The sequence below is a fragment of the Triticum aestivum genome, chromosome 5B (assembly GCF_018294505.1).
Source record: "Triticum aestivum cultivar Chinese Spring chromosome 5B, IWGSC CS RefSeq v2.1, whole genome shotgun sequence".
In the NCBI taxonomy this organism is placed as follows: Eukaryota; Viridiplantae; Streptophyta; class Magnoliopsida; order Poales; family Poaceae; genus Triticum; species Triticum aestivum.
This window is the reverse complement of record NC_057807.1, coordinates 507,490,657-507,562,745: the sequence shown is the minus strand read 5'-3', so window position 1 is coordinate 507,562,745 and position 72,089 is coordinate 507,490,657.

Below are 72,089 nucleotides of genomic sequence, written 5' to 3'. Positions count from 1 at the left end.
TCTACCGCTAGTGAGGCAAGTCCTTCGTGGGCGACGACCATGGTGGGATAGACAAGGTTGCTTCTTCGTGGACCCTTCGTGGGTGGAGCCCTCCGTGGACTCGCGCAACCATTACCCTTCGTGGGTTGAAGTCTCCATCAACGTAGATGTACGATAGCACCACCTATCGGAACCATGACAAAAACATCCGTGTCTCCAATTGCGTTTGAATCCTCCAAAACCCTTCCCTTTACATTCTTGCAAGTTGCATGCTTTACTTTCCGCTGCTCATATACTTCTTGCATGCTTGCTTGCTATGTGTTGTGAATGATTAACTTGTGCCTAAACTCCACTTAAACTTAAAGAAGTTAAAAACTGCAACTTTGATACTTAGTGTCTAATCACCCCCCTCTAGACAACTCTTCTCAAGGTCCTACACCTGGGTGACTCACCCTTGGAGTTCTACGTGCATGGCAAGTGGACCAGGATGGTCGACGTCCCACATGTTGGCGAACGGAAGTATTCTTTCCGATATCGAGGAGCAAGGAAACCGCGTGGTATAGTATCACTGCAAATTGGTTCGCAAAAAAATAGTATCACTACTGATTTATAATTAATTTTTATTTTTGATGAATGCTAGCGTTTCAACTCTTACGACGAAGGGTGCCAAACATGGCACGTGCTGGATGTCCCACACGTCAGCGAAAGGAGTGGGACATGAACATCATGGTAGAGCCCAGTGTAAAAAAAAGCGTGGTAGAGCGTCTCCACTTCTTCCACTTCTGGGTCGGAGACCACACGTAGTAGTACTTAGTGGTATGAACGATACAAAGTGCAACCTGGAGAGAAAGACACGTCTAGTTGGAAGGTCTCGGGGCATACACGTAAACAAATATAAAAGTTAATATGTGCCTCCAACTAATATAGTAGTAGTAGAGTACTTAGGCACGTACTCCATAACATCACCGTGCATTGCACATACAACATTTAGTGGTAGTACGTAGTACTACCTCTGTCCGGGTTTATTGAACTCGGAGACCACTTTTCTTGGACCAAGACACATAGTAACTTGCTCACATTAATCTTTTCATCCTATTTTCAATGCACTCTCTCACATGCAACCAATAAAAAAGCATGCATGCGACATATTTATTATTCAGTCATGGACTAGCAACAATAACTCTCTCTATGGCCAATGAAATGGATGCATGCATGTAGGTTTCCAAAGTAGGCCTTATAAAAAGGGACATGCTTGTGGTGTTTTTAGGCCCAATAAACCCAGACGGAGGGAGTAAGAGACAAATGCCGCCCAAGAGTTCCCTTCTCGACCTACTTTTGGGTGTTTGGTAGAGTGTATGGAGGGTGCATGAGTCCACACTAGTTTAGCACAAATACACTAGAAGCATGCATGAAGAGAGCATGCATAAAGAGGGGTGTTGAGTTGAGCATGCATGAAGAGGGAACAACTATGCTGAGACGAGAACGCAACCAAACACACCCTATATGCCACGCATGTTCATACCATTTGTGCCTTTCTACTTCACTTACTGCGCTACATTACTCAGGTTCGTACGTCCACTCGTAGGTACATGTCCGTCTTGTAGTTCCAGTCCCACATGTTCTTCATATAGATGGAACGATCGTTGCATAACACGTGCACCTTGATGCTAGATGTCTCGCATGTTGGCAAAAGGATGAACAAAGCTCACGTAAAAAATAGAGTGGAAGAACATAGATTCCAGACGACCGAGAAGGAGCAAGGAACCTCGTGGTGGAGCGTCTGCACTCATAATATTTAATATTATTCAGCGATATAAAATTAACCAATCATCTTCACAGTGGACTCGAAGAGTACGAAACATGGCAGCCCAGTGTAGTTACATCATACTAGTATATGGCTAACCTATGCTATCACCATATTTCTTGGCTTCCGTGCGACACCTATCTCTAGTAATCCAGCAGCCTGTACCACTTCTCCCTCCTTGTCTCTATCAAAGTGCGGCGGGCTGGCATTTCTGCCGTCTATTGAGGTCGGTTAACTATCACATGTCAGCGACATGCCAAGAGCATTCTAAAAAAATTCCTTTCACGTTCCGTTTTCAAAAAGGAAAAAATCCTTTCACGTACGAATTTGCCTGTATGCCTTGAGCAACTTGCATGTCCTATACTGCTCCTATTTGATACTCTAACTTAGCTAGAGGTTAGACTAAATCATGATTAACCCTGAACTAACTGTAGCTAAAGAGGTGTTTGGGTGACAGGGTTAGATTGACAATAAATGCACTTCATGGAGAGAGAAAAGTGATTTTTCAGTGGTCCCAATGAGAAATATCTCCAGTTAGCACCTCTTGGGTGGGATAGTTTTTTTTGGTGGGTTCGGTGCAACTTGCTCCAATTTAAACCCTCATGCTTGGATACTTTAGGGCTATTTGAGCCCCAACTAGCTCAAACTAACTCTAACCCATGGATCCAAACAGGGCCTATGGCTAGTCTCAACGCGGAGCAGTCGCGTGCACTAGGAAGCGGCGCTCTCTCGGCTGTCGTGCCACTTCAAAGCCGGCGCCAGTGAGAGGTCACCTCCGCTCTGGCCGGGCATTATCGCGGCACTGACGCTCCAGGGCGACGCTGACCGTTTCACGCGGGAAGCGCGCTCTGGCAAGGGAGTATAGGTTTTGAACCGTTTCAGGTGTAGTAGTAATGGTAGTTTGCAAAACTACTCAATTATTGCACTCAGTTTCCTAAGAAATTGTGGTAAAAAATGTTACTCCACAGCCCGCTTCCCTTCTCCTTCCTGCTCGTGATTTACGTGGCCATGTTAACGTGGTTGTGTCAAAAAAATGTCACTTCCTGGTCGTGATTTGTGTTATATAATTACAAGCAAGATTCTCGTGCATTGCATGGAACATCAATATGCATTTTTTTACAAAACACCTGTTGTGATTGACCCATGTAGGAGTAATCCCATGTGTAAAAACTAATGATATCTCGAGAATTTTATCGGAAAACTGGTATCTCGAGAATGTCATCGAAAAAATGAAAGATGAGAGATAAGGCGAGGAGAAGTGGAGCGTGGTGGTGACTGGTGGTCGGAATGGGCAGAGGCATGGGGATGGACGGCGCCGGCAGGCGGCAGTGGCCACCATGCATGCTAGATTGTTCCAGAGACTTATTCCTTTTTTAATTGCTGAGCAATGAGGTTGCGGGAGATAATGATGCGGAGAGAGGTGCGGGTATCTTTTGTAGAATTATCATGGTTTGCTTTCTATCCGTCAGATATAGATCATATGGTCTGTATTACAAGATGGCAGGCACACCATCATCGCCAGCTCGTTTTTTTATAAGGGTACAGATGATAAGTTTGCTGACTACTAAAGTAAAGTGGAATTTGTCCATGTTATGCAAGTAAATAAAGGTGATTGTTTATCATACGGGTAAGGTTGGATGAAGGGTGGTAGGAACAAATGCTCCGCCTAGAGCATGTGTGTGTGAGATGGAGTCTTAGTGTGTGTGTGGGGTGTGTGTGTGTGTGTGAGAGAGAGAGAGAGGAGATAGAGATGGAGTCTTAGTTTGTGTGTGAGAGAGAGAGAGATGGAGTCTAAGTGTGTGTGTGGGGGGGGGGGGTGCATGCGTGTGTGTGTGCATGTGTGTGTGTGTGAGAGAGAGAGAGATGGAGTCTTAGTGTGTGTGTGGGGGGGGGGGGGGTTGTGCGTGCGTGCGTGCATGCGTGTGTGTGTGTGTGTGTGTGTGTGTCGCGGGGTTCTCTATGGCGGATGTAATTTAAGTCTACATGGCTTCATCATAGAGAGGCGATGTGTATGGCAGAGGCCACCAATGATGGGGTGCGAGAGAGAAAATGCCCGTAGAGAGGGAAGAGAAGGTGCGTGCGCGTGAGAGGAGTCGACATCGAGAGAACATGTTTGTTCGAGAGACACCGAGGAAGACTACTATATATCGATGGTGCATGTAGGCGGGAATTAAACAAAGGGATGGTCTTATTGGTTTCGGGGATATAGGGGAAGAGTGAGAGGCGCAGGGGGGTAGCTAGAAGGAGATTGTTAAGTGTGAGTGTGTGTTTTGCCCATCCAGGCGGAAGTTATGTGCACGAAAGAGGATTCGATGTGGCATTAGGATTGAGGGTAATTAACTACGTATGGAGACATAGAGACCTTGAACGTGCATGTGTGAGAGGTATACATGTATACGTGGGATGTGTGTGTGTGTGCGCGCGCATGATCGAGATAAAAGAAAGAAGACATAAGTCATAAGATTAACGACATGGGAGAGACGGATCGGTATGACAATATGCATGCATGTGAGAATGCAGGGAAGAAGGCCCGACAATTGAGCATGTGTTTTTGTCTTTAAGAGATAGTGGCATGGGCTAGAGCATGCATCTATGGCGAGCAGAGGGGGTGAGGCGCAACGATTGTGCAAAAGAGATCAACCTATAAATGCATATGTATGTAGAGACATATATAGTGTGGGTGATAGGAAGCAAGACTCCGTGCGAGAAATAAATGTTGACGGAGAAACTATAGATAGATATAGAGATGGAGATGCTAGCTAGAGGGACATCCGTTAGTTTGGGTGTTGGAGATGACCGTCGGGTGGTTCAAAGGGTGAAGTTATATATGTGTGTGAGAGGGCACTTGACTGCATGTAGAGAGAAACATATGTAGTGTGCGTGATAGGAATCAAGAGTGAGGGCGAGAAAGAAGGTTGATGGAGAAACAGATAAATAGAAAGATAAAGATGCTAGCTAGTGTGCGTTAGAGATAGGAGTCGAGTGGATTAGAAGGCTGGGTTATGTGTGTGGGTGTGAGAGAGATAGAGAGAGGGTGCATGTGAGTCACATACAAACAGATATCAGAGAGAAATGAGATCCGGAGAGACGGAGTTTTGTGTCTGCGAGAGAGAAAGATATTTCACAACAAGAGTGATAGATAGAGAGACATATGAGGGAACGCAAGATATCTCTTGGGAGAGAGGGTGTGTTTGAGCGACATACAAGAGAACAATGGAGAAATATGAGACCCTGGGAGACAGAGTTTGTGTTTGTATGTGAGAAAGAGATATTGAAGAGGAAGAGTCGTAGGTTCTCATATCTAAGGAGCGAAAGACATCTCTGTATGAGGGGTGTGCGAGTGGCACACATGGGAATAATTGAGAGAAATGAGAGCCCGGGAGACAAAGTTTTGTGTTTGTGTGAGAGAAAGAGATTCCACATGGAGAATCATAGCTAGAGACACATAGCAGGGAGCGAGATATACTTAGAGAGAGATATAGAGTGATGAAGGTCGAGGGAGAGAGTACCGTCAGTGTGTTACGAAGATAAAAGATCATTGTCGACATACAGGTAGCACGAGAGATGCCTGAGAGACGATGAACACATATAGGTCCAGAGAGATAGTCCTATATAAGCATGAGTGATAGCTATATGAGACGAATATCTGGATTAAAGGGGATTCAAATATTTAAACTGGAGATCACGACATCGATAATATCATAACGCAAATTGGTGTATCAAACATGCATATTCATTTGAATTTGGGCACACGTGTAATGCTATATAGTTTATCAATATTGGTTATCCATAGATTCTTCAGTTACAAACAATGCATGGTTTATATGCAATTAATGTCTAAACGGGATTACACTATTTCTACCTCTTGAGCACTGCGTTGGATTTCCCCGAAGAGGAGAGGATGATGCAGTAAAGTAGCGTAAGTATTTCCCTCAGTTTTTGAGAACCAAGGTATCAATCCAGTAGGAGACCACGCACAAGTCCCTCGTACCTACACAAAACGATAGCAACTCGCAACCAACGCTTAGGGGTTGTCAATCCCTTCACGGTCACTTACGAGAGTGAGATCTGATAGAGATAATATTTCTGGTATTTTTGATAGATAGATGCAAAGTAAAAAGTAAAGGCAAAGTAAAAACAAAGCAAGTAAATAAAGTGATATAGATTGATATGATGAGAATAGACCCGGGGGCCATAGATTTCACTAGTGGCTTCTCTCAAGAGCATAAGTATTCTATGGTGGGTGAACAAATTACTGTTGAGCAATTGATAGAATTGAGCATAGTTATGAGTATATCTAGGCAATGATCATGTATATAGGCATCACATCCAAAACAAGTAGATCGAAACGATTCTGCATCTACTACTATTATTCCACTCGTCGACCGCTATCCAGCATGCATCTAGAGTATTAAGTAAAAACAGAGTAACGCCGTAAGCAAGATGACATAATGTAGAGGGATAAATTCATGCAATATGATAAAAAAAACCATCTTGTTATCCTCGATGGCAACAATACAATACGTGCCTTGCAACTCTTTCTGTCACTGAGTAAGGACACCGCAAGATTGAACCCAAAGCTAAGCACTTCTCCCATTGCAAGAACAACCAATCTAGTTGGCCAAACAAAAAAGATAATTCGAAGAGACTTGCAAAGATAACTCAATCATACATAAAAGAATTCAGAGAAGAATCAAATATTTTCCATAGATAATACTGGATCATAAACCCACAATTCATCGGTCTCAACAAACACACCGCAAAAAGAAGATTGCATCAAATAGATCTCCACGAGAGAGGGGGAGAACATTGTATTGACATCGAAAAAGAGAGAAGAAGCCATCTAGCTACTAGCTATGGACCCGAAGGTCTGAAGTAAACTACTCACACTTCATCGGAGGGGCTATGGTGATGATGTAGAAGCCCTCCATGGTGGATGCCCCCTCCGGCGGAGCTCCGGAACAGGCCCCAAGATGAGATCTCATGGATACAGAAAGTTGCGGCGATGGAATTAGGTTTTTGGCTCCTGTTCTGATCGTTCGGGGATACGTAGGTATATATAGGAGGAAGGAGTACGTCGGTGGAGCTCCGAGGGGCCCACGAGGTAGGGGGCGCGCCCAGGGGGGCGCCCTCCACCCTCGTGACCGACTCTGGCACTGCTTGGAGTACGGTCCAAGCCTCCTGGATCATGTTCGGTTGGAAAATCACGATCCCGAAGGTTCAATTCCGTTTGGACTCCGTTAGATAATCTGTTTCTTCGAAATACTGAAAAGGCAAAAAACAGCAATTCTGGGCTGGGCCTCCGGTTAATAGGTTAGTCCCAAAAGTAATATAAAAGTGGAAAATAAAGCCCAATATAGTCCAAAATAGTAGATAAAGTAGCATGGAGCAATCAAGAATTATAGATACGTTGGAGACGTATCAGGCATCCCCAAGCTTAATTCCTGCTCGTCCTCGAGTAGGTAAATGATAAAAAAGAATTTTTGATGCGGAGTGATACTTTGGCATAATTTCAACGTAAATCTTCTTAATTGTGATATGAATATTCAGATCCGAAAGATTCAAGACAAAAGTTCATATTGACACAAAAATAATAATACTTCAAGCATACTAATCAAAGCAATCATGTCTTCTCAAAATAACATGGCAAAAGAAAGTTCATCCCTACAAAATCATATAGTTAGGCTATGCTTCATTTTCGTCACACAAAGATGTTCCCAACTTTCTATACCCCCGATGACAAGCCAAGCAATTGTTTCATACTTAAATAATCTCAAACTTTTTCAACCTTCACGCAATACATGAGCATGAGCCATGGATATAGCACTATGGGTGGAATAGAATATGATGATGGGGATTGTGGGGAGAAGACAAAAAAGGAGAAAGTCTCAAATTGACGAGGATAATCAACGGGCTATGGATATGACCATGAATTGATGTCAACATGAGGAGTAGGGATTGCCATGCAACAGATGCACTAGAGCTATGAATGCTCAACAAAAGAAAACTAGTGGGTGTGCATCCAACTTGCTTGCTCACGAAGACCTAGGGCATTTGAGGAAGCCCATCGTAGGAATATACAAGCCAAGTTCTATAATGAAAAATTCCCACTAGTATAAAAAGACAACTTATGAGACTCACTACATGAAGAACAAGGTGCTACTACATGAAGAACAAGGTGCTACTTTGAAGCAAAAGTGTGGAAAAGAGATAGTAGCATTGCCCTTTTTATTTTTATTTTTTTAATTTTTTTGGGCTTTTTTTTTGGCCTTTTTTTAATTGGGAAATGCTCTAATAATGATGATCATCACACTTCTATTGATTACAACACAAGGATTACAACTCGAAACTTAGAACAAGATATGACTCTATATGAATGCCTCCGGCGGTGTACCGGGATGGTGCAATGAATCAAGAGTGACACGTATGGAAAATAATGCATGGTGGCTTTGCCACAAATACGATGTCAACTACAAGATCATGCAATGGCAATATGACAAAAGTAATGTATGTCATGATGATGGTGGTGGAAGTTGCATGGCAATATATCTCGGAATGGCTATGGAAATGCCATGATAGGTAGGTATGGTGGCTGTTTTGAGGAAGATATAAGGAGGTTTATGTGTGATAGAGCATATCGTATCACGGGGTTTGGATGCACCGGCGAAGTTTGTGCCAACTCTCAAGGTGAGAAAGGGCAATGCACGGTACCGAAGAGGCTAGCAAAGGTGGAAAGGTGAGAGTGTGTATAATCCATGGACTCAACATTAGTCAAAAGAACTCATATACTTATTGCAAAAATTTAGAAGTCATCAAAAATTCAAGTACTACGTGCATGCTCCTAGGGGGATAGATTGGTAGGTAAAGACCATCGCCCGTCCCCGACCGCCACTCATAAGGATGCACAAGCCATGTACACTTCATGTTTCAAATTTGTTACACAACTTTAACCATACGTGCATGCTATGGGATTTGCAATCTTCAACACAAGTATTTCTCAAATTCATAATCACCCAACTAGCACGACTTTGATACTATCACCTCCATATCTCAAAACAATTATCAAGCATCAAACTTATCTTAGTATTCAATTCACTCAAAAGAAAGTTTCACATATCTTGAACACCAAGTATATTAACATTAAGCAAATTACCATGCTATTAAAGACTCTCAAAATAATCTAAGTGAAGCATGAGAGATAAAATAGTTTCTTTAAAACAAATCCACCACCGTTCTCTAAAAGATCTAAGTGAAGTACTAGAGCAAAAATTATCACGCTCAAAAGATATAAGTGAAGCACTATGAGCAAAACTATCAAGCTCAAAAGATATAAGCGAAGCACATAGAGTATTCTAACAAGTTCCAATTCAGGTATGGCTCTCTCAAAAGATGTGTACATCAAGGATGATTGTGGTAGACTAACAAGCAAAGACACAAATAATACAAGACACTCCAAGTAAAACACATATCATGTTGGTGAATAAAAATATAGCTCCAAGTAAATTACCGATGGAAGTGGACGAAAGAGGGGATGCCTTCCCAGGCATCCCCAAGCTTTGACTTTTTGGTGTCCTTGGATTATCTTGGTGGTGCCATGGGCATCCCCAAGCTTAGGCTCTTGCCGCTCCTTGTTCCATAATCCATCAAAAGAATTCACCCAAAACTTAAAAACTTCACAACATAAAACTCAACAGAAATCTCGTGAGATCCGTTAGAGAAAGGAAACAAAAGACTACTTCAAGGTACTGTAACTAACTCAGTATTTATTTGTATTGGTGTTAAACCTACTGTATTCCAACTTCTCTATGGTTTATAAACTAATTTACTAGCCGTAGATTCATCAAAATAAGCAAACAACACACGAAAAACAGAATCTGTCAAAAACAGAACAGTCTGTAGCAATCTGTAACTAACGCAAACTTCTGGAACTCTAAACATTCTACCAAAACAGGAAGTCCTGGAAAATTTGTTTATTGAACAGCAGCAAAAAGAATCAACGAAAAAGCACGTTCCTGTGATTTATCATAACTAAATTCGTGCGCACAAAGTTTCTGTTTTTCAGCAGAATCAAATCAACTATCATCGTAGGTTATCCTATAGGTCCTACTTGGCACAAACACTAATTAAAAGACAAAACCACATCTAAACAGAGGATAGATGGATTATTTATTCCTAAACAGAAGCAAAAACAAAAAAACACAAAATAAAATTGGGTTGCCTCCCAACAAGTGCTATCGTTTAACGCCCCTAGCTAGGCATAAAAGCAAGGATAGATCTAGGTATTGCCATCTTTAGTAGGCAATCCATAAGTGCCTCTCATGATAGATTCATATGGTAATTTTATATTCTTTCTAGGGAAGTGTTCCGTACCCTTCTTTCAGGGAAATTGGAATCTAATATTCCCTTCCTTCATATCAATAATTGCACCAACCGTTCTAAGGAAAGGTCTACCAAGAATAATAGGACATGAAGGATTGCAATCTATATCAAGAACGATAAAATCTACAGGCACATAATTCCTATTTGCAACAATAAGAACATCATTAATTCTTCCCACAGGTTTTTTAATAGTGGAATCCGCAAGATGCAAGTTTAGAGAGCAATCATCAAAATCACGGAAATCTAGCAAATCACATAAAGTTTTGGGAATAGTAGAGACACTAGCACCCAAATCACACAAAGAATGAAACTCAAAATCTTTAGTTTTAATTTTAATAGTAGGTTCCCACTCGTCATAGAGTTTTCTAGGGATAGAAACTTTCAACTCAAGTTTTTCTTCATAAGATTGCATCAAAGCATCAACAATATGTTCGGTAAAGGCCTTATTTTGACTATAAGCATGAGGAGAATCTAGCACGGATTGCAACAAGGAAATACAACCAATCAAAGAGCAATTTTCATAATTAAATTCCTTGAGATCCAAAATAGTGGGTTTAGCAACATCACGGTTTTTATTAATTTCAATCCCACTTTTATCAATTTCGTCATCAAGATCTAGAAACTCCGAATTCTTAAAACGCCTTCTAGGTAAAGGAAGATAATCTTCAGATTCATCAAGATTCATATGCAAAACAAAGATTTAATGGGGGACACATCAATAACTTTTAGATCTTCATCTTGATTTTCATAGGGATTGGAAGGACACGCTTTAATAAAGGCATCTTTGGAAGCACGCATCCTAGCGGTTCTTTCCTTGCACTCATAAATGGAAATTCTCATGGCTTTGAGAGACTCATTGACATCATGCTTAGGAGGAATAGATCTAAGCTTTAAAGAATCAATTTCAAGAGAAATTCTATCAACGTTCCTAGCCAAATCATCAACTTTAAGCAATTTCTCTTCAAGCAAAGCAGTAAAATTCTTTTGTGAATTCATAAACTCTTTAACACTACTCTCAAATTCAGAGGGCATCTTATTAAAATTTCCATAAGAGTTATTGTAGGAATTTCATAATTATTAGAAGGATTACTAGGATAAGGCCTAGGATTAAAATTCCCTCTATAAGCGTTGTTTCCAAAACTATTCCTACCAACAAAATTCACATCCATAGATTCATTATTATTCTCAAGCAAAGTAGATAAAGGCATATCATTGGGATCAAGAGGAGTATTTTTAGGAGCAAACATCTTCATAATTTCATCCATCTTTTCACTCAAAACATTGATTTCTTCTATAGCATGCACCTTTTTACTAGAAGATCTTTCGGTGTGCCATTGAGAATAATAAGCCATAATATTATCAAGCAATTTGGTAGCATCCCCTAACGTAATTTCCGTAAAAGTGCCTCCCGCGGCCGAATCTAAAAGATTTCTAGAAGCAAAATTCAATCCGGCATAAAAATTTTGTATGATCATCCATAAATTCAAACCATGAGTAGGGCAATTCCAAAGCATTAATTTCATTCTTTCCCAAGATTGGGCAACATGCTCATGATCAAGTTGTTTAAAATTCATGATGTCGTTCCTAAGAGTGATAACCTTAGCGGGAGGAAAATACTTAGAGATAAAAGCATCTTTGCACTTGTTCCAAGAATCAATACTATTTTTAGGCAAAGACGAAAACCAAACTTTAGCACGATCTCTAAGTGAAAACGGAAATAACTTAAATATAACAATACTGTTATCCATATCTTTCTTCTTTTGCATATCACACAAATCAACAAAATTGTTTAGAGGAGTAGCGGCATCTTCACTAGGAAGGCCGGCGAATTGATTTTTCATAACAAGATTCAACAAAGCGGTATTGATTTCACAAGACTCATCATTATTAAGAGGAGCAATCAGAGTACTAAGGAAATCATTATTATTGGTATTCGAGAAATCACACAATTTGGTATTATCTTGTGCCATGGCAACAAGTAATCCAACGCACAAGCAAACAGAAAGGCAACGGGAAAAAGGCAAATGGGAAAGAGAGGAGGAGATTGGGAAAGAGAGGGCAAATAAAACGGCAAGGGTGAAGTGGGGGAGAGGAAAACGAGAGGCAAATGGCAAAATGTAATGCGAGAGATAGGGATTGCGATGGGTACTTGGTATGGTTGACTTGTGTCGGTGTACTAGAGTAGGGGTACCCTAGTATCCCGAACTTGTGCACGGGCAGTTGCAGCACCCCGCGGCAAGGCTTGCCGGGTGACCGCCAAGGTCCTCCGTGGCTCCTTTGGAGCCATTCAAGAACAAAGTATTCAAGTCAAGGAGACAAGGCCCCGGCAAGAGGAGCTTGCCGGGAAGGCCAACCAAGGCATCTCAAGGAACTTGCCGTGACGCGCCACGCGTCCCGGCAAGGCCCGGTGAGCGACAAGCTTCCGGGCGCGGCAAGACAACAGCCGCGGCAAGGCGCTTGCCACGGCAGGCAACCACTCTGTACCCGCGCTCCAGCACATCCACCAACGTGTCGCCCTGGGGGCCTTTCCAGGCGCACGTGGCGAGAGGTTGTGCAGCCCGCGGTGCGCGGTGGCATGCGATGCTGACAAGATTGCCATCGTGGCGAGCAGTGGCGTCCCTGACGGTCCCTTTTTGCACTGTTTGGGCGACGTAGACGGGCATTTAATGCCTTTGTCCCCTGCCGTCAGGGTTAGGTAGGATACACTGTACAGGTAGTTGTACCAACCGCAACTCTTTTTCCATTTTTACCCTTGTCTACTTTGCCACCTGTCGGTGACCCCTTGAGCATATAAAAGGAGGCCCATGCGCAACGTAGAAGGGGTTCCAAGGCCAGAAAACACTCACGCTCGGTCTCGTTAGCAGCTCGTGTGTACTGTAGCACTCAGCGCTCCCGAGCAAGAACTCAATACAATCAGACATGTAGCAGTAGGAGTGTTATCTCTCCGGAGAGCTCCGAAGCTGGGTAAACCGCTCGTGCGTTTCGCCTCGATCTGCTCTTCGTGCGATCTCCGCCCCCCGCCGAATCGAAAGGGGCCCGGTCCGCCGGCCCCATAGGTGTTCGTGGATCAGCTTCCCCGACATCTTTGGTGCGCCAGGTAGGGGCGTCGAGGTTGTGTGAACCTGATCTGGCATTCACACGAGCTAGATCTTCATCTCCTTCATCGACATGCCACCCAAGAAGAAGACTTCAGCGGCAGCTGTTCCGTCCACGTCGATCCCACCACCACCGGAGCAGAGGAGTGGTGGGGTAGACGCCGACGGAAGAACGGACATGGATGAGGGAGCTCACGGCGCTGCCAGGTCCAAGGACAAGGCTGCACAGACCTCGGCGTCCGTACATGTTCCGCGCCCATCTCAGGAGGCGCAGGACCGACAGTGTCATGGTACTCGCAGTACCATATGTCTGTTGGACCAAGATCGAGCTGGTGGATCTCGGGGTGCTCAAGACCAGCATGCACGCCAACGTGCTGGCACGAGCGAGGCACGGTCGCCTGGACGGGATACTACTCCTTCTAACATAGTTAGAAGTCCGAGCATATCCCGCTCCTCGCATCGTTCGCCACTGCCTCCCACCACTCCAGCAGAAGCTTTGGCGCGAGCTCAACTGCTCCTGGATTACCCTCCAGCGGAAGACAAGATCAATCAATGGAGGGCCACCATTCAGAGTCTTATCGGCTTCGCCAACGGCGACACTCCGCGGTAGCCGAGTGCGTCGCTGGCGCGGCAGGACCGCCAGGCATGAGCCGACGGCGACGAAACTGGTGGGGGTGCAACCACCATGCGCTCTCCACTCCGAAGGCCAAGATCGCCGACTCGCTGGATCCACCTCGACAGTGACTCCACTGCATCATCGGATCCATGAGCTCGTCGCGATCAGCGCCAAGTTCTTCATGAACGACAACAAGAAGACGCTCGTACTCGCATCGAGCGCCGACGAGAAGCGCGGCGTCAATCAGACCAGCGCGCTGGGCCCTCTGTCGACATGCATGCGCCAGGGGAACCAAGCGACTTGCCATACGCGGTAGGTTGCCCTGCGTTCACTCGTGAGCTACGGCAAGTCCAGTGGCCCAGCACGAAGAATTTCAAACCAGATGTACCAGAGAAGTACGACGGCAAGTTGCATCCGTCGGAGTTCCTCAGCATCTACACCAGGGTGCAAGCTGCCGGGGGACGGGACGACAAGATCCTTGCCAACTACTTCCCGCTAGTACTCAAGCCCAATGTCAGATCCTGGCTCATGCACTTGCCGGATAACTCTATATCCTCCTGGGCAGACCTATGCCATCAATTTGTCGGCGCCTTTACAGGCGGCCACAAGCCTCATAGCCAAGAGAGCGATCTTCATCTGCTCGCCCAGAAGGAAGGAGAGCCCCTACGCAAGTACATTCAGAGATTCAGCCGTGTACAGCACAACATCCCAGATGTCCACCCTGCCGCGGTAATCAGCGCGTTCCATCAGAACGTGCGAAACCGCAGGATGCGGGAGGAGATGGAGATGAGCAAGATCAGAGATGTCAGTGAGCTATATGCCCTGGCCGACAAGTGTGCACGTGCTGAGGAAGGGAGGAAACTCCCCGGAGAGAATACAGGAGCATGAGGATCTGATAGTGAGGAGACTGCCCCGGCAAGGAAAAACCGGTGGCGGAACAACAGGAAAAAGAAAGGCAAAGATGTGCTAGTTGTTGAGCTTTCCGGCAACAGAGGCGGCGCCAAGAAAGCCAAGGCTGGTAGCTCCGGCAAGGAGATTGCCGCAGGCATCAACTACCAGGCTGTGGCGGTCGCCGACAAGCAGGACGGCACCAACAAGCAGTACTGCAAGATCCACCACACCAAGGGCCATGACCTCCAGAGCTGCAAGAAGGTCGAGCAGCTTGTCGAGCAGCAAAAGGCTGAGTACGAGCGACGCGACAAGGAGAAAGCCCAGGAAGGTGCTAGAGGAGCCGGCAAGAAACGTCCCGGCAGAGGAGGACGCCGCGGCAAGGCCAAGCAGCGGTAAGGAGACAGACCTCCCCGCGGCCGCGACAAGGATGAAGAGGACGACGACAACGAAGATATGGATGATGACGAGACCGATGAGCAGGAGTTCCAGAAAGCCACAGAGGTCCTGTGCGTTGACGGCGGTGCTTCTCTGCATACTTCACACCGCCAGCTCAAGCAGTGGGTGCGGGAAGTCAATGCGGCAGAACCACCCATCGAGTCATGCAAGCCTCTGAAATGGTCCAGCACGCCTATCATCTTTGATATTGAGGACCACCCTGATCGCATAACTACGGTCGGGTGCTTGCCGATGTTGGTTTCACCAACTATCCGCAACCTCAAGGTCACTAAGATGCTAGTTGACGGCGGGGCCGGCTTGAACCTGATCTCCTCCGCGGTGCTCTAGAAACTCCAGATCCCTGATAGCGAGCTCTAAGAGACCGGCACATTCCATGGAATCAATCCGGGAAGGAGCAAGCCGAAGGGAAAGATCACGTTGCCGGTGACATTTGGCAGCGAGTTGAACTTCAGGACTGAAAGGGTAACTTTTGACGTTGCTGATTTTCCATTGCCTTACAATGGGATACTCGGCCGTCCGGCACTCGCCAAATTCATGGCAGCCTCTCACTATGCATACAACATACTGAAGATGCCAGGCCCGATAAGTGTCATCTCTGTCACTAGCGACAAGAAGGATGCTCTTATCTGCGCCGACAAGATCTACCGGGAAGCAGCAGCCGCAACAAATCGCAAGTCACTTGCCGCTGAAGCTCCCGAGGCGAAGAAGAAGACCAAGTCCGGCAAGAGTTCTGATGCCCGCTCCGGCAAGCGCACCTCTTCGGAGTGCTGCGCTACCGTTGAGGATGCACCATCGAGCTCCACCGGCAAGTGTAAGAAGACAATGGCAGCTCCACCAGAGACCAAGAAGGTGTTCGCCAAGGAGGACGGCACTGGTGGTACCTTCACCATCAGTGCCACTCTCGGCCCTAAATAGGAAAGCGCGCTTGTTGCTTTCCTGCGGGCGAACGTCGACGTGTTTGCGTGGCAACCGTATGACATCCCCAGTGTTCCCAGGAAAGTAATCGAGCACCACATTGCCGTCTGTCCTCATGCGCGACCCGTCAAGCAGAAAGTCAGGAAACAGGCACTGGAGCGCCAAGAATTCATCGCAGAAGAAATGAAGAAATTGGAAGCAGCAGGCTTTGTCAGAGGAGTGCTCCATCCTACGTGGTTGGCCAATCCTGTAGTCGTGCGCAAGGCCAACGGGAAATGGAGGCTTTGTATCGACTTTACCGATGTCAATAAAGCTTGTCCCAAAGACCCATTTCCCTTGCCGCGCATCGACCAGATTGTTGACTCCACGGCTGGATGTGACTTGCTTTCATTTCTTGATGCATACTCAGGATACCATCAGATCCTCATGGCAGAGGAGGATGAGGAGAAGACCGCATTCATCACCCCATGTGGCACTTACTGTTTCGTACGGATGCCTTTCGGTTTGACGAATGCTGGTTCAACATTTGCAAGGGTAGTCCATGCCGCTTTTGAGCCGCAAATACACAGAAATGTCGAAGCCTACATGGATGACATAGTGGTCAAGAGCAAGGACAAGGCGACTCTGATCCAAGATTTAGACGAAACCTTTGCAAATCTGCGCAAGATCAACCTCAAGCTTAACCCCGAGAAGTGCGTGTTTGGAGTCCCCTCCGGCAAGCTTCTCGGGTTCTTCGTGTCTCAGCGGGGAATTGAAGCCAATCCCGACAAGATCAAGGCCATTGAGCAGATTGAAGCACCAAAGCGCGTCAAGGATGTACGAAGACTTGTCGGTTGCATAGCTGCTCTCAGCAGGTTTATCTCTAGGTCTGCTGAGCGCGCCCTGCCGTTTTTCAAAATATTGAAAAAGGCAGGTCCAATGAAATGGACTCCGGAGGCGGAGGCTGCGCTGCAGGACTTAAAGAGATACCTGTCCTCCACTCCAACACTTGTCGCACCTAAGCCACAAGAGAAGTTGCTGCTATATATAGCGGAAACCAATCAAGTGGTTAGTGCTGCGTTAGTAGCGGAGAGAGAGGCGGATGATGAGCCAGCAACCACGGCAGAGGCATCCAGCGACAAGCAAGGGACTTCACCGGCAAGCTCTGGTCCCGACAAAGATGGATCTGCGCAGGAGCGTGACAAGATGCAGAAAAGAATGGTGCAGCGCCCAGTTTACTTTGTCAGTTCCCTTCTGTAGGGGGCTAGATCAAGGTACTCTGGTGTGCAGAAATTGCTTTTCGGCCTTCTCATGGCCTCGAGAAAGCTGCGCCATTACTTCCAAGCACATGAGATCACAGTCGTCACTCGTTTTCCGCTGAAGAGGATACTGCAAAATCCAGAAGCAACAGGCAGGATTGTCGAGTGGGCACTGGAACTGTCAAGCTTTGGCCTCAAGTTTGAGAGCACTTCAACTATCCAAAGCAGAGCATTGGCGGAGTTCATAGCGGAATGGACGCCAACACAAGATGAAGAAATTCCAGAGATGAGCATCCCCGTCAAGGAAGCAAGTAAAGAGTGGCTGATGTACTTTGATGGTGCTTTCTCGCTGCAAGGCGCCGGTGCGGGCGTGCTACTTGTCACACCCACCGGAGAACACCTCAAGTACATAGTCCAGATGCACTTTCCCAAGGAGCAAGCAACGAACAATACTGCAGAGTATGAAGGTTTGCTTGCCGGTCTCAGGATCGCAGCAGACCTTGGGATCAAGAAGCTCATTGTCAGGGGTGACTCACAGCTTGTCGTCCGCCAAGTGAACAAAAATTATCAGAGTCCGTTGATGGAAGCTTACGTTGATGAAGTGAGAAAGCTAGAAGAGCACTTTGACGGCCTGCAGATGGAACATGTTCTAAGAGCTCAAAATTACATTGCCGATGGCCTGTCGAAGTGCGCTGCACTTAAGTTACCTGTGGAACCAGGGATCTTTGTGCTCAAGCTGACTCAACCATCCGTAACGCCATCAACTGGACAGAGCAAGAAGAGGAAGTTGATTTCTGGTGACTATTTTCCGGCAGAGCTCCCCGAAGCCGCCGCCAAGAAGGTCATCAAAATCAACACCAAGGGTGCTGAGGAGCAGTCTGCTCCGGCGAGCCCTAGGGTTTGTCCCGTTGAAGCAAACGCTCCCGACAAGTTTTGCTCCGGCAAGCTTGCCGGGGAACATCAAGCTCCGGCTGAGCCGCAGGTTCTTGCCGTAGGAGCGGATGTTCCCGCAGCAGTAGATGTGCCTTTAGTCCTTGTTGTCGAGCCGCAAGCTCCAACACGGGCGCAGCAGATTGTCCGTTTCCTTCAGACAGGGGAGCTTCCCGAAGAGCAAGAAGAAGCGGAAAGAGTAGCCCGGCAGTCAAGTATGTACCAGTTTGTCGACAGCACACTGTACAGAAGAAGACTCAACGGCGTGAAATTGAAGTGTATTCGCCGGGGAAGACGGACAAGAGCTATTGGCAGAGATACATGGAGGCATATGTGGTCACCACATTGGCGCAAGAGCACTTGCCGGCAAAGCGTACCGGCAAGGTTTCTTTTGGCCAACAGCCCTCCAGGATGCAACTGCACAAGTAACCAAGTGTGAAGCGTGCCAGTTCCATTCCAAGCAGATACACCAGCCAGCTCAAGCTCTCCAAACGATCCCTTTATCCTGGCCATTTTCGGTCTGGGGGCTCGACGTCCTCGGCCCCTTTCCCCGAGCTGTCGGGGGCTTTGAGTACTTGTATGTTGCAATCGACAAGTTCACAAAGTGGCCGGAAGTGGAAGCAGTGAGGAAGGTGACAGCACAGTCAGCAGTCAAGTTCTTCAGGTCGATTGTTTGCCGCTTCGGGATCCCTAACAGGATCATCACCGACAACGGCACGCAATTCACGAGCCGCACCTTCATGCAGTACGTCCAAGATCTTGGCGCCAAGGTCTGCTTCGCTTCTGTTGCTCATCCGAGAAGCAACAGTCAAGCGGAGAGGGCAAATGCTGAAGTGCTGCGCGGGCTCAAGACCAGAACTTTCGACAGGCTGCGCAAGTGCGGAAAGAACTGGATTGAGGAGCTGCCAGTGGTTCTTTGGTCGATCAGGACGACGCCAAATCGAGCCACTGGCCAGACACCTTTCGCTCTAGTCTATGGAGCAGAGGCAGTTCTCCCCACGGAACTCGTATACGGGTCACCTCGAGTGCTCGCTTATGATGAGCTTGAGCAAGAGCAGTTGCGGCAAGATGACGCGCTGCTCCTTGAGGAGGACCGTCTTCAGGCTGCTGTACAAGCTGCTCGATACCAGCAAGCTTTGCGCCGCTACCATAGCCGCAAAGTTAGTGCCAGAAGTCTCGAGGAAAGCGACCTTGTTCTTTGGCGTGTTCAGTCCGCCAAGAATTCCAACAAGTTGACGCCGAAGTGGGAAGGCCCTTATCGGGTGAAACGAGTCACGAGGCCTGGCGCTGTCCGCCTTGAGACCGAAGATGGCATTTCGGTGAGCAACTCCTGGAACATTGAGCATCTTCGTAAGTTTTACCCGTAGGGCGCGGTTGCCGGAACCTGTTCCGGCAACCACCTTTTGTACAAGTATTGCCGATGTTGCATGTAATCCTTTGTACAAAGCCGGGCGCAGACCCCGTGCATAAGTAAACCTCATGTGCTCCGCACATCTTGTCAATTTCATGCTTTTTACTTTGCATGCGTTATCTGACACTTTGTGCAGCACCTACCCCCGGTAAGCAATAACGAGCCGTAAGGCTCCATATCTTTATTTTCTCTTCTTTCCTTTTCTCAAAAAGGAAAGGAAGGTTCCCTCGCACACAAGTTTGCCGGGGGGAAAGGAGAAGATAATGGTGTGGACCAGGCATCGTTCAAGGAAGTTTCGCCTTACCGGAAAGCAAGCGACAGAAAAGCTAAGTTGCCAAAGTTTGAGCAATCAGTTTTTAAATTTTTAAGTTATCTTCCTCGAACGACCGTGCTTTGTATGGAAAACCTGTGCGCGGAGGAACCAACTCGTAGCTAGTTGCGCCGTTACTTTGTTTCGAGTCCGCTCAACAACTTAAGTGAGCTGCGACTAGTTGCGACAAGGTTTCTTGTCGGAAGCGGCACCGCCAGCAGGCTGCTGATGTCCCGCACTCAGCGCTCGTGGCTCAGGTGCCTGCGCCGACAAGTTTCCTAAAAGCGTAGGGCAAAAACATACAAAGGAAGGAATCAAGTAAAGGAAATAACATAGCAATCTCTACTCAAAATAGAGTTATATTACAAGATAACTTGTCGCAGCTCTAACAGATTGTTCTCATAACATGACCAACAGTGACAAGGAAAAAAGAGAAAACGGGCGGCCTAGTCTACGCGATCGCCCTCAACCCTCTTGATTTCGCTCACCTTGTCCACAATGGGTGCGACAAGGGCCTTGAGCGCTTCCAGATCAGCATCCGGAGGCAGGGACCTGAGGACGTTGGTGAGGTTGAGGCCTGGGTTGCGGAAGGCCACCTTCACCAGCACCTTCTGAAGAACTCCCGCGCAGATCTTGCGCGACTCATCGGCCAGCTGCTTTGGGATCTTATCCCGGAGTCGCTGGAGTGCCGTCGCCACGCCTTTGAAGAACAAGATGAGCTTGGTGCTGGGTTGGAGGTGCTCAGCGGAGGAGTACCCGAGATCCTCCATCCCCAGCTGCGCCAGCTCCCCGTCGATGGCTACGGCAACATTCACCAGACCCTCGGTCCAGTGTTCCATAGTCTCCCTAAAAGTATCCTGGGCGGCAGCAGCGCTCACCAGCAGCGCCTCGTCGGCCTTGATCTTCTCCGACAAGGCCACCTCCCGCTCCTTGGTGTCGTCCAGCGTCTGAGTCAAAGTAGCCAGCTTCAACTCGAGATCTGCATTGGAATCCTTGGCGGCGCTGAGTTCCTTGCTCCTCTCAGCGAGAAGGCCCTGTAGCTCACCATGAGCGGCAGCGTCCTTCTCGCGCTCACGCTTGAGCGCGGCAAGCTCCTCGCCGCTCGCCCTGAGATCAGCCTCCAGCTGCGCTACCTTCGTCTCCAGCTCCTTCTTGGCGGCCTCGGCAGCTGCGGCAGCATCCTTTGCTTCCTTGAGAGCCCCGCCAATTGCTTGCTCGCGCGCAGCAAGCTCCTCCTCGTGGCTATCAAGGTTGACCTTGCGCTGCGCCAACTATCCTTCCTACGCAAATAGATCTTCGGCGACAAGCCGTTGCTTCTCTTCAACTTCAGCCTTCTCGAGGAGAAAGGCTTTCCGCTCCTCGAGAAGTTGCTCCCGCTCCTCCGCCCGGGACCGGAGAGCTTCCTGCCTGAGACCCCGGAGCTCCTCCGCGCGCTTCTCGATATCCACTCCTGCCTTCGCGACAAGTGCTTCTCGGGATGCCAGCTTGGCTTGTCGGGCGCGGTAGAGCGACAGCAGCTTCCGCAGCAGCCGCTCCTCCTCAGGCTCGTCGCTGCTGCTGCTTGGCACATCGACCAGCGTCAGCCCAGCGGAGGCGAGCACCTCTCTGTCCAAGGTTTCTCCTTCGACCGGCACCCTGGAGCTTGACGCCCAGGGGAGCTTGATGAAGATACCGTCGCTGGCTTTCAAATAGGCGCCGGGCTGGGGCTCTTCGGGGCCCGGCGCTGCAGCAGCGGCGGAGGGATCGGCGGTCGGCGCAGCGCCTGGCGCTCCTGCGGCCTCGGGGCCGTCAGTGCGATCGCCGGATCCCTCGCCAGCTTCTGTGGCGGCAGCCTTGGTGGCCTCTTTGTCGGCGGGATCATCAGCGCCGGCTTCTCCTTCAGTTTCCATCGGCTCCATGGCAGATGGATCTGACGAACGGAAAAAGGAGAAAAGTCAAGCAAATATCCAGAAAGAAAATAAGAAGAAGAACCCAAGGGAAGTTTTCAAGCAAGAGGATTACCTGTGCTAGGATCTGCGGTCGAGGTCTCAACCACCGGAGGATCGCCAGTGTTGTCCCTTGCCGGAGAACTACCCCTTGCCGGAGAATTCTCCCTTGCCGGAGAACGCTCCCTTGCCGGGGAATCCTCCCTTGGCGGTGTAGTAGAAGCAGATGGCATTTTGGGAGCGGCCTCCGGGCCCCCCTGGTGAGGCTGCTCTGCTCCTGCACAAACCAGCAATCAGATATCAGCAAGTAAAGATCACCTATGCGCGCCTGACAGCAGGAAGTAAACCATATATTTACGCTGAGGGCTGCGCTGGGGGCTGCTTTGGGGAATGGTTGCCGGGTCCGACAAGGTGGTCTCGGACATGTCCTCTGCCATCGCGGTGGGATCATCCTCGATGACAATCACCGGGGCCTTGGCTCTCTTCGCCGCTCTCTGTGCCAGCGTCCTGAAAAGGAATAGGTTCAGAGTAAAAGCAAGTCAGATACAAGACAAAGCAACAAAATTGAAGAGTTGCGAGAACAGCAAAGAATCTTACTCTTCTTCTTCCTCGTCGGAGCTGAGCGCGGAGAGATCAAAGTCCGGCTCGCCTCCGGTTTGACGAGGCGGAGGAGTGGGTTCCCTTGCCCGCTTGGCAGGGGCAGTAGCGGTGGACTGGGAAGACCCCGCCCCAGTTGCCGCAGCGGCATGAGGCGCTCTCGCGGCAACTGTGCTTGCCGCGGTAGAGCGTGTCGCGCGGCACGGTGGCTGTTGACTCGTTTGCCGCCCCGCTATGTCCCCGGCCCTGCGGAGACGCCTTCTTGGAGGAGCTGGGGGCTCCGCCTGCGGCAAGTTGTCTGAAGGTTTGGGCCCGACAGGCTCTCCCTCGGCGGGCTCGCTCGGCTCATCTTCGGGCCCGGCAAGCTCTTCCTCGCCGGCAAACTCCTCGCGCTCGGCAAGGCTTGCCGCCTCTGCTGCCTCTGCCTCCTCCACGGTGAATCCAAACTCACCCGCGGCAGCGGCTGCCGCCGCCTCTTCCAGCCTGGTGGCGATGCGCTGCATCTCCGCGTCAGTGGTGTCGCGAGTAAGGCTCTTCTGCTCGTCGGCGCGGACCGACACTTCTACCAAGCCGTCAAAGAAATCCCGCACGACGTCGTCTGCAGGATCTTGCCAAGTCGGGTCGATTCCGTGCGAGTCGCAAAGCGGCATCATTGCGCGGATGCGGTCGAGCGCGGAGTTGTTGCACAACGGAACGACACTCCTCGGCAACATGAATGGATGTTGAGGATCGCGCTTGAACAGCTCCAAGACCATCGCATCCAGCTCCGGGACGGTGAAGTTGAAGTTGAGGCCAGGGCGCAGCCTCATGATATCCGCCGAGTTCTGGAACTCCCAGCGGGTCTCCTCCTCTCCTGCAGGGGGCGATGCGGCGGCAAAGAAAATCTGCGCCAACGGCGCCTATGGTGAGCCCGGCAAGCCTGAGGCGTAGGATCCGGGTAACGGCGATCTTCAGCCTGTCGTCTTCCGGGGCCACGTTGCTCCAATCGTTACCACGCACGATTTGGGCTTGGCGCAAGGCAGTAAATGGCTGCGGGTTCTCCTCGACAATCCAGCACCACTCTGCTCTCCATTCCTCCCACTTGCTGCGGAGCTCTCCCTCCAGATAAGCTTCCTTCTTGCCGACTCTCGAGATCCAGGTGATCCCGCCGGCAAGAGGCTCTCCTCTCTCAACCCGGGGCATAAAGAAGTGGCGAAAAAGGGCTACGTTTGGATGGACTCCGACAAAGTTTTCGCAGAGATGTGCGAAAACTGCCATGGTCAGAACGGCGTTGGGGGTGAAGTCAAGGAGGCGGAACCCGTAGGTGTTCATGATGTCGCAGAAAAATTCAGAGAAGGGAGGGCAGAGCCCGCAGTAGAAGAACAGCGCGAAGAAGGGGTACCCGTTTGGAGCCAGTGCCGAAGTAGCAGCCGGGAGTACCTTCGTGCGCGGATGCGCTCGCGTCTCCGTCGACCAGAAGAGGTAGTAGTAATCCCTCAGCTCCTTCGCGCCGAGCTGAGGGGAGAAGATGGCCCGCTCCTTTCGCAGCGCCGCGAGCCGCTGCGCCTCGACCGATTTCACGCCCTTCCCCTTGTCGGCTTTCGGAGCCATGGCGGAGGTGGTGGGGGAGATCGACGGCGTTGGTGGTGCTGGTGGCAATGGGGGGCGGAGCGCTGCTCTCTTTTAGCTTCGGGAAGAAGGGGGGAGCGGCGGAGATTTGTGAAATTGGAGTAACAACCGGCGAGATGGGCAAACTGCCCCTGTTTCCCCTGCTTATAAAGAGGAAGGGGGCGGACGTTTCGTCCTTCCGAATAAAGAAACCACCCACGACCTCTCCCACGACGCCGCATTCGACGCGTGCCGTTGGGGGAGGGCGCGGTGGATACAGAGTAAGATACAGCGTAACCCAGGCCGCGCGTGCCCGTGCCCTGTCTTGGGCCTGGCCGAACAGTGCTCGGCGTCGTGTGTGGCCCAGGCCTGGGGGCTCCTGTCGGTGTACTAGAGTAGGGGTACCCTAGTATCCCGAACTTGTGCACGGGCAGTTGCAGCACCCCGCGGCAAGGCTTGCCGGGTGACCGCCAAGGTCCTCCGTGGCTCCTTTGGAGCCATTCAAGAACAAAGTATTCAAGTCAAGGAGACAAGGCCCCGGCAAGAGGAGCTTGCTGGGAAGGCCAACCAAGGCATCTCAAGGAACTTGCCACGACGCGCCACGCGTCCCAGCAAGGCCCAGTGAGCGACAAGCTTCCGGGCGCGGCAAGACAACAGCCGCGGCAAGGCGCTTGCCGTGGCAGGCAACCACTCTGTACCCGCGCTCCAGCACATCCACCAACATGTCGCCCTGGGGGCCATTCTAGGTGCACGTGGCGAGAGGCTGTGCAGCCCGCGGTGCGCGGTGGCATGCGACGCTGACAAGATTGCCATCATGGAGAGCGGTGGTGTCCCTGACGGTCCCTTTTTGCACTGTTTGGGCGACGTAGACGGGCATTTAATGCCTTTGTCCCCTGCTGTCAGGGTTAGGTAGGATACACTGTACAGGTAGTTGTACCAACCGCAACTCTTTTTCCATTTTTACCCTTGTCTACTTTGCCACCTGTCGGTGACCCCTTGAGCATATAAAAGGAGGCCCATGCGCAACGTAGAAGGGGTTCGAAGGCCAGAAAACACTCACGCTCGGTCTCGTTAGCAGCTCATGTGTACTGTAGCACTCAGCGCTCCCGAGCAAGAACTCAATACAATCAGACATGCAGCAGTAGGAGTGTTATCTCTCCGGAGAGCTCCGAAGCTGGGTAAACCGCTCGTGCGTTTCGCCTCGATCTTCTCTTCGTGCGATCTCCGCCCCCCGCCGAACCGAAAGGGGCCCGGTCCGCCGGCCCCATAGGTGTTCGTGGATCAGCTTCCCCGACAACTTGCTTGCGTGAGCTTCCCCGGCAACGGTGCCAGAAATTCTTCTTGCTACCTCTTGAGCACTGTGTTGGATTTCCCCGAAGAGGAGAGGATGATGCAGTAAAGTAGCGTAAGTATTTCCCTCGGTTATTGAGTACCAAGGTATCAATCCAGTAGGAGACCATGCACAAGTCCCTCGTACCTACACAAAACGAACGCTCAACTGCTTGCTCAACTGTTTATCTTTCAGAGTGAGGAAGATATACGTGTTGAAAAAGCGCAGTCTCATCATCTTTCTCAACTGCTTGCGCTGCAGCTACTCAGCAGGGCTAACCTTTCTTGAACTCTATTGAAGTGCTGTTGGTTTTGTATATTATTTTGTCGGCGTGTTTATTTGCACTGGTGGCGATCTTTGATGCCCAGTGTATATAATCTACTATCTGCTTGTGCTTTATTATCATAGTGGTGAACTTTGATGCCCAGTGGATGTAATATGCCGTAATTTGTTTATTGTATATTCTAGGTTTTTTCTTATTCACGATGCTGCACTTATTTTACTGTATATATATCCTGTCTTCACAGTAAACCGGCCAAACTGTAAAATTACGGTACATAATCGGGCCGTCATGCAATCACGATGTATGATCCGCATCATGGGCCCCGTCAAACTGGCCCACTAGTAGATTCAGGCCTTTAATAGGCCGAGTAACCCCCGGCCCTCTTTTCGCAAGAAAACTTAGTGGGCTTTTAGGAGGCTGAGAAGTAGGCTGGGCCTGAAACATGCCGAATAGCTCATGGGCCAGCAGCAGCCCGAAATGGACCCCGACCCATGATTGTGCGTATCAATTCACGGGCTTTTAACAGGCCAAAGTTGTCTCGGTCCTTGTTTGGCCTGATCAGATATCGGCTGCGAGCAGGCCGGATGCAAACCGGGTCGTAGTTAGGCCCAACTATATGACGGGCTTTTAACAGGCTGAAATTAATATAGGGCCGAAATGTTAAAAGGCCCCTTAACAGGACGAAACTAATATCAGGCCGAATTACTAAATGGGCCTTTAGCAAGTGGGCCCAAAAGCATAGCGTCCAGTCAACGGGCCGAATCTGATATGGGCCATAATTGAGCCCAAAGCCTCTTAAAGGGCCGAACCTGATCTGGGCCGTGATTTGGCCAGAAAGTGGGAGGCTTTTAACAGGTCGGATCTTATATGGGCCATTATTAGGCCCGGAACGTGGCAGGCCATTAATGGACCAGATCAAATATGGGCCGGCATTTGGCCCAAAACATGGCAGCGAGTTAATGGGCCGGCCTACTAGGGTCCTCAAAATCTTGTGGGCCTACAGTTGGGCCGGCCCATTAATGTCGGCGAAATCTCGTGGGCCTTTTGCTGGGCCGGCCCATTATGATCCGCAAGAATTTTGTGGGCCTTTACTTGGGCCGGCCCATTATGGCACACAAAAATCTTGTGGGCCTTTACTAGGGCCGGCGTATTATGGCCCGTGAAATCTTGTGGGCCTTTAGCTGGGCCAGCCCATTATAGTCCGCAAAATCTCGTGGGCCTTTAACTAGGCCGGCCCATTATGGTCTGCAAAATCTTGTGGGCCTTTAGTTGGGCCGGCCAATTTAAACTTGATGGGCCGTGCCATGTGTCGACGTATCATAGGCGCCTTCTGTCCAATGAGTGGATGACATCTATCCCAACGATGAGCCGACACGTGTTTCCTCCAGCCAATGATAATTTTACACGTGGAAAATCCCCATTGGTCGGGACTATTAACGGGTTATCGGATCCAAAATCCGACCCGATAGCTTAACGGCGTTCCGTTACGGTGGATGCCACGTGTCGGTCACCCTTGACGAAAGCACTTCTGTGACGCGCGATTTATCGTCATGGAAGTGGACACTTCCGTGATGATAGTTTTTGTAATGTCATGGAACACTTCTACGACAACACAGGTATGACTATCTTGATTTTGTCATAAATTTGTCATGGATGTACATGCATGACAAAAAACGCGACCTACTGTGACAAACACGTATCATCACGAAAGTGTATTTTTTTGTAGTGTCTACGCCAAGTCAAGCCATACCAAGTACCCATCATAAACTCTTCTCCCTTGCATTACATTATTCACCATTCGCCTCTTGTTTTCCTCTCCCCCAGTTCTAAAATGATTTTCAAAAACCTTTGCCTTTTCTTCGCCTCTCTTCTGTTTGTCTCTTTTCGCTTGCCTATTATGTGCTCGTTCATTAGTGCGGTTTGTCGCCGTCATGTCTGAAACTGGGGAGGTTATCGTTGAAAAAGATAGTAGTAACAATGGGGGAAACTTTGATGCTTTTGATAATCCTCATGAAGAACCTACTATTTTGCACACTAAAAAGTTCCGGATTGGTAGAGGCAATATTATCGGAAAGGGGATTATTCAAGATTTCTTTACTTGCGTTGGTGCTTTGCCCACTATGGGAGGGTCTATTCTTCATAAAAATAGTAGTTTTGTGGATGCTATATCTTTGCTCGTAGTTGAACTTGAAAGACAATTTATCCACATGCATCCTTGCATATAAAGGATTTTTCTAGAGTTTTCAAATATTGAGCATTCTTCTGTTAAGCGAGCGGCTACCATCTTTCTAGCACATGAGTTTAGATTTATAATGAAAGAGGCCAATGAAATTTTTGCACATTATAGGGTGGAAGCGATCGTCCTCCAATAGAAGCGATTATTTTTACTCAAGAAGATATAATGTGTTTACAATCTTTAGATCATGTTGCTTATAATGAAAATCTTAGAAAGAGGGTTCCTATCGATATTTTAGTTGATAGGATTTCTGCATTGAATGATAATTTTTCTATTTAGAACAATGGGTTGGGTTTTCCTCTTGAACAAAGGCTCATGACTTTTTGCTAAAAGAATGCTTATAATGATGAATTGGTTGTGCAATATGAAGGGCCAAAGGAGGAACCAATTCCTCCCAAGCTTGATCTTGGGGACTTTTGTCCCATTATTTTTAGCCCTTTTGATTACTTTTGCGTGCCACAAAGAAAACTTGCTGATGAACGTAGGGAGTACGAGATGAGTTTTCACGATTTGCCCTATCATTATTATAGCAATACCTAGATCTATTCTTTTTTTGTGCCTAGCTAGGGGCGTTAAACGATAGCGCTTGTTGGGAGGCAACCCAATTTTATTTTTGTTCTGAGATTTTTGCTCCTGTTTAGTAATAAATAATTCATCTAGCTTCTGTTTGGATGTGGTTTTATGTTTTAATTAGTGTTTGTGCCAAGTAAAACCTTTGGGAAGACTTGGTGAAGTCTTTGCGATCTTGCTACAAAAAACAGAAACAGATTCTTTTTGCATAAGATTAATAGAAAAATTACTCACGTCCACCAATTTATTTAGGAATTTTTGGAGTTAAAGAAGTATTCGAAAGTTACAGATTGCCACAGACTGTTCTGTTTTTGACAAATTCTGTTTTTCGTGTGTTGTTTGCTTATTTTGATGAATCTATGAGTAGTATTGGGGGGGGTATGAACCATAGAGAAGTTGGAATACAGTAGGTTTAACACCAATATAAATAAAGAATGAGTTCATTACACTAATATAAATTTATTTCGGAATTTTTAAAGTGGTGGTTTATTTTCTTATACTAACGGAGCTCATGAGATTTTCAGTTGAAGTTTTGTGTTGTGAATTTTTCAAGTTTTGGGTAAAGATTTGATGGATTTTGGAATAAGGAGTGGAAAGAGCCTAAGCTTGGGGATTCCCAAGGCACACCATGGTAAAATTCAAGGACAACCAAAAGCCTAAGCTTGGGGATGCCCCGGAAGGCATCCCCTCTTTCGTCTTCGTCTATCGGTAACTTTACTTGAGGCTATATTTTTATTCACCACATGATATGTGTTTTGCTTGGAGCATCTTGTATGATTTGAGTCTTTGATTTTTTAGTTTACCACAATCATCCTTGTTGTACACACCTTTTGGGAGAGACACGCATGAATTGGAATTTATTAGAATACTCTATGTTCTTCACTTATATCTTTTGAGCTAGACAATATTGCTCTAGTGCTTCACTTATATCTTTTTAGAGCACAGCGGTGGTTTTATTTTATAGAAATTGTTAATCTCTCATGCTTCACTTATATTATTATTTTTTGAGCAACAAACAATGGGGAAGTCCCCCACTGTAATTCTCATTTTCATTAATATAATGGGGCAGTTACAAATGGATGTACAAGATGGAGGAAACAGAAAAGGAAATCTACAAATGGTCTAGCCAGCTTTGCACGCCCTACTTCAAACCAGGTTTTGCCTTCTTTATGATCATGCTAAAGTGCTTCTTGAACATGGCTATACAGCATGCCATATTCTTAACCTTGTGTTCAAATATTATGCTATTTATGTGCTTCCATTGACTCCAGCAGCCAGCAATTAGGCACTCTTTAAAACATCCATAAGTATCTTGTTTCCTACCCTCCAAGAGCATTTCCATCAGGTTATAATCAGTGTCCCATTGGTAACCAATGTTCATCCAGAAGTTTTGGCTGAAATCACAGCTAAAAATAGGTGCATTAAATGTTCATTACGTTCATCATCACATAACTCACACTTACTTGTCTCTATGTAGAAATTCTTCCTGTTTGGTAGATCTCTAGTGTTCAATCTATCTTGCAACAGAAGCCAGAAGAAGAATTTCTGCCTGGGGAGGGAACAAGACTTCCATATCCACTGATATGGTTTAGGAGCATCAGCAGGATTTCCCATGTATTCAAGGTATATTCTCTTATTAGAGTACTTTGAACCACCCCAATGAAACTTCCATGAATCAGGTATTTGCTGGTTATCTCTGCTATTGATCAACTCTCTTAGGTTGTTACTCTGTTGGACTGCAACTGTGGACATTGGCAGATGAAATAGGTCATAAAATTCAACCTCTTCCAAATTGCTGGTAGAAGCAAGAGTGATATCAATTTTTTTTGCATAAGAATATAGCTGGGGCATATACTGTGAGAGTATGTGTGAACACCATTTATCTGACCATAAGTTGATTGTATTACCATTCCCAACATAGTTGATGGTCATATCCTTGAATTCTCTCAAGATAGAACAACAGTCTCTCCACCAGAAGGATCCCACCCTGGTAGGGAAACAAGGTACCTCACCATTGTCATAGTAATTGTTCCAGATAAGGTTAACCCAGGGAATATCATGCTTGTTAAAGAATTTGAAAAGGTATTTTGTAAGCAGAGTTTTGTTTTGTATTCTTAGATCTAGTACTCCCAGACCCCCTGCTTTTTTGGCAAGCAAACATTATCCCATTTGACAAGGCAATTCCCTTTTTAATAATATCTTTGCCATACCATAGGAAGTTCCTACCAGACTTTTCAAAATGGTCCAGAATGGTGAGAGGAACTCTAATGCAGCACATAGCAAAGATAGGCAGAGCTGCAACAATGGACTATGTATAAGTCTCCCAGAATATGACATCATGGTAGCAATGCCAGATAGCCTGTGATCAAGTCTAGATACCATGGGCATCAAATCAGCTACTTTAGGCCTTGCAGATCCCATTGGTAGACCAAGATATGTAAATGGCATGGCTTCTTTTTTGCAGTTAAAGGTGTTAGCCAGTTCCTGAGCTTTATCTTCAGAGATATTGATAGGTACCATAAAGGATTTACTGTAGTTTACTACAAGCCCAATGAATTTGGAAAAATTATCAAGGATCTCAAAAAATTCCTGATTTGAGCCTCATCAGCTGGCGGGATAACAAGAGTATCATCAACATACTGTATGATAGGGTAGCATTCAGTATAGTTTGTCTCAATAGGCAAAGAAAGTAGGTCATTCCTCCATGCTTCATTTACCATGATTTGTAATAATTTTCCTACCATAACATATAGTAAAGGGGAGAAGGGATCTCCTTGCCTGACACCACATTTGCATTGGATGCACTTACCAGGCACACCATTTAGTATGACAGAGGTTGTGGAAGTAGAAAGAATAGTTGTGACCCATCTAATCCATTTGCTGCTGAATCCCAGATGCTTCATCATGAATAGGATGGCTGAGGGAGTCTTGGATTAGGGGGTATCCGGATGGCCAGACTATGACCTTTGGCCGGACTCCCGGACTATGAAGATACAAGATTGAAGACTTCGTCCCGTGTCTGGATGGGACTTTCCTTGGCGTGGAAGGCAAGCTTGGCGATACGATATGAAGATCTCCTCCCATTGTAACCGACTCTGTGTAACCCTAGCCCTCTCCGGTGTCTATATAAACCAGAGAGTTTTAGTCCGTAGGACGAACAACAATCATACCATAGGCTAGCTTCTAGGGTTTAGCCTCTCTGATCTCGTGGTAGATCAACTCTTGTACTACCCATATCATCAATATTAATCAAGCAGGAGTAGGGTTTTACCTCCATCGAGAGGGCCCGAACCTGGGTAAAAACATCGTGTCCCTTGTCTCCTGTTACCATCCGCCTAGACGCACAGTTCGGGACCCCCTATCCGAGATCCGCCGGTTTTGACACCGACATTGGTGCTTTCATTGAGAGTTCCTCTATGTCGTCACCGACAGGAAGGATGCCGCACCCCATCTTTAAAGACGGCACTGTTGCTAAAGAAGCTTTGGCTGTCGGCCAAACTCTCCGGCTAGGCAGTTTTTTGATGACCGCCTGTTCGGCCGCCGCACCGGCGATGACCTCTCGGGTCATCGAAAGTAATCTCCAGATCAGCTCGAAACTTGCTGAGCAGTTAGATCCGATGGAGCTCTCTTCCCTAAATGAGCTCTTGGATTGCATCGCCGCCCTGGTAGTCGCTACAGATTACGGCCAGATTGGGCTTAAACCCGACCAGAGAGGGATCGACTCTCCCCAGGTCACCCACCACGTTGAAGTGGTGGAAGAACAACGCTGCGAATCTTCGCCCATCCTAAGGACCAGATGTGTCCGGATTCCCGACCCCTCCAAGCCGGATACCCGCGGAGGGGAGGATGTCGCCCAAACCCTGAACCTAAGGTCAGGCAGCAGGCCTGATTCATTGAATAACGTCCAAGTAAACGAGCTTCTGAATTCGTAAATTTCTTGGCCCTTGAGTCTTAGATCGGGCGACGTTCCGGATTTAAATCCACCCGCCCACCCAAATATAAGGGATCTATCCAAATACGGCAAGAGCCTGGGGAAACAGTACACCACTACTGGGCCAGATTCCTCCTGGTTATGAACAGGATAAAGGACTGCCGTGAGAAGGACGCAATCCCGTTCTTCTGTAACAACTGCACGGACATCGGAATCCTCAACGCCATAAGTCGCCGCGAAATTACACACTTCGCCGACTTGACTATCCATAGTACGAAAGTACTGTGCGACAGAAAGCGTTCGGAAAACCAGAACTAAATTCTGGGACAATCCGGCCCTGAATACAATCCTAGTCCGAAACAAAAGGGCCCATCATCACCAGGCACCTAAGCCAAACAGCAAAAAACAAAAAACCTCTATAGGGTATGGGACCATACTGGAGGAATGGCTCAATGGACCCTATAAAATTCATAGTTCAGGGGAAGTCACACCAACTCACAGCCTTAGAGCATGTTGGATACTCCGGCAGGTGGCCAGAAGTGGCAAGGAGCTTCTAACTCCAGAATCCGTAGAGCACCACCCCAGAAACGCTAGTACGGTGTCAACAGTCTTCGAGACTTCCACATCAAACAATGCGAGGAAATGAACGCTCCGCAGCCTTACCAAAGTCTACCAAGTAGCAACAATAAACCCATGGACTAACACGGCTATTACCTTTAATGACAGTGACGAACCTAAATTCCGGACAGCTCGAGCACCAGCCACACTGGTCCTCAGTCCGGTAGTGGATGGCTTCCGGCTTACAAAGGTACTCATGGACGGTGGCAGCGGACTAAACCTCATCTACGAGGAAACCCTGCGAAAAATGGAAATAGACTGGAGCCGCATTGAGCGAAGCAACACAACCTTTAGAGGAATAATCCCCAGCCGGGAAGCGTGCTATTCAGGAAAAATCACACTGGATGTGGTGTTCGGCACGCCAGATAATTACAGATCCAAGGAGGTCACATTTCAAGTGGCCCCGTTCAGCAGCGGATACCACGCTCTGTTAGGGCGAGAAGCATTCACAATTTTTCAAGCTATACCCCATTACGGGTACATGAAGCTCAAAATGCCCGGACCCAACAGAATCATCACTCTTGCTAGTGATCCGGACACAGCACTCCGCGCCGAAAACAAGACAGCCGCACTGGCCCTCGAGGCATTATCCGAAGCCCTGGCGGCCGAGGAACTAACTGTGTTGTGCTCCACGGTGGACAGGGACGACGTGATACTCGACAAAAGATCCAAGTCCACCTCCTTCAAGCCGGCAGACGAAATAGTCAAGTTCCAAGTCCATCCAACGGACACTACAAAAACAGCCTCCATCGGGGCACAACTAAACCCTGATGTAGACGCCACACTCAGAGAATTCCTATGAGAAAATTGGGACATCTTCGCCTGGCACCCTTCAGACATGCTAGGAATCCCACGCAGGCTGGCCGAGCACAGCCTGAACATGCTAAAAGGATTCAAGCCAGTTAAGCAGACTCTTCGGTGTTTCTCCGAGCCCAAGAGACAAGCCATGGGAGAAGAGCTAGCAAAACTACTGGAGGCCGGATTCATCAGAGATATAAAACATCCGGACTGGCTAGCAAACCTGGTGATGGTACCAAAGAAGGACAAATCCTGGCGCCTATGCGTCGATTTCAAAGACCTAAATAAGGCCTGCCCAAAGGATCCCTTCCCCCTCCCCCACATTGATCAAATCATTGACGCCACTACAGGACACAATTCATTGTGTTTTCTTGATGCATACTCTGGCTACCACCAAATCAAGATGGTAGAGTCAGACCAAGCCGCAACGGCATTCATCAACCCATACGGCCCATTCTGCTTCAACATGATGCCCTTCGGGCTCAAAAACGCTGGCGCGACATATCAGCGCATGATTCAGACATGTCTGGCCAACCAGATCGGCAAAACAGTTGAAGCGTACGTGGATGATGTAGTCATCAAATCCAAGCATGTCGAAACTCTAGTAGACGACTTGAGGCTCACATTCGACAATCTCCGAGCATATGACATTAAGCTTAACCCGGAAAATGCGTTTTTGGCGTACCAGTCGGAAAGCTCTTGGGCTTCATTGTATCCGGTAGGGGAATTGAAGCAAACCCAGCCAAGATCCGAGCTCTGTCACAATTGGATATCCCAAAAGACCTCAAGCAAATACAAAAATTGACTGGATGCATGGCGGCTCTAAGCCGCTTTATCTCCCTCTTAGGAGAAAAGGCATTACCCCTTTATCACCTCCTGCAGCACACCGAACACTTCGAGTGGACGGATGCCGCCACGAGCGGACTCAAAGAAATCAAAGCCATACTGGCAACAAATCCGGTCCTGGCCACGCCCAACACGGGCGAACCAATGCTATTATACATCGCGGAAACCCATCAAGTTGTAAGCGCGGTGCTCATTGTCGAACGAGAAACGGACGGACACAAGTTCCCTCTCCAAAAACCAGTTTACTACGTGTCCACTGTCCTAACTCCATGCAAGTCACGGTACCCGCATTATCAAAAGATAGCATACGCGGTGTTCATGGCATCCCGGAAGCTGCGACACTATTTCCAAGAGTGTTCGATAACAGTAGCCTCCGTAGTACCTCTTAATGACATTATAAACAACCGCGACGCAACGGGCCGGATTGTCAAATGGTCCATTGAGCTCCTCCCGTTCAACATAACCTACAAGCCACGGCGAGCCATTAAGTCGCAGGTTTTGGCTGACTTCATCGCCGAATGGACCAAAGCCGAGCTCCCTAAAGAGTACGGCGCATATTCCAACTGGATCATGCACTTCGACGGCTCCAAAATGTTGGCTGGCCTGGGGGCTGGCGTCGTTCTGACGTCCCCAATCGGAGATACAGTCCAATACGTACTTCAGATAATGTACACGGACTCCAACAACGTAGCCGAATACGAGGCCCTTCTACATGGTCTCCGGATGGCAGTCTCCATGGGCATTCAGCGCCTAGAGGTCCGCGGGGATTCAAACCTCGCGATATCCCAAATAAATGGAGACTTTGATGCCAAGGATCCGAAAATGGCAGCTTATCGCAACGCCATCTTAAAGATGTCAGCTCGGTTTGAGGGGCTCGAATTTCACCATATAGCCCGGGAGAACAACCAGGCAGCAGACGTGTTGGCACGCATTGGCGCAAAGCGCGATGCCGTCCCTCCCAACATCTTCCTAGAGAGGCTTTTCAAGCCATCCGTATCATGGGAGGGAGAGTTCGGAAACAACAGCCCGGACACAACCACACTACCCCTCACCGAACATTCTGACACAGTTGGTGGCTCCGCCAACGAAACAACACCGTCAGCCCACACAATAATGGCAGTCATTGCCCCGTGGACAGAACCATTCCTAGCCTACCTAACTAGGCAGGAACTTCCCGAGGACCAAAACGAGGCCCGCTGCATAGTGCGGCGATCTAAAGCCTATAAAGTCCACGAGGGAGAGCTTTATAAGAAAAGCACAACCGGAGTCCTTCAAAGGTGTATCTCCGAAGAAGAAGGGCGAAATCTTCTGGCTGAAATTCATGCCGGACTCGGCGGGCACCACGCCGCAGCCCGGGCCCTTGTAAGCAAGGCCTTCCGTACCGGATTTTATTGGCCGACGGCCCGGGCAGACGCTCAGGACTTAGTGCAGCGATGCGTCGGTTGCCAATTATTCGCTAATCAAAGCCACATGCCGCCTACCGCCCTACAAACCATACCCATTACCTGGCCTTTTGCGGTCTGGGGGCTTGACATGGTTGGACCCCTTAAAGGAGGAACCCACAAGAAAAAATATCTACTGGTCATGGTGGACAAATTCACCAAATGGATAGAGGCCAAGCCTGTAAAGACGGCCGAATCCGGACCGGTGATAGACTTCATATCCGGGGTTGTACACCGTTACGGCGTCCCCCACAGCATCATAACTGACAACGGCACAAACTTTACGGCCGACGAAGTTAAACTCTGGTGCAAAAACATGGGCATCAAGCTCGACTACGCTTCAGTCTATCACCCACAAACTAACGGTCAAGTCGAGCGAGCCAACGGTCTCATCATGAGTGGCATCAAACCCAGACTAGTGCGATCCCTCAAGGAATCTAACACGCACTGGGTAGAGGAGCTTGACTCCGTACTCTGGGGGCTGCGGACCACGCCGAATCGCACTACCGGATTCACACCATTTTTTATGGTATACGACACAGAGGCAGTCCTGCCCTGCGACATAATTCATGACTCACCTCGCGTGCGCATGTACAAAGAAAGAGAAGCCGAGCTCGATCGGCAGGACAGCTTGGACGCATTGGAGGAGGAGCACGACGTGGCAAAAGCCCGTTCCACATTTTAGCAACAGCAGGCTCGAAGATATCAAAGCAGAGAAGTACGGGCCAAAACTTATAACATTGGCGAACTAGTTCTACGCCTGCCGAACAAGAAAAAGGACAAACTAAACCCCAAATGGGAGGGTCCCTTCATAATCGACCAAGTGCTGACTGGTGGAGCGTAACATCTGCGAAACGCATCGGACAACCGACTCGAGCCGAACCCATGGAACACAGCATGCCTACGAAGATTCTATGCCTAGCGTCGGACTCCATGTTCGTCTCCTTCCTTTGTCCCCTTTTATTTTTATTTCAAATTAGCTGCCTGGTATTTCTCTCCTTCTCCCTACGTTTTTCTCCCAAGCCCTTAGGGGCTTGCCTGCGCATTGTTCGCACATACTTGACACGCCACCCGCGGTCATTATACCTGGGGGCTTCCTTATCAGAAGCTTATAGAAATGGGCCTCATGCCCAAAACATGTGTGACACTTTTGCATGAACCTTTTATACACCATTATATGCATCGATATGACTTAAGTTTTGGCCAAGCTGGGTTGCCTGGCTCCTGTGCTTACCCCTACGTTCCCGTTTGTTCAGCTAGGTGGTAAAGGGAGCACCTCTACGATTGTTACTGCCGGGTCAGCCGGATGTGTACCTCAGACTGGGTGAAGCCGAAAGCTAGCGTTCTTAAGGGAATATTCGGTCGGTGAACTAAAAGATGATTTTTCTTGCTTATTTATCTGCTCCGAGATGCTTTTTCTGCTTTTTCTTGCAGTTCGGACATGCACTTTAGGGCATGCCTCCCAGGGAAAGGAACCCCTAATGGAACTATTCTCGCTGGAAGATGTTTCTTACTAACCATGTAATATAACATAACTAGTTGGGCACTTGTCTGCTAAAGCACTTATGACCCCTACGCCTTGTCTCCATGCATGCCCCGGTTCTTACATAACCGAGAGGGTATTCGGATACACTCCGGACTATCGGGTCCAGAGGTTGAAGCGAAAAGGTCCGCAATGACAAACGATCTACAATCCGGCTAGAAGGCATCTTTTCATGTCATTTTAAATTACATAGTCAATTCGACTCGGTATATTCTTCTTCAATACCATCCAACAGGCTGTCTAATTTATAGTCCTGTTGAGAATACTTGGTAGCCAGTTCTACCTGGCCATACACTAAACTGTCAGGGATCTCCTTTCCGTCAGGCCCCACAGGGCCAACCTCGGCCATGTGGTTTGGGTCAGCCTTCGTGTACCGAGTCTTCACCATGGCCCAGGCCTCCCTGGCACCTTGACGGCAGGCCGATATCTTCCACAACCGGAAGCGTTGCCGCACTCCCTCCAGCTTCTTTGCAAGCTCCCCAAGGCCTTCGGTCATGAAGAGGGATGGCCACATAGCCTGGATGACGCCTTGCATCGCCTGCCGAACTCGTTCGTGCAGTTGCAACAGCTTGGGAAGAAGGTCCCCCGCTGAACCGGGCATTTCCTCCGCAGGATGACCTATCAGCAAATCTACAGACATAGCTCTGTCAATCGACTTCCTCGCTGAACTCTTTTTTCGAAGATTCGTTCAAGCACTTACTAAAAATGTCGCGTCGAAGTCGTCGATTCTCCTTTATGGAATCAGACAGCTGAGCACGAACATCCTTTAGTTCCTCGCCTAGCCGGGTATTGGCGTCTTGAAGCTTGTTCTTCTCTTGCCTAGCCCTCGTCAGCACGCTCTTGCCAGCCTTTAGTTGGCGTAGGAGATGTTGCTTGTCCGGATTTACTCCGGCCCCATCTGCATTGTTATCGTCAGAATTGCACACATACCGCACTTCACAACGGAATTTTCTTTCGAAGCATATATTACCTGAGGGGGTCCCCATAGTGCTATCCGAAGCGGCCAGTGCGGCCTCGAGTTGGGCCTTGCACTCTTCCAGCTCCTGGGGCAGTTGCGTGTTCTTTTTTGTAAGATCCTGCATAACATATGATCCTTAAATCAGTTATCTTAACTGTTTCAAGTCTCGGGGGCTAATGACATATATAACCATCAGATTTACTCACCAGTATGTCTTTCACATACTGCTCTGTGGCTCTGGCTAGACCATTTTGAGCGGCATGGAGGTACGCATCTCCCGTATTAAAGGCGTTCAACGCCTCTGGGGAAAAACATGTGTCACGAAGAATAGTCCGGCGACGCCTGTGGTTCATGGCACTCTCCACCTCTGAATTGGTGGCAGATAGCCCGTCTGCGTCCTCTGTCAGAGGAACGCCCGATGCGCGCCCCGTGTTCACCTCTGCTTCCGAATCCGGCCTTGAAGCCTGGCCAGTGGATATAGTCCGGCGGGCTCTCTTCTCCCTGAGGAGAGCATGAGCGTTAGTGTGACTTGAGGGCATAAACCCTAGGCGTTAAATTTGCACGCCGTACTGTTGCGCCGGACTCTCGATCTGGTCCACACTTCTTTTTGGCCTGCCTGGCTTCAGCGGCCCTTGTTGGCTGCCCACCGCAGGCTCGGCCCTCCGCCTCAAGGATTTCCCCTGCAAAACGAAACGCTATTGGTTTACGGCATTCAAAATAAGGCATGGATGGATCTTCTAGGAAGTACTGGGACTTCGGTCTCGGTTACCTTTGAGGCTGGAAGTAGTCTGGGATAGTCGGCCATAATGGCCACTAAGGTATTGTCCTTACTCAATTGATGAAACACCCCATCAATTAACTCCACACATAAGTCCGGGTCCTCTTGGGAGTCCGGATCGAGGGACCGTTCTGGGTCCTCGGGTTGCGGAGGAGGGTTGTTTATCTCCTTCACAGTCTGGCGCAGCTCCTGCGTCAACATACTCAGTTATGGGAATTTCGAAAGCGGGTAGACAAGTGAAAGTGTTCGCTCACCCAGCTTGAGGACTGTACATAGAGAATCCGCCCCGTGGGTTGACATGGAGGAATTCCTCTTCTTCTCCCTTGTACAAAGTGGATAAGATCTTCGTTAGAGTGGCAGCCGAATCCGGCCCCTTGCGACCGCACCGGGTGGCGTCGTCCTCTCCGTTGAAATCCCACATGGGGTGGCCTCTGTACTGAAGCGACTGCACCCCCCGCATAATGCATGTGGCCATGACCTCAATCATGGTCAATCCGGAATGAGCCAGCAATCTTATCCGGCTCATCAGGTAAAGAACGTCCCTGTCAGTTTCCCTCTGAGGATTCCATGGGCGCCAGCTCAGGCGTTTCTTCAACAGAGTGTTATTAAACTCAGTGAGGCCGATCCGTACAGGGTCCAGCAAAGGGACGTCATCCATATAAAACCATTCCGAAGACCAGTCCTCGGACGCCTTCTTTGGGGTACCGGATAGATATCCGGTCCCGGCGATGCGCCATAGTTTGGCTCCGCCCACTTGATAAATTGACCCCTCCTGAGAGCGAGGCACAAGGTAGAACAACCTCTTCCACAGCGCTAAATGGGCCTCGACACGCAGGAACAGCTCGTAGAGGGCCACGAAGACCGTAGAACTCCAGTAGCCCTCGGAGAAATGGATGAATTGGAAATCCGAGTCCTCTCATTAAATAAAGGACTAGGCATACCCGCTCTCCTCGACAGGGAGTGGGGATGCTCTCCGCCTGCTCTCCGCCGCTATAGGTGGCGATCTCGGCTCGAACTGGGACCATATATGCTGGGGGGAGGAGCCCCTTGGATTGAAGCACTACTAGCTCGCTATGCAGGACGGAACACCGCACCCAATCTCCAGGCCGAGGGCTGGAGAGGCGAGAGGAGGAGCTGCTCTAACCGGCCATGGTGGAATGGATCTCGGTCGAAAGCGCTCTGATGAATACTCACGGAGGAAAGGTGGTGTGAATTGGATCTAAACCCCCGTCTCTTTTATGGGCGGCTAATTTACGCAACTAGGGGTATAAATGTAAAAAAACCTGGCTTTTCACATTCGTTCGACACGTGGAAGATGGCCATTATGGGGCACGGAAGTTGAGGAGAGCAACACGCATCAGAAGCCGGACACTATCCGATAGGTACATGGAATATGGAGAAGAACCCGCCTTGCAATGCCTAAGACAATCTGCGCGCCGGACTCGTCGTCATTGAAGCCTGGTTCGGGGGCTACTGAGGGAGTCTTGGATTAGGGGGTGTCCGGATGGCCGGACTATGACCTTTGACCGGACTCCCGGACTATGAAGATACAAGATTGAAGACTTCGTCCCGTGTCCAGATGGGACTTTCCTTGGCGTGGAAGGCAAGCTTGGCGATACGATATGAAGATCTCCTCCCATTGTAACCGACTCTGTGTAACCCTAGCCCTCTCCGATGTCTATATAAACTGGAGAGTTTTAGTCCGTAGGACGAACAACAATCATACCATAGGCTAGCTTCTAGGGTTTAGCCTCTCTGATCTCGTGGTAGATCAACTCTTGTACTACCCATATCATCAATATTAATCAAGCAGGAGTAGGGTTTTACCTCCACCAAGAGGGCCCGAGCCTGGGTAAAAACATCGTGTCCCTTGTCTCTTGTTACCATCCGCCTAGACGCACAGTTCGGGACCCCCTACCCGAGATCCTCCGGTTTTGACACCGACAATGGCCTTATAGTTTACCTTATCAAATGCCTTAACAAAGTCAATCTTAAAAATGATGATTTATTTCTTGGACTTGTGGCACATATGTATGTATTCAAAACTCCAAGCAAGGCAGTCCTGAATATTCCTTGTCTTGATAAAGCCATATTGATTCTTGCTAACTCTAGATATAATAATTTGATGTGCTCTATTAGCAAGAAGTTTGGTAAGTATTTTGATGGGCATACTTACAAGAGAAATGGGCCTATAATCATCAAGGGTTTCAGGATTATCATTCTTAGGTATCAGAGTTATGTAGGCATTATTAATAGGTGCAAGTGATACAATTTTATTGTAGAAATCATTAATGAATTTGTAGAAATATTGGTTGATGATGTGCAAACATTTCTTCATAAATAAGTCATTGAAACCATCAGGTCCAGGGGATTTGTCATTGGGCATTTTATTGATGATATCATCAATTTCCTCATTGGAGAAAGGTCTGTCAAGATCATGTAAATCATCATCCATAGCAAGGTGTGATATATCAAAGTTTTGTGTGTATATTGTATCAGTGCCTATTCTATTCTTGAAAGATTCCCAAATAACAGCAGCTTTATGGTCATGATCAAATACTTGATGTCCATACATAGTCATAAGATAAGTGATGTAGTTGTGCCTAAACACATAAGTAGCAATGGCATGAAAGAATTTGGTATTTTCATCACCAAGGCTTGCCCGTCTTATATTTGCCCTAATTCTCCAATATATTCTCTTAGCCTCCAATAACTTGTTTGTATGTTTGATAAGTAAAATCCTGAAATTCCTTTCAACCCTAGACAGAGGTCTTTGTTCCTCAATGCCATCCATTAACTTCACATAGAAACAGCAATTATCAATGGTAATTTGCTTTGGTTATTTTGGGAGTCCTTTATAACAAAATGGTAATTTTCTTTGGTTATAAAATTAGTCCTAATATGATGGGCATCCAAGATGGGTATAATAAAAACTTTCATATAAAGTGCATTGAATACTATGAGAAGTTCGATTCTTTATGATTGTTTTGAGATATGAAGATGGTGATATTAGAGTCATGCTAGTAGAGTAGTTGTGAATTTGAGAGATATTTGTGTTAAAGTTTGTGATTCCCGTAGCATGCACGTATGGTGAACCGTTATGTGATGAAGTTGGAGCATGATTTATTTATTGATTGTCTTCCTTATGAGTGGCGGTCGGGGACAAGCGATGGTCTTTTCCTACCAATCTATCCCCCTAGGAGCATGCGTGTAATACTTAGTTTCGATAACTAATAGATTTTTGCAATAAGTATGTGAGTTCTTTATGACTAATGTTGAGTCCATGGATTATACGCACTCTCACCCTTCCACCATTGCTAGCCTCTCTAGTACCGCACAACTTTCGCCGGTACCATATACCCACCATATACCTTCCTCAAAACAGCCACCATGCCCACCTATTATGGCATTTCCATAACCATTCTGAGATATATTGCCATGCAACTTTCCACCATTCCGTTTATTATGACACTCTCCATCATTGTCATATTGCTTTGCATGATCATGTAGTTAACATCGTATTTGTGGCAAAGCCACCATTCATAATTTTTCAAACATGTCACTCTTGAATCATTGCACATTTCGGTACACCACAGAAGGCATTCACATAGAGTCATATTTTGTTCTAAGTATAGAGTTGTGATTCTTGAGTTGTAAGTAGATAAAAGTGTGATGATCTTCATTATTAGAGCATTGTCCAAGTGAGGAAAGGATGATGGAGACTATGATTCCCCCACAAGTCGGGATGAGACTCCGGACGAAAAAAAAGAAAAAAAAAGAGGCCATAAAAAAGAGAAAAGGCCCAATATGAGAGAAAAAGAGAGAAGGGGCAATGCTACTATCCTTTTTCCACACTTGTGCTTCAAAGTAGCACCATGATCTTCATGATAGAGAGTCTCCTATGTTGTCACTTTCATATACTAGTGGGAATTTTTCATTATAGAACTTGGCTTGTATATTCCAATGATGGGCTTCCTCAAAGTTCCCTAGGTCTTCGCGAGAAAGCAAGTTGGATACACACCCACTTAGTTTCTTTTTGAGCTTTCATACACTTATAGCTCTAGTGCATCCGTTGCATGGCAATCCCTACTCACTCACATTGATATCTATTGATGGGCATCACCATAGCCCATTTATACGCCTAGTTGATGTGAGACTATCTTCTCCTTTTTGTCTTCTCCACAACCACCATTCTATTCCACCTATAGTGCTATATCCATGGCTCACACTCATGTATTGCGTGAAGATTGAAAAAGTTTGAGAACATCAAAAGTATGAAACAATTGTTTGGCTTGTCATTGGGGTTGTGCATTATTAAATACTTTGTGTGATGAAGATAGAGCATAACCAGACTATATGATTTTGTAGGGATAGCTTTCTTTGGCCATGTTATTTTGAGAGGACATGATTGCTTTGTTAGTATGCTTGAAGTATTATTGTTTTTATGTCAATATTAAACTTTTGTCTTGAATCTTTCAGATCTGAACATTCATACCACAATAAAGAAAATTACATTGATAAATATGTTAGGTAGCATTCCATATCAAAAATTCTGTTTTTATCATTTACCTACTCGAGGACGAGTAGGAATTAAGCTTGGAGATGCTTGATACGTCTCCAACGTATCTATAATTTTTGATTGTTCCATGCTATTATATTATCTGTTTTGGATGTTTAATGGGCTTTAATATGATCTTTTATATTATTTTTGGGACTAACCTATTAACCGAGGGCCCAATGCCAGTTTCTGTTTTTTTGCCTATTTTAGAGTTTTACAAAAAAGGAATACCAAATGGAGTCCAAGCGGAATGAAACCTTTGGGATGATCTTTCTTGGACCGAAAGCAAACCAGAAGTCTTGGAGATGAACTCGGAGACGCAACGAGGCGTCCGCGAGGCAGGAGGGCGCGCCCCCACCCTCGCGGGCCCCTCGTAGCTCCACCGACCTAGTTCTTTCACCTATGTATACTCTTATACCCTAAAAACATGAAGGGGAGCCACAAAACCACTTTTCCACTGCTGCAACCTTCTGTACCCATGAGATCCCATCTTGGGGCCTTTTCCGGCAATCTGCCGAAGGGGATTCGATCACGGAGGGTGATGACCCACAAGTGTAGGGGATCTATCGTAGTCCTTTCGATAAGTAAGAGTGTAGAACCCAATGAGGAGCAGAAGGAAATGACAAGCGTTTTTCAGTAAGGTATTCTCTGCAAGCACTGAAATTGTAGGTAACAGATAGTTTTGTGATAAGATAATTTGTAATGGGTAACAAGCAATAAAAGTAAATAAGGTGCAGAAAGGTGGCCCAATCCTTTTTGTAGCAAAGGACAAGCCTGTACAAGTTCTTATAATGAGAAAAGCGCTCATATGATTCGCGTTCGTTACTTTGATAATTTGATATGTGGGTGGACCGGTGCTTGGGTACTGCCCTTTCTTGGACAAGCATCCCACTTATGATTAACCCCTATTGCAAGCATCCGCAACTACAAAAGAAGTATTAAGGTAAGCCTAACCATAGCATGAAACATATGGATCCAAATCAGCCCCTTACGAAGCAACGCATAACTAGGGTTTAAGCTTCTGTCACTCTAGCAACCCATCATCTACTTATTACTTCCCAATGCCTTCCACTAGGCCCAAACAATGGTGAAGTGTCATGTAGTCGACGTTCACATAACACCACTAGAGGAGCGACAACATACATCTCATTGAAATATCGAACGAATACCAAATTCACATGACTACTAATACCAAGACTTCACCCATGTCCTCAGGAACAAACGTAACTACTCACAAAGCATATTCATGTTCATGATCATAGGGGTATTAATATGCATTAAGGATCTTAACATATGATCTTCCACCAAATAAACCAACTAGCATCAACTACAGGGAGTAATCAACACTACTAGCAACCCACAAGTACCAATCTGAGGTTTTGGTACAAAGATTGGATACAAGAGGTGAACTAGGGTTTGATAGGAGATGGTGCTGGTGAAGATGTTGATGGAGATTGACCCCCTCCCTATGAGAGGATCGTTGGTGATGACGATGGTGATGATTTCCCCCTCTCGGAGGGAAGTTTCTCCGGTAGAACAGCTCCGTCGGAGCCCTAGATTGGTTCCGCCAAGGTTCCGCCTCGTGGCGGCGGAGTTTCGTCCCGTAAGCTTGCTTATGATTTTTTCCAGGGTAAAATACTTCATATAGCAGAAGCTGGGCACCATAGGGCTGCCAGGTGGCCCACGAGGCAGGGGGCGCGCCCAGGGGGGTAGGGCGCGCCCCCACCCTCATGGCCAGGGTGTGGGCCCCTCTGGTACTTCTTCCGCTGAATATTTAGCATTAATTCCAAAAATGACTTTAGTGGATTTTCAGGACTTTTGGAGCTGTGTTCAGAATAGGTCTCTAATATTTGCTCTTTTCCAGCCCAGAATCCCAGCTGTCGGTATTCTCCCTCTTCATGTGAACCTTGTAAAATAAGAGAGAATAGCCATAAGTATTGTGACATAACGTGAAATAACAACCCATAATGCAATAAATATTGATATAAAAGCATGATGCAAAATGGACGTATCAACTCCCCCAAGCTTAGGCCTAGCTTGTCCTCAAGCGGAAGCCGATATCGAAAAATATGTCCACGTGTTTAGAGATAGAGGTGTCAATAAAAATAAAATACGGACATGAGGGCATCATGATCATTCTTATAACAGCAACATCTATATATTGTCATATGATTCCTTATGCTCAAGTATCAATCTATTCACAATGTCAAGTATGATGCAGAAACTTCATTAAGAACTAACAAACTATAATCTCAGTCACTAAAGCAATTGCAATTTATCATAACATCGGAAAGAGTTAATAATAGAGCTTTTCAGCAAGTCCACATACTCAACTATCATTTAATCTTTCACAATTGCTAACACTCACGCAATACTTATGGTCATGGAGTTTTAATCGGACACAGAGAAAGATAGGGGCTTATAATGTTGCCTCCCAATGTTTTACCTCAAGGGTAATGTCAACAATAATAGTTCATGCTAACTTACATCCAATTGGATATATATATATATCAGGATCTTTCCAACACGAGGTGCTTGCCAAAGGATAAAATATAAAAAGGAAAGGTGAAGATCACCTTGACTCTTGCATAAGGTATAAGACATAAAGTAAAAGATAGGCCCTTCGTAGAGGGAAGCAGAGGTTGTCATGTGCTTTTATAGTTGGATGCACGAAATCTTAATGCAAAAGGACATCACTTTATATTGCCACTTGTGATATTAACCTTTATTATGCAGTCCGTCACTTTTATTACTTCCATATCACAAGATCGTATAAAGCTTATTTTCTCTGCACTAATAAGTCATACATATTTAGAGAGCAATTTTTATTGCAGGCAACATGACAACTTACTTGAAGGATCTTACTCAATCCATAGGTAGGTATGGTGGACTCTCATGGCAAAACTGGGTTTAAGGATATTTGGAAGCACAAGTAGTATCTCTACTTGGTGCAAGGGATTTGGCTAGCATGAGGGGGAAAGGCAAGCTCAACATGTTGGATGATCCATGACAATATACTTTAACTAAGATGTGAGAAAACATAACCCATTACGTTGTCTTCCTTGTCCAACATCAACTCTTTAGCATGTCATACTTTAATGAGTGCTCACAATCATAACAGATGTCCAAGATAGTATATTTACATGTCAAAACCTCTCTTTGTTTATTACTTCCTATTAATTGCAACGATGACCAAAACTATGTTTGCCAACTCTCAACAACTTCTAAGCCTCATACTCTCTATATGTGAAGTCATCACTTTCCATAAGATCAATATGGTCTCTTTTATTTCTTTTTATCTCTTTTATGCACTTAAGATCATAGCAAGATAGCAAAGCCCTTGACTCAACACTAATCTTTATTATATATAGCTCACGGACTCGATTACATAGAGGGATCACAAAGCAAAACTCAAAACTAATTGGTACCAAAACTTTATTCTACTAGATCAAGATATTACCAAAAGGATCAAACTAAGTAAAACGGTAAAGATAAGAGTGTGATGGTGATACGTTACCGGGGCAACTCCCCCAAGCTTGGCAGTTGCCAAGGGGAGTGCCCATACCCATGTGATTATGTCTCCTTCTTCGGAAGTGGTGGTGTGATCCTCTTGGAGATGATGCCCCTTAGGATACGATTCTCCTCCTCAAGCTTATTGACCTCTTGCTTGAGGTCCATGTTTTCCTTGCGGAGTTTACCCGTGACGGCTAAAGCTCCTTTCACCCATGGAAGTTGCATAGCTGCTGGAGAACAAGTGCCACTCTTTTTCATATTTTCATAAGAAAGAAACTTAACATTGGAAGGGATGACCGACTTTGGAAGGGCTGAGCTCTGTAGTTCCCCCATCGTGAATCCGCCTTGGAGATGAGAGGTAACTTCTTGATCCTCCTCCATGGCGTCTATCCTTTTCAGGTCGGCCTCCATCTCCTCCTCCGTTGATGTCCCAAAGTAATAAGCATCGCTGTTTGCTCCTGGACCTGGCGTCGGATGGGACACCCGACTCTCCCCAACTGACTCTTGAGAAGACATCTTGCTCTAAATATGCAACAGAAACAGCTCAAAACAAAGACAGAGGATATTTGTGTGATACGGTGGTCAAAACATTTGGGAGATTATATAATGAATTTATACAGACCAAAAGAAGTATCGTGCAAGAAAACTGAGTCCGGAGAGCACGCGAGGTGCCCACGAGGCAGGGGGCGCGCCCAGTAGGGTAGGGCGCACCCTCCACCCTCGTGGATGCCTCGTGTCCTTCCCGGACTACTTCATATTTTTCTATTTCCTTAAATATTCCAAAACGGAGAAAAATTGCTATTAGAACTGTTTTGGAGTCGGTTTACTTACCGTACTACATACATATTCCTTTTCGGAGTCTAAAACATTCTGGAAAGTGTCTCTTATGTATTCCTCCGGGGAACGGTTTCAATAACATTAGTTTCGACATTTATAGGATTACCTGAGATATAATGTTTGATTCTTTGACCGTTCACCACCTTTGGATTTGTGTCTTCGAAGTTGTTGATTTTTATGGCACCGGAACGATAGACCTCCTCGAGAACGTAAGGGCCTTCCCATTTAGATAGAAGCTTTCCTGCAAAAAATCTTAAACGAGAGTTGAATAGCAAAACATAATCACCTACATTAAACTCACGCTTTTGTATCCTTTTGTCATGCCATCTTTTAACTTTTTTTAAACAGCTTGGCATTCTCGTATGCTTGGGTCCTCCATTCATCAAGTGAGCTAATATGAAATAACCTCTTCTCATTGGCAAGTTTGAAATCATAATTGAGCTCTTTAATAGCCCAATATGCCTTATGTTCTAGTTCGAGAGGTAAGTGACATGCTTTTCCATAAACCATTTTATAAGGAGACATACCCATAGGATTCTTATATGCAGTTCTATAAGCCCATAATGCATCATCAAGTTTCTTGGACCAATTCTTTCTAGATCTATTAACAGTCTTTTGCAAAATTAATTTGAGCTGTCTATTACTCAACTCTACTTGACCACTAGACTGTGGGTGATATGGGGATGCAATTCTATGATTAACATCATACTTAGCAAGCATTTTACGAAAAGCACCATGAATAAAATGTGAACCACCATCAGTCACTAAGTATCTAGGGACTCCAAACCTTGGAAAAATAACTTCTTTAAGCATATTAATAGAGGTGTTATGATAAGCACTACTAGTTGGAATAGCTTCTACCCACTTAGTAACGCAATCAACAGCAACTAAAATATGTGTATATCCATTAGAGGCAGGAAAAGGTCCCATATAATCAAAGCCCCAAACATCAAATGGTTCAATAACAAGAGAATAATTCGTAGGCATTTCTTGACGTCTACTAATATTACTAATTCTTTGACATTCATCACAAGACAAGACAAACTTACTGGCATCTTTGAAGAGAGTAGGCCAATAAACACCGGATTGCAATACCTTATGTGCAGTTCTATCTCCAGCGTGGTGTCCTCCATATGGTTCGGAGTGACACTTGCATAGGATCTGTTCCTGTTCATACTCAGGTACACAACGTCTAATAACACTATCTACTCCTTCTTTATAAAGGTGTGGGTCATCCCAGAAGTAATGTCTTAAATCATAGAAGAACTTTTTCTTTTGCTGGCATGTGAAACTAGGTGGTATAAATTTAGCAACAATGTAATTAGCATAATCAGCATACCATGGAGCAGTATGAGAAGCATTTATGACAGCTAATTGTTCATCAGGAAACCTATCATCAATAGGTAGTGGGTCATCAAGAACATTCTCTAACCTAGACAAGTTATCTGCAACGGGTTTCTCAGCTCCCTTTCTATCAATAATATGCAAATAAAATTCTTGTAGCAAGAGAGCCCATCTAATAAGTGTAGGTTTAGCATCTTTCTTTTCCATGAGATATTTAATAGCAGCATGATCCATGTGAATAGTTACTTTAGAATCAACAATATAAGGTCTGAACTTATCACAAGCAAATACAACTGCTAAGAATTCTTTTTCAGTAGTAGCATAATTTCTCTGTGTAGTGTCTAGAGTTTTACTAGCATATTGAATAACCTTTAGTTTCTTATCAACTCTTTGTCCTAGAACAACACCTACAACATAATCGCTAGCATCACACATAATTTCAAAGGGTAAATTCCAATTAGGTGGCTGAACAATAGGTGCAGATATCAAAGCTTTCTTAAGTATTTCAAATGCTTCTACACAATCATCATCGAAGACAAAAGGAATATCTTTTTGCAATAAATTAGTCAAAGGCCTAGAGATTTTAGAAAAGTCCTTAATGAACCTCCTATGAAAACCGGCATTACCAAGCTTCATATACCTTTAATGTCCTTGGGACACAACATCTTTTCAATGGCATCAACTTTAGCTTTATCAACTTCAATACCTTTCTCAAAAATATTGTGCCCCAAGACAATGCCTTCATTAACCATAAAGTGGCACTTTTCCCAATTCAAGATGATACTTGGGTCTTCACATCTCTGCAAAAGTCGATCTAGGTTGCTCAAGCAATCATCAAAAGAGGATCCATAAACTAAGAAATCATCCATGAATACCTCACAAATATTTTCACAAAAGTCAGAGAATATAGCCATAATGCATCTTTGAAAGGTAGCAGGTGCATTACATAAACCAAAAGGCATACGTCTATTAGCAAAGGTACCGAAAGGGCAAGTAAAAGTGGTCTTTTCTTGATCCTCGGCTGAAACAGGTATTTGAAAGAAACCAGAGTAACCATCTAGAAAGCAAAAATGTGTATGTTTGTATAGTCTTTCTAGCATTTGATCAATAAAAGGTAAAGGGTAATGATCTTTTTAGTAGCTTTATTTAACTTACAGAAATCAATTACCATCCTATAACCTGTAATAATTCTTTGTGGGATCAATTCATCTTTATCATTAGGAACAACAGTAATACCTCGCATCTTGGGGACACAATGGACAGGACTTACCCACTGACTATCAGCAATGGGATAAATTATACCTGCCTCAAGGAGCTTTAGTATTTCCTTTATTACCACTTCTTTCATCTTAGGATTTAACCGTCGTTGATGATCAATAACTGGTTTGGCGCCTTCTTCCAATTTTATTGTGTGTTGGCATAGAGTGGGACTAATTCCCTTAAGATCATCAAGAGTATATCCAATAGCAGCATAGTGCTTCTTCAGAGTTTTCAATAATCTTTCCTCTTCCTGCTCTCAAAGGTTAGCACTAATAATAATAGGATATATCTTCTTTTCATCAAGATAAGCATATTTAAGAGTATCAGGTAATGGTTTAAGCTCAAACACGGGATCACCCTTGGGTGGAGGTGGATCCCCTAGGATTTCAATAGGCAAGTTGTGTTTCAAAATAGGACCCTGTTTAAAGAATACTTCATCTATATCCCTTCTTTCATTCATAAACATATCATTTTCATGGTCTAGCAAACATTGTTCTAAAGGATTAGTAGGAGGCACGACAATAGAAGCAAGACCAATTATTTCATCCTTACTAGGCAATTCTTTATCATGGGGTTGTCTACGAAACTTAGCAAAATTAAACTCATGAGGCATATCTCCCAAACCAATAGTAACAACATCCTTTTCGTAATCTATCTTAGCATTAACAGTATTCAAGAAGGGTCTACCAAATATAATGGGACAAAAGTCATCTTGTGGGGAACCAAGAACAAGAAAATTAGCAGGATATTTAACTTTCCCACACAAGACTTCAACATCTTTCACAATCCCAATTGGTGAAATAGTATCTCTATTGGCAAGCTTAATTGTAACAACAATATCTTCTATCTCAGCAGGTGCATTGTCATGCATAATTTCTTTATATGAGGAATGAGGTATTGCACTAGCACTAGCACCCATATCACATAAGCCATGATAACAATGGTCTCCTATTTTAACAGAAATAACAGGCATGCCTACAACAGGTCTATGTGCCTTAGCATCAGGTCTAGCGATTCTAGTAGCTTGTTCACAAAAATAAATAACATGCCCATCAATATTATCAGCCAAGAGATCTTTAACCATATCAATACTAGGTTCAACTTTAATTTGCTCAAGTGGTGTATATGTTCTAGTATTACTCTTACGAACCACAGTTGAAGCTTTAGCATGATCCTTTATCCTAACAGGAAAAGGTGGTTTCTAAATATAAGTAGAAGGAACAATAGGATCAGTATAAGTGATAGTCTTTTCGTCAACTGTAACAGGTGCAACTACTTTTACTTTAGTGGGAGGATTATATTTAAACCACTTCTCCTTAGGGAGATCAACATGAGTAACAAATGATTCACAGAAAGAAGCTACTATCTTAGAGTCAAGTCCATATTTAGTGCTAAATCCACGAAAAGCATCGGTATCCATAAAAGATTTAACACAATCAAACTTAGGTGTCATACCTGACTCCTTACCATTGTCGGAATCCCAATCTTCAGAGTTGCGTTTGATCCTTTCCAATAAATCCCATTTGAGTTCAATAGTATTCATCGTAAAACACCCAACACAAGAAGTATCAAGCATGGTGCGATTATTGAGAGAAAGACGAGCATAAAAGTTTTGAACAATCATTTCTCTTGAGAGCTCATGATTGGGGCATGAATATAACATTGAATTAAGCCTCCCCCAAGCTTGAGCGATACTTTCTCCTTCACGAGGCCCAAAATTATATATATAATTACGATCACGATGAACAAGATGCATAGGATAAAACTTCTGGTGAAATTCCAATTTCAATCGTTTATAGTCCCAGGATCCCATATCATCACATAGCCTATACCATGTCAATGTGTCTCCCTTCAAAGATAAAGGGAAGACCTTCTTCTTAATAACATCAACGGGCATACCTGCAAGCTTAAATAATCCACAAACTTCATCCACATAGATAAGGTGTAAATCGGGATGCAATGTTCCATCTCCTGCAAAGGGATTAGCTTGCAGTTTCACTACCATACCCGAAGGAATTTCAAAGTAAACATTTTCAGTATGTTCCGTAGGTTGAGGAACAATTCTTTGCTCTACTGGTCGGGGTGAAGATACCCCGAACAAGCCCCTCAAAGGGTTAGTTTCCATAGTAACAAGTGACAGTAAATTTCAGCACACTATATAATTGTTTCCTTACCAAGTCCCACTCACCAAAGGCGCTTCACTCCCCGGCAATGGCGCCATAAAAGAGTCTTTATGTCCCACAAGTGTAGGGGATCTATCATAGTCCTTTCGATAAGTAAGAGTGTCGAACCCAACGAGGAGCAGAAGGAAAGGACAAGCGGTTTTCAGTAAGGTATTCTCTGCAAGCACTCAAATTGTAGGTAACAGATAGTTTTGTGATAAGATAATTTGTAATGTGTAACAAGCAATAAAAGTATATAAGGTGCAGCAAGGTGGCCCAATCCTTTTTGTACCAAAGGACAAGCCTAGACAAGTTCTTATAATGAGAAAAGCGCTCCCGAGGACACATGGGAATTATCGCCAAGCTAGTTTTCATCACGCTCATATGATTCGCGTTCGTTACTTTGATAATTTGATATGTGGGTGGACTGGTGCTTGGGTACTGCCCTTTCTTGTATAAGCATCCCATTTATGATTAACCCCTATTGCAAGCATCCGCAACTATAAAAGAAGTATTAAGGTAAACCTAACCATAACATGAAACATATGGATCCAAATCAGCCCCTTACGAAGCAACACATAAACTAGGGTTTAAGCTTCTGCCACTCTAGCAACCCATCATCTACTTATTACTTCCCAATGCCTTCCTCTAGGCCCAAACAATGGTGAAGTTTCATGTAGTCGACATTCACATAACACCACTAGAGGAGAGACAACATACATCTCATCAAAATATTGAAATAATACCAAATTCACATGACTACTAATAGAAACACTTCACCCATGTCCTCAGGAACAAATGTAACTACTCACAAAGCATATTCATGTTCATGATCAGAGGGGTATTAATATGCATTAAGGATCTGAACATATGATCTTCCACCAAATAAACCAACTAGCATCAACTACAAGGAGTAATCAACACTACTAGCAACCAATAGGTACCAATCCGAGGTTTTGGTACAAAGATTGGATACAAGAGATGAACTAGGGTTTGAGAGGAGATGGTGATGGTGAATATGTTGATGGAGATTGACCCCCTCCCGATGAGAGGATCGTTGGTGATGATGATGGTGATGATTTCCCCCTCCCGGAGGGAAGTTTCCCCGGCAGAACAGCTCCGCCGGAGCCCTAGATTAGTTCTGCCAAGGTTCCACCTCGTGGCGGCGGAGTTTCGTCCCATAAGCTTGCTTATGATTTTTTTCCAGGGTAAAAAACCACATATAGCAGAAGATGGGCACCGGAGGGCTGCCAGGTGGCTCGTGGCCAGGGTGTGGGCCACCTCTGGTACTTCTTCCGCTGAATATTTATCATTAAGTCCAAAAATGACTTCTGTAAGTTTCAGGACTTTTGGAGCTGTGCAGAATAGGTCTCTAATATTTGCTCTTTTCCAGCCCAAAATCCCATCTGCCGGCATTCTCCCTCTTCATGTAAACCTTGTAAAATAAGAGAGAATAGCCATAAGTATTGTGACATAACGTGAAATAACAGCCCATAATGCAATAAATATCGATATAAAAGCATCATGCAAAATGAGCGTATCAGAGGGCTTCTACATCAACACCATTACCCCTCCGATGAAGTGTGAGTAGTTTACCACAGACCTTCGGGACCATAGTTATTAGCTAGATGGCTTCTTCTCTCTCTTTGGTTCTCAATACAAAGTTCTCCTCGATGTTCTTGGAGATCTATTTGATGTAATATTCTTTTGCGGTGTGTTTGCCGAGATCCGATGAATTGTGGATTTATGATCAAGATTATCTATGAATATTATTTGGTTCTTCTCTGAATTCTTATATGCATGATTTGATATCTTTGCAAGTCTCTTCGACTTATCGGTTTAGTTTGGCCTACTAGATTGATCTTTCTTGCCATGGGAGACGTGCTTTGCTTTGGGTTCAATCTTGCGGTGTACTTTCCCAGTGACAGTAGCGGCAGCAAGGCACGTATTGTATTGTTTCCATCGAGGATAAAAAGATGGGCTTTATATCATATTGCTTGAGTTTATCCCTCTACATCATGTCATCTTGCTTAATGCGTTACTCCATTGTTTATGAACTTAATACTCTAGATGCATGCTGGATAGCGGTCGATGTGTGGAGTAATAGTAGTAGATGCAGGCAGGAGTCGGTCTACTTGACACGAACGTGATTCCTATGTTCATGATCATTGCCTTAGATGTCATCATAATTATGCACTTTTCTATCAATTGCTCGGCAGTAATTTGTTCACCCACCATAATCCATGCTATCTCGAGAGAAGCCACTAGTGAAACCTATGGCCCCCGGGTCTCTTTTCCATCATACTGCATCTCTTTTCATATTACTGAATCTCGTTTACATCTTGCTAGTTTCCGATCTATTATTTTGCAATCTTTACTTTCCAATCTATACATCAAAAATACCAAAAATATTTACTTTGTTATATCTATTATATCTCACTTTTGCGAGTAACCGTGAAGGGATTGACAACCCCTTTATTGCGTTGGTTGCAAGTTCTTGATTTTTTGTGCAGGTATTCGGTGACTTGTGCGTCGTCTCCTACTGGATTGATAACTTGGTTCTCAAAACTGAGGGAAATACTTACGTTACTTTGCTGCATCACCCCTTCCTCTTCAAGGGAAAACCAACACAAGCTCAAGATGTATCAACGGTGCCCTCGTCGTCAGGGTTCTCAATTGCTGCCTCCTGGTAAGCACGCTCGAGAGAGAGAGCACACCACGTCCTTTTCTTCGTAAGTGACCGTGATGATGCCGCAGTTCCCTGGCATCTTGAGGACATTGTAGCCGTGGTGCGTTGCCGCCATGAACTTGGAGAGAGCTGGGTACCCGAGGATGGCATTGTACGGTAGGCAAATGTCGGTGATGTCGAAGTCGATGAGCTCGGTGCAGTAGTTGTCGCGTTTGCCGAAGATGACGGGGAGGCGAACTTGCCCGATCAGGTGCGTGGAGCTGTCGGTCACCCCTGAGAAGGACTTGGTAGGCTGGAGCTGGTGATATGGCACATGGAGCCTATTGAATGTTTGAACAGAGAACATTGAGCCCAGTGCCACCGTCGATGAGCATATTGGTGACGAGCACGTTGCTGATGATGGGCGAGCAGAGCATTGGGAGCGCGCCGGCTATGGCCGTGCACTTGAGTTGGTCGGAGGAGTCGAAGGTGATGGCATACTTTGACCACCTGAGCGGGCGCGTCGCCTCGACCTTGGGAAGGGCTGCGTTCACCTACACGCGAATTGCTTGAAGATGCGATGAGAGGTTGGAGCTTGGGAGCTACCCAGGATGCAGGCAATGGCGCGAGGCTCTTGGAAGCCCCCAGCCCCCTCGTCCTGGTGGTGGTCTTTGTTCCTTCTTGGCGGCGGCGGCACCGGAGGGAGGCCAGAGTTTCCCTGAGGCCGATCCTCGCGAGGCTGATCTCTCTAGGCGCCCTCATGAGCCTGGCCCTGCCAGCGGTCTTCCCGAGGCTGGTCGCGCCACTCATGACGATCGTCGCGACCGTCCCAGCGTCCTCCACCTCGGCCTCCTCTGTGATCATAGCCTCGATTGTTGCGCTCAGGGTGACGACCGAGGCGCCCGTCACAGATGGCTCTGAGCTCCTGGCAGTCATTGGTGTCGTGGTTGTGCACATTGTGGAAGACGCAGAACGGGTGGCTGCCCTTGGATGATTCTGGGTGATCACAGCGGCGCTTCATCTCCGGCTCAGCTACGAGCACGGCCAGTCCCTTGCTCTTCACGTCCTTGGCCTTGCCTTCTTGTCTTCTGGGTCTATGTCAGGGAGCTCGAGGAGGGAGAGGCGTCCCTCCTCATCCCTCACGCACTTGCTAGCCATGTTGAACATCTCCACGGCCGTGCATAGGTCCTTGTGTATGGCGAGCTCTTCCTTCATCTTGACGTCACGGACACCATCAGTGAACGTCGAGATGATGGCTTCGTCCGACACCTAGGGAATCTTGAGGCGAACGTCGTTGAAGCACTGGATGTACTTCTACAGGGTCTTTCCTGGTTGCTTCTTGGCGCGTCGCAGATCACCCGCGGCCGGCGGGTGGTCGCGAGTGCCCTGGAAGTTGGCGATGAATCGTTCCCTCATCTCTTCCCAGGAGGATATCGATCCCGCGGGCAAGTTCAGGAGCCAGGAACACGCGCCGTCCTTGAGGGCCATGGGGAACCAGTTCGCCATGACCTTCTTGTCACTGATGGCTGCCTCGATGCTTAGCTCGTAGAGCTGCAGGAACTCGGTAGGGTCGGCGGTGCCGTTGTAGCATGGAGGCAGGTTGGGCTTGAACTTCCCTGGCCAGACGACACTACGCAGCTCCATAATGAACGCAGGACACCCCGCTGTGGTCACGAGAGCCCACCGTGGAGGTGGAGCCTAGTCTTGGCATTCGCGCACCGCCACCACAGGCGGCGCGTGGTCTTGACGTGGCGTTGGGAGCGTGCGCACTTATTCTTGCGGCCGCTGGACCACCTTGTAGCTTTCTTCATCATGCGCGGGCGTCTGACGTTGCGGATCACGCCGAGGCGCCACCCGTCCTAGCTTGATGATGTCGTATTGCCTTGGAGGCGAAGGAGGAGCCCCGTGTGCTACATCTCCTGCAGCAGGGGCGGCTGAGGCACCGAGCGAGCTGGTGTAGCAGAATCCCCAGCGGAGCTCAGGATCTCAGCGATGCGGTCGAGCCAGTATTCGTAGAGGTCGTCGACCGGGCGGTAGCGTAGGACCTAGCGCGCCATGAGCAGAGCGGCCTACGTGTTCGCCGGGCCACGACGAGCGTGAGAGGACGAAGTGGCTGGAGTCAACGACGGAGTGGCAGTGCGCCCGTCGCGGCGCACAGACGGATGCAGTGAAGAGGCTTGTTGCTCGTGGCCTGCAGGGCCCGTGGCGGCATTCGCCACTGGTGACGAGGGTCAGCAAGGGCAGCCGTTGCCCGCCGGCGCTGTCTGAGCAACACAGGTAGCAAGGACGGCCTGGAGCTCGTCACGAGCTCGGCGTGCGTCAGCCATGGAAACGGTGGAGCGGTGGCAAGTCGATCGACGGAAGGGAAGCTCCGACGCACCCCTACGTGGCGTGCTAAATGTCGGATTACGGGTTCCGCAAACCCTTGAGAGGTTCGAACTCTAGGGTGCATGCGAAGATCTCTCCCTCCCCAGTCTGCTGACTCACAAAACTCACAGCCTAATGCGTCGAGCTCAAAGGAAACGGGACACGACAATGTACCCAGGTTTGGGCCACCTTGCGGTGTAAAACCCTACTCCTGCTTTGCGGTGGATTTCCCTCGAGGGGCTGTGGAAGAACTAGTACAGTGGAGAACAGCCTCAGGAGGCATGTTCTTGGGCTCAAGTGAGCTGGTGAGCTAGTGAGGGTGGAATGGATCCGATCCCCTCCTTGGTGGTGGCTAGGTCCTATTTATAGTGGCCTTGGTCCTCTTCCCGAATGGAGGCGGGAAGGGATCCCACAACAGCCAAATTTGAAGGGAGACAATAAGTACATCTTATCCTGACTAAATTGGTCTTCGCCTACAAAAGCCCCTGGTTGTGACGCTGCCGTGGGCTCGGCGGTGACCTCCATCCTGCCGTCCTGGCACTCTTGGTCTTGTTGCATGAGAATGGAAACCTTTGGCTACTTCCTTGGGACTCCGCGTCTGCTGCTTGCCTCCTTTGCACCAAAGAGGAAACTAGTACTCTGCGTCCACTGGTGCCTGCCTGGCCTTGGTAGTCATGGCTCACGTCATCCGAACCTCGCGAGGTGAGCCTTGCATAGAAATCTCCGCTCCTCAGGGGCCAGCCTGAGGAGGCCGATCCCTTTGAAGGTCTTGATGTCGTCCGCCTCGCGTGGCTTGGCCCCTCGCGAGGGTCTTGGGTTGTCGATGTCGAAAATGGGCCGTACCAGGCCGTTTGTGGAGCCACGCCACAGGCCGCAGGCAGGCAAGTCTGGGTACCCCCATATCCAGAACACCGACACTTTTCTCTCACAATTTGCAAGGTTCACACAGAGAGGGAGAATTCCGGCAGCTGGAAATCTGAACCTGAAAAAGCTACGTCAGGCCACCTACTCTGCACAACTCCAAATAACTACCAGAGGGGGCCACCTGGTGAGCACAAGACACCAGGGGGCGCCACGGCCCCTAGGCGCTGATACATCTCTGTCGTATCTACTTTTCCAAACACTTTTGCCCTCGTTTTGGACTCTAACTTGTATGATTTGAATGGAACTAACCCGGACTGACGCTGTTTTCAGTAGAACTGCCATGGTGTTGTTTTTTGTGCACAAAATAAAAATTCTCGGAATGTCCTGAAACTCCACGGAACACCTTAGAAAAAATAAAGAAAAATCCTCGCAAAAGATGAAGACCGGGGGGCCCACACCCTGCTCACGAGGGTGAGGGGCGCCCCCCCCCCCCAGGGCGCGCCCCCCTACCTCGTGGTCCCCCTGGTGGCCCTCTGACGCCAACTCCAACTCCATATATTGGCTTTCGGGGAGAAAAAATCAGGGAGAAGAAATCATCACGTTTTACGATACGGAGCCGCCGCCAAGCCCTAATCTCTCTCGGGAGGGCTGATCTGGAGTCCGTTCGGGGCTCCGGAGAGGGGGATTCGTCCCCGTCGTCATCATCAACCATCCTCCATCACCAATTCATGATGCTCACCGCCGTGCGTGAGTAATTGCATCGTAGGCTTGCTGGACGGTGATGGGTTGGATGAGATTTATCATGTAATCAAGTTAGTTTTGTAGGGTTTGATCCCTAGTATCCATTATGTTCTGAGATTGATGTTGCTATGACTTTGCTATGCTTAATGCTTGTCACTAGGGCCCGAGTGCCATGATTTCAGATCTGAACCTATTATGTTTTCATGAATATATGTGTGTTCTTGATCCTATCTTGCAAGTCTATAGTCACCTACTATGTGTTATGATCCGGCAACCCCGAAGTGACAATAATCGGGACCACTCCCGGTGATGACCATAGTTTGAGGAGTTCATGTATTCACTATGTGCTAATGCTTTGTTCCGGTTCTCTATTAAAAGGAGGCCTTAATATCCCTTAGTTTCCAATAGGACCCCGCTGCCACGGGAGGGTAGGACAAAAGATGTCATGCAAGTTCTTTTCCATAAGCACGTATGACTATATACGGAATACATGCCTACATTACATTGATGAACTGGAGCTAGTTCTGTGTCACCCTATGTTATGACTGTTACATGATGAACCACATCCGGCATAATTATCCATCGCTAATCCGGTGCCTACGAGTTTTCCATATACTGGTTCTCGCTTATTTACTTTTCCGTTGCTACTGTTACAATCACTACAAAATACCAAAAACATTACTTTTGCTGTCTTTACTTTTGTTACCGTTACCACCACTATCATATTACTTTGCTACTAAACACTTTGCTGCAGATACTAAGTTTCCAGGTGTGGTTGAATTGACAACTCAGCTGCTAATACTTGAGAATATTCTTTGGCTCCCCTTGTGTCGAATCAACAAATTTGGGTTGAATACTCTACCCTCGAAAACTGTTGCGATCCCCTATACTTGTGGGTTATCAAGACCTTTTTCTGGCGCCGTTGCCGGGGAGCATAGCTCTATTCTTTGAGTCACTTGGGATTTATATCTGCTGGACACTATGAAGAACTTGAAAGATGATCGAACTACTATTTTGCCCTCAACTACGAGGGGAGGTAAGGGACTGCCATCTAGCCTTGCACTAGATTCTCCTTCTGTTATGAGTAAGTTTGCGACACCTAAACCTACTACTGCTATTGATTCTGATATGTCGCATGTTATTGATGATGCCACTTCTGCTATGCATGATACTTATGATGAAACTACTTCTATGCTTGATACTACTGTGCCACTTGGTGAATTTCTTGATGAGCAAATTGCTAGGTCTAGAGAAAGAGAAATTATTGAACCTGAACACGATGATGTTAGTGATGATGAACCTATGCCTGCTATTCCTGAGGGTTATCTTTTTGATGCTGAATCTTCTGCAGCTATTCTTGCTTGCCAGGATAGACGTGAACTTAAGAGGTTGCTAGTTAAATGGAGTAAAGAATCTTTTAGAGGTAGAATGAGACCCGACCCTGCTTTTGCTACTTCACCTATCTGTGTTCCTGATCAGGATTATTATGATTTTTCTGTTGATCCAGATATAATTACTTTGGTTGAATCTGATCCTTTTTATGGCTATGAATCTGAAACTGTTGTGGCACATCTTACTAAGTTAAATGATATAGCTGCCCTGTTTACTAATAATGAGAGATCGCGCTACCTTTATTTACTCAAGATATTTCCGTTCTCATTAAAGGGTGATGCTAAGATATGGTATAATTCTCTTGATCCTGGTTGTGTGCAAAGTCCCCAGGATATGATTTATTACTTCTCTGCTAAATATTTCCCTGCTCATAAGAAACAAGCTGCTTTGAGGGAAATATACAATTTTGTGCAAATTGAAGAAGAGAGTCTCCCACAAGCTTGGGGGAGGCTTCTCAAGTTACTTAATGCTTTGCCTGATCATCCTCTTAAGAAACCTGAAATATTTGATATCTTTTATAATGGACTAACTGATGCTTCCAGAGATTACCTGGATAGTTGTGCTGGTTCTCTTTTCAGGGAAAGAACACCGGATGACGCTGAAATTCTATTGAATAATATGTTGGCAAATGAAAATAATTGGGCACCTCCCGAGCTACCTCCTGAGCCAGTTCCTGAGCCAATTACTGAGCCTATTCCTAAACCAACTCCGAAGAAGAGAGGTGTTCTATTTCTCAGTCCCGAAGATATGCAAGAGGCAAAGAAATCTATGAAAGAAAAAGGTATTAAAGCTGAAGATGTTAAGAATTTACCTCCTATTGAAGAAATACATGGTCTTAATTTACCGCCTGTTGAAGAAGTATATGATCTCAATTACTTATTTACTGAAGAACCTCCCGATATCCCGACACAGGTAGTAAAGGTAAATTCTCTCTATAGATATGATAAAGCTGAAGTCCCTCCTACTAAAATTGCTAGTCAGTGCTTGGATGAGTTTGATGACTTTATGTTTAAGCAAGATGACTTTAATGCTTATTTTGGTAGACAATTAAAACAGAATACCTTTATGATTAAACGCTTGGGTGATTATATGGCTGATATTAGAGGTGAACTTAAACTTGTTAGCAAACATGCTTCTATGGTTACCACTCAAGTAGAACAAGTACTTAAAGCTCAGAAAGAAGTGCTTGATGAAATGAATAGTAAGAAAAATGATTATGCTGTTAGAGTGGCTACTAGAACTGGTAGAATGACTCAGGAACCTTTGTATCCTGAAGGCCACCCTAAGAGAATCGAGCAAGATTCTCAGAGAAATAATATTGATGTACCTAGTTCTTCTAAAAGGAAGAAAAAGAAAAATGATAGGACTTTGCAAACTTCTAGTGAACCTATTGCTGAACCACCTGAGAATCCAAATGATATCTCTATTTCTGATGCTGAAACACAATCAGGTGATGAACATGAACCTAGTGATAATGTTAATGATAATGTTCATGTTGATGCTCAACCTAGTAATGATAATGATGTAGAAGTTGAACCTGCTGTTGATCTTGATAACCCACAATCAAAGAATCAACGTTATGATAAAAGAGACTTCGTTGCTAGGAAACATGGTAAAGAAAGGGAACCATGGGTTCAGAAACCCATGCCTTTTCCTCCGAAACCATCCAAGAAAAAGGATGATGAGGATTTTGAGCGCTTTGCTGAAATGATTAGACCCATCTTTTTGCGTATGCGATTAACTGATGTGCTCAAAACAAATCCTTATGCTAAGTATATGAAGGATATCATTACTAATAAAAGAAAGATACCTGAAGCTGAAATTTCCACCATGCTTGCTAATTATACTTTTAAGGGTGGAATACCAAAGAAACTTGGAGATCCCGGAGTACCTACTATACCATGCTCCATTAAAAGAAATTATGTTAAAACTGCTTTATGTGATCTTGGAGCCGGTGTTAGTGTTATGCCTCTCTCTTTATATCGTAGACTTGACTTGAATAAGTTGACACCTACTGAAATATCTTTGCAAATGGCTGATAAATCAACTGCTATACCTGTCGGTATTTGTGAGGATGTGCCTGTTGTGGTTGCAAACGTTACTATTTTAACGGACTTTGTTATTCTTGATATTCCCGAGGATGATAGTATGTCTATTATTCTTGGAAGACCTTTCCTTAATACTGCAGGGGCTGTTATTGATTGCACCAAAGGCAATGTCACTTTTCATGTTAATGGCAATGAGCACACGGTACATTTTCCGAGGAAACAACCTCAAGTTTATAGTATCAACTCTATTGGAAAAATTCCATCGATTATATTTGGAGGTTTTGAATTTCCTCTCCCTACTGTCAAGAAAAAGTATGATATTCTTATTGTTGGGGATTTTCATATCCCCGTTGAGGTAACTTAGTGTCATTCGAAATTTCTCCGGTTCCGTGATTATTCGGAATGAGTTTGTTAACAAGACTTGATCAACCTTGTTAGTGGGTTCATTTTGATGATCACGAGATGGATGAAACTAGAAGCACAACCTTCTGTACCCTCTTTATATTTTCTGTTATTTAGTAGAAATAAAGTAAAATAGTATTTTTCTGTCTGTTTCCTGACTTATCCGTGCAATATAAAAATATCCCGAAAATAAAAGTCCTCAGAATGCCATGCCAATTTAATATGATTTTTTCGGGAATATTTGAGAATTTACTATGCAAAAATCAGCACGGGGGGAGCTGCCACCTGGCCACGAGGGCGGAGGGCGCGCCCTACCCCCTAGCGCGCCCCCCTGCCTCGTGGGCCCATGGTGGCCATCCTCCACTTATTCCTGCACCCATCTTCTTCCTCTGCCTCACACAAACACGAAAAACCAACTCAAGCACGAGTTCCAGCCCCCGTTGCTGTGATTTTCGATCTCCTTGCTCAAAGCACCTCTCACAAAACTGCTTGGGGAGATTGTTCCTTGGTATGTGACTCTCCCTTGGTCTAATTATTTTTTGTTCTAGTGCTTTATTCATTGCAAATTTGTGCTGCATAGGTGACCATGTTCTTGAGCTTGCATGTCAAATTTATATGGTTCCAAGTAGTTCCAATGCTTTATATAGGCTCTAGGCACTTGTGGGAGTTGTTACTATCAATTTTATTGAAGTTGGTTCACTTTTATTTGAAGTTACTAAAAATTTCAGATTGTTTCAGAAATAATGAAGAGACTTTTGAGGGGCTCGTCGAGCCGAAGCTCTAAGGAAAAACAAAAGGAAGAAGAGGAGAAGCCCAAATTTAATTTGCCTCGCACCGCAGAGGTCCGGCCGTGTGAATGGCCCTCCCATGACTTCTTGAGGAGAGCCGGGATTTATGAGGATTTCTATTTGTTGATTGAGAACGCCAGCCTCACCAACTTCCTCCACGACCAACGTCATCAGTATCTCTTACTCACAAATACTTTTGTGCAAAACTTCTACTTTTTCCCTAAGAAATCACCTCCAACAGTAGAGTTTCATTTATATGACGTTGTTAAAGAGATGACATTAGCTGAATTCTGCGAGGTTTGCAGAATACCCTTTGAGGGCACCTTAGATGAACCCCACCGTAACGAAGTAGAAGCTTTTATTAACACTATCACGGTGGGAGAAACCAGGAAGGTTTCTGATGCAAGGATCACTAGCATACATTATCCTGTTTTACGCTACTTTGCCTTATTTGCTAGTCGTTGCTTGATTGGACGCGGGAACTGTGGGAACCTTAGTATTCCTGATATTATTATTTTGCTCCATGGTTTATACCGCAATAACTCTGTTAGTATGGGTGGAATTGTTGCTAGACGGTTAAGTTTGAACCGTACTAAGGGCCCCATCTTTGGAGGCATTTATGCTTCACGCCTAGCTGAACATTTTGAAATACCTATTAGGCATGAGGAGAAAGAAGAAACAGCGCTGCCCCGTGCTTATTTAGATTATAAGAGTATGATAGCGCATGATTTTCTTGTTAAGAGTCGCGATGGGGAGCTCAAATATAAATTATACTTTGATAAACATCACCCTGAGACTATTACTTTGCCTGCTCCTTCTTTGTTTAACTTGTCTGCAGAACCTCACATCGTTCCGTGGTCGGCTGTTCAAGCCTATCGGAACCCTGCACCAGCCCCGGAGCCGGAGCCACAAGATGAGCCTCCACGACTATCTGTTTATTCTTGGGATCCAGAGGAGGCTGCTAGCCAGTGGCAGTCAGAGTCTTCTTCGTCACACTACGACCCCAGCTTCACCTACGGATATCCGCCAGGCCATCCCTGGCAATAGACCAACTTAGGCCAAAAGCCTAAGCTTGGGGGAGTACGTATTTCCCACCGACATTACATTCATGTTTACACACACACTCATTGCTAGATGTCGGTGCTCATACTTTTTCACTGTAATATCCATGCTAGTTTAAATTTCTTTTTCTTGCTTTCTTCTTGTGTGTTTCTTAAACCATAAGAAAAAAACAAAAAAAATTAGTGAGTTTACTTTTCATGCTTGTAGTAGAATTAAAAAGAAAACCCAAAAATATTTCCCGTTCTTCTTTTACTTGTTGGGAGCTTTCCCGTGTAAATAGTTTTTATTTCTTTTCCTTTCTTTGGGGGTCGAGAAGACCATATTGAAAATGCTTAGTGGCTCTTATATGCATGATTGTTTATTTAACTTAGAGCCCATATTACTTGTCTTCTCTCTTGAGTTGAATGCTTGCAGATTCCAGCTTAGTCCAATGCACGTGCACTCTTATTATTATACACACCGTTCGGTCGTGCAAGTGAAAGGCAATAATGATGATATATGATGGACTTATTGGGAAGAGAAAAGCTGGTATGAACTCGACCTCTCTTGTTTTTGTAAATATGATGATTCATCGTTCTTGATTCAGCTATTATGAAGTAAACATATTTGCAATGACATTTAGAGATTATAGTTGCTTGTGCCATGCTTGATTAGCTATGAGTTATAATGGTTTACCTTGCGTGCCAACATGCTATTAGAATGATTATGATGTGGTATGATGGGATGGTATCCTCCTTTAAATGTATTGAGTGACTCGACTTGGCACATGTTCACGCATGTAGTTGAATCAAATCAACATAGCCTTCATGATATTTATGTTCATGGTGGATTATATCCTACTCATGCTTGTATTCGGTGTGAATTAATTTTAATGCATGTTTACGACTGTTGTCGCTCTCTCAGTTGGTCGCTTCCCAGTCTTTTGCTAGCCTTCACCTGTACTAAGCGGGAATACTGCTTGTGCATCCAAACTCCTTAAACCCCAAAGTTATTCCATATGAGTCCACTATACCTACCTATATGCGGTATTTACCTGCCGTTCCAAGTAAATTTGTATGTGCCAAACTCTAAACCTTCAAATAAACATTCTGTTTTGCATGCTCGAATAGCTCATATGTCAACTAGAGCTGCCCTTATCTTCCGTGTTAGGCGGGTTATTCTCAAGAGGAGTGGACTCCGCTCCTCATTCACGAGAAAATGGCTGGTATCCGGGATGCCCAGTCCCATGCTTTATGCAAACTAAATCAAAATAACTGCAAACAAAACTCCCCTTGGGACCCGTTGAATGTTGGAGGCACTCGTTGTTTCGAGCAAGCCATGGATTGATGCTTGTGGAGGAAGGGGAGTATAAACTTTACCATTCTGTTTGGGAACCGCCTATAATCTGTTTAGCATGGAAGATATCGTCGTCTTTTAGTTGTTATGTTGACAATGAAAGTATGCCGCTCAAAATATAATTTATCTCTATTTCAAAACCGAGCTCTGGCACCTCTACAAATCCCTGCTTCCCTCTGCGAAGGGCCTATCCATTTACTTTTATGTTGAGTCATCACCCTTCTTATTAAAAAGCACCCGCTGGAGAGCACACTGTCGTTTGCATTCATTATTATTGGTTTATATTGGGTATGACTTGACTGGATCTCTTTTACCATGAATTACAATGTTTAGTCAGTCCTTGATCTTTAAAGGTGCTCTGCATTTATGTTTTGCGGTCTCAGAAAGGGCTAGCGAGATACCATTTTGTTATATCATGTTATGATTATTTTGAGAAAGTGTTGTCATCCGAGTTTTATTATTATGGCTCGCTAGCTGATTGTGCTATTGATATGGTTAGTTCATAACAATTATGAGACCTACGTGTCATTGTGAGTATGGTTAGTTCATAATTATTGCTGAAACTTGAATGCTGGCTTTTCATGTTTACAACAACAAGAGCAAACAGAGTTTGTAAAAGTTTTTCTTTTTCTCTTTCAGTTTGTCAACTGAATTGCTTGAGGACAAGCAAGGGTTTAAGCTTGGGGGAGTTGATACGTCTCCGTTGTATCTACTTTTCCAAACACTTTTGCCCTTGTTTTGGACTCTAACTTGTATGATTTGAATGGAACTAACCCGGACTGACGCTGTTTTCAGCAGAATTGCCATGGTGTTGTTTTTTGTGCAGAAAATAAAATTCTCGGAATGTCCTGAAACTCCACGGAACACCTTAGAAAAAATAAAGAAAAATCCTCGCAAAAGATGAAGACCAGGGGGCCCACACCCTGCTCAGGAGGGTAGGGGGCGCCCCCCTGGGCGCGCCCCCCTACCTCGTGGGCCCCCTGGTGGCCCTCCGACACCAACTCCAACTCCATATATTGGCTTTCGGGGAGAAAAAATCAGAGAGAAGAAATCATCGCGTTTTACGATACGGAGCCGCCGCCAAGCCCTAATCTCTCTCGGGAGGGCTGATCTGGAGTCCGTTCGGGGCTCCGGAGAGGGGGATTCGTCGCCGTCGTCATCATCAACCATCCTCCATCACCAATTTCATGATGCTCACCGCCGTGCGTGAGTAATTGCATCGTAGGCTTGCTGGACGGTGATGGGTTGGATGAGATTTATCATGTAATCGAGTTAGTTTTGTTAGGGTTTGATCCCTAGTATCCATTATGTTCTGAGATTGATGTTGCTATGACTTTGCTATGCTTAATGCTTGTCACTAGGGCCCGAGTGCCATGATTTCAGATCTGAACCTATTATGTTTTCATGAATATATGTGTGTTCTTGATCCTATCTTGCAAGTCTATAGTCACCTACTATGTGTTATGATCCGGCAACCCCGAAGTGACAATAATCGGGACCACTCCCGGTGATGACCATAGTTTGAGGAGTTCATGTATTCACTATGTGCTAATGCTTTGTTCCGGTTCTCTATTAAAAGGAGGCCTTAATATCCCTTAGTTTCCAATAGGACCCCACTGCCATGGGAGGGTAGGACAAAAGATGTCATGCAAGTTCTTTTCCATAAGCACGTATGACTATATACGGAATTCATGCCTACATTACACTGATGAACTGGAGCTAGTTCTGTGTCACCCTATGTTATGACTGCTACATGATGAACCACATCCGGCATAATTATCCATCGCTAATTCGGTGCCTGCGAGTTTTCCATATACTGGTTCTCGCTTATTTACTTTTCCGTTGCTACTGTTACAATCACTACAAAATACCAAAAACATTACTTTTGCTGTCTTTACTTTTGTTACCGTTACCACCACTATCATATTACTTTGCTACTAAACACTTTGCTGCATATACTAAGTTTCCAGGTGTGGTTGAATTGACAACTCAACAGCTAATACTTGAGAATATTCTTTGGATCCCCTTGTGTCGAATCAACAAATTTGGGTTGAATACTCTACCCTTGAAAACTGTTGCGATCCCCTATACTTGTGGGTTATCAGGCACGCCCTGGTGGGTTGTGCTCAGCCCAGCCCACCTCTGGTGTCACTCTTCTAGTATTTAAGTCATTTTAACCTAGAAAACAATAAGGAGAGACCTTTCGGGACGAAGCGCCGCCGTCTCGAAGCGGAACTTGGGCAGGAGCACTTTTGCCCTCCGACGGAGCAATTCCGTCGGGGGAACTTCCCTCACAGAGGGGGAAATCATCGTCATCATCATCACCAACAACTCTCCCATCTTGGGGAGGGCAATCTCCATCAACATCTTCAACAACACCATATCCTCACAAACCCTAGTTAATCTCTCGTGTTCAATCTTTGTACCGGAACTATAGATTGGTGCTTGTGGGTGACTAGTAGTTTTGATTACATCTTGTAGTTGATTACTATATGTTTTTTTGGTGGAAGATTATATGTTCAGATCCATTATGCTATTTAATACCCCTCTGATATTGAGTATGACTATCATTTGTGAGTAGTTACTTTCGTTCTTGAGGTCACGGGAGAAATCTTGTTGCAACTAATCATGTGAATTTTATATGTATTCGATATTTTGATAATATGTATGTTGTGATTCCCTTGGTGGTGTCATGTGAACGTCGACTACATGACACTTCACCATACTTGGGCCTAAGGGAATGCATTGTGGAGTAGTTATTAGATGGTGGGTTGTGAGAGTGACAAAAGCTTAAACCCTAGTATATGCGCTATTCCGTAAGGGGCTGATTCGGATCCCAAAGTTTAATGCTATGGTTAGAATTTATTCTTAATACTTTTCTCGTAGTTGCGGATGCTTGCGAGGGGGTTAATCATTGGTATGCGTCGGTACTATACAAATGGTTTTTAACCCCTTTCCGCGATGGCATTTGGAACTGTCACCAAGTGAGTGTGGGCGATAGGGGGGGTCCTTCCTACACGACCCAGAAACCGTCGGGGATAGGCCCTCCTGGCACACAGGCTGGGGCAAAATGAGCTCGTGTGCGATCGGGCGAGGCATCAAAACCCAATCGTTTTCGTTCGTATGTACATCCCACACGGTGAATCCCAGAAAAACATTTCCGTTCATATGTATATCACACACAATCAATCTAGGGAAAATGTTTCCGTTCGTATGTACATCCCACACAGTCAATCCAGGGAAAACATTTCCGTTCGTCTGTACATCCCACACAGGTTTATGTATAGGCTCGCGTGTGATAGGTGTAAGTATCACATACGCTCTGCCTTGGTTATCCGTTTGCTTTTATCAACTATATCACACACGATTTGATGAAGAAAACTGTGTGGCATTGGGCTATCCATCACAAGCGCTTTTACTTCTAGAACCGTTTGCAAAGTTCCATGACCCACTTAGCAAGTTTATTAGTTTACAGTTAATAATTCCAGTATTACACAAATTCACATTTCATATCGAACAACTGTTTGCCAATTTCATATAAGGCACATAGATATATTTAACATCACGGTACGATAGCTACCTGAAAACGACACAATACAACATATAGCTAGTTCCACTTCATAAGAAAAATATTAGAACAATATATTCATTTCCCTAATCAAGATCATCCAGGCTCGCCTTATCCACCTCTGCTTTCAGTTCAGTAAGAACCTGTTTTGCATTGGCCAACTAGGAAAGTGCCTCCTCCTTCGCCAACACCATCTTAGCAAAGTCTGATTTAAAAAAATTGAGCTCATTCCCCATCTTCCTCTTTTTATCCCGCATCTTCAAATATTCTTCAGCGTTGACAACAATTTCTCTAAGCCTACCTCTGTTCTCTTCCTGATACATGCTCCAGAGCTTTGCTAGGCACATCTTCAAAGACTGTGGCCACTCTTGATCAACCCACTCCAAGTAAGAACACTTCCGTTCATCCTATAATATTTAAAACTAGATCAGTAAAAATTGTAGGGAAAATGGGTTTATAGCAACATAGGAAATCACCAATACTTATTTTGAAAAACTTAAGAAACAGGTTAATTATGACATATCTTTTCAAAAAGATCAATGCACAAATGAATTAATTGCTACTGAGACAACAACCAAATTCTGAAACATCAGAAGCTATAATTAACTACTACCTCCGTCTCGGTGAGTAAGTCATTCGCGTAGTTCTAGGTCGACGATTTAACTATCTAAATATGTATTATATGTGACAAAATTTATATATTTAGAAACTACATCCGTGTAGAAATCTAGCGATACTTTTCATGACATATAACACATATTTAGTTCTTCAAATCGATGACCCAGAACTACGCGAATGACTTATTCACCTAGACGAAGGTAGTACAACAATGTTACAAGTTCTTACTCATGTACTATAAATAACAAATTGAATATTTTAAGAGGAAGGTAAATATAACTACAACAACATAGCGACAGTGTTTGGATGACAGCAAATTGATACTAACAGGTGTGTACATGCACAAATTTAATAACATAGAACTAATAGCACTAAGGTCGCCCACTATGTATGCTAAAATCGGTGTAAAGACAACTGTTGCTACATCTCGCACCGGTGCCCTACACTGGCGAGCCGATGCAACGAAAAAAAATCAGGGACCCGAACACCGGAGCACCAAGTTGCTCCGGCGCCCAATTTCTTCGCGCCATAAAGATTTAGTATTTTACTGCTTGGCTGCTCGGATGTGTAGACAAGCTGGCTGCACAAACTGCTGAAGTGGTGCCAAATAATTTTCTAATGACACCGCTGATGAGATGGCAATATTTAGATACTAGGTACAAACTGTGACACTGTCTTAGGATGCGTTTGGTTGAAAGTGTGGTATGAATGGGTTCAGAACGTGACAATGTCTGAATCACATCAAACAAATTATTTGTAACAACGAAAGAGGTTCTAACCTTCTCTGCACATGCCAGAAACTTCCTCCCACTATCCACAGATTCAAACGCAACTAGCTTCACGCATGGAGATTGATAGTGACAACGAGCAGACAAATCTTCAGCCACCCCGCTCCATTCGTTGCAACTGATGGTCCTAGGGAACTAAAAGAGGAAGAAATGACTCAAATCGATTGTCGGGTAAAAATCCTTCATTCCAAGTCATAGCCCGAGAGAGAGAAGAGAGGCATACCCTGGTGGTGAAGGAGTCGTCACAGGAGGAGGAACCGCTGGAGAGGTCTTTGAAGAAGACCATGGTGACCCCGGCGGTATGATGC